Source organism: Equus przewalskii, chromosome 3 (genome assembly GCF_037783145.1).
Source record: "Equus przewalskii isolate Varuska chromosome 3, EquPr2, whole genome shotgun sequence".
NCBI lineage: Eukaryota > Metazoa > Chordata > Mammalia > Perissodactyla > Equidae > Equus > Equus przewalskii.
Window position 1 is genome coordinate 67,863,466 of NC_091833.1, and position 72,089 is coordinate 67,935,554.

General features: G+C 36.2%; 1 long non-coding RNA gene across 1 annotated transcript; it reads left to right on the forward strand.

The window, feature by feature from the left end:
- Positions 1 to 26,063: 26,063 nt before the first annotated feature.
- On the forward strand, positions 26,064 to 57,649 carry LOC139082656 (uncharacterized). Its single transcript, XR_011538863.1, has 4 exons — positions 26,064 to 26,191; positions 48,649 to 48,684; positions 49,617 to 49,747; positions 55,918 to 57,649. It is a non-coding gene; the product is annotated as an uncharacterized lncRNA (long non-coding RNA).
- The last annotated feature ends 14,440 nt before the right edge of the window (positions 57,650 to 72,089 follow it).

Sequence of the window (72,089 nt, forward strand, 5' to 3'; positions counted from 1 at the left end):
CCCAAATCTATATTGCACCCAAGAATGCTTTCATGTTTAAGGTTATCTCAGTGGAAGAGAAAATATCTAAGGCCATCTCACACTCAGGAAGTTTTCTATCTTGATTAAATAAAGGATTAAATATCCTTTTCTAAGTGGTACGTGCTGTAAGTGTGTGTTTGTGTGTGTGTGTTTGGGCAATTTCCAGAAAAATCTTAAGTACTTAAATATAAGGTTAGAGTTGAGTGGATACTTCACTCTTAAATGAGGGATGGAATGTTTCTCCCAAGAATACTTTCATTTAAAAATTGGCATAGGCAAGGAAGAAGAATAATTCTTAGCATTTATAGTCAATGTATTTCAAGTATAGCTAGAGTTAGGAGTAATTTCTCAGGAAGGAGCGCTCTGAGCCTCTCCAACCATACCATATAGGAGATTTTGTATTCTGCTTTCTCAATTCTACATTTTCAGGTTTGTAATCACCTAAAAAGTTGAGTGACTTGGAGGAAATAGGGAATATTATGGCAGAATCACTGCAACAGTGTAAATTGACTCTCTCTGTCCATTTCAAAACAGACTGTAAGGCCTGGGAAACATACAGTTAGTTGTTTCTTTACACAATAATTAATTCATTTGTTCCTTAAATTTTCCTTGAAAGCCTATTTTGTATAACACACTATGTTGACTATGGTGGGTACACAAAAACATATCCAACTTTAAAGAAGCTCACAGTCTTGTAGTAAAAAATTCTATGCTATGTAGTCTATATTTGTCTTGAATTATAAGATATTTTAATTAGCATATTTCTATAGCCATTCATTAACAGATATTGCTAATTATCTCTGTTTATGCTCGATATCCCAGCATAAATCTTTATAGTACAGTCTTTTATTTTCAGAAGAGTGCCAGTTTGAAGGATAAATTATATCAGCGGTTCTCAAAGTGCAGTCTGGGGAGCCCTGGGTAGTACCTAAGATGTTCCCATGGCGTCAGCAAGATCAAAATTACTTTCATAATACTACAAAATTCTTTTTCTTTTTTGCTTTCATTTTCTTACTAGTGGAGTTTTCCAGAGACTAGGTTGTGTGTGATACTGCAGCAGAGTAAATGTAGAAGCAGATCTGAAAATCCAGCTGTCTTTTCTTAAGCCAAATATTAAAGAGATTACATGAATGTAAAACAAAGTCATTTCTCTTACTAGTTGTTTTTTTTGGGGAAATATATTATTTTTCATTTAAATATGTTATTTATGTTAATATGCACCGGGTTTATTTTACTTACGTTATTTTTGAATGAATTTATAAATAAAAATATATTTTCATTTTCAGTTTTTTGTTTTTATAAAGATTGTTACCTGAGCTAACAACTGTTGCCAATCTTTTCTTTTCTTTTTGCTTTTTCTCCCCAGATCCCTCCATTATATAGTTGTATATTTTAGTTGTGGATCCTTCTAGTTGTGGCATGTGGGACATTGCCTCAGCGTGGCCTGATAAGCAGGGCCATGTCCACGCCCAGGATCGGAACTGGCGAAAACCTGGGCCGCCAAAGCAGAGCGTGTGAACTTAACCACTTGGCCATGGGGCTGGCCCCCTTTTTCAGTTTTAATGTCTAACATGGTAAATATTCATAAATATAGCCCATAGAAACATAAACTCTTTGGGGCCCTCAATAGTATTCAAGAGTATGAATGGGTAAAGACTGAAAAGTTTGAGAGTTATGTTAGCATAATGTTATTTTCTTGTAACATTTTAATTATCAGTTTGCATGTACTTAAGTTTCTGTCTTTGGAGTCGTATAATTTTACTTTTCCAGATATAAACAGACTTCCTCTCATTAATTCATGCATTCAAGAAATACTAAGCGCCGGCCTGGTGGTGCAGCAGTTAAGTGCGCATGCTCGCTTCTTAGAGGCCCGGGGTTCCCCGGTTCGGATCCCGGGTGCGGACATGGTACTGCTTGGCAAAAGCCATGCTGCTGTAGGCGTCCCACATATAAAGTAGAGGGAGATGGGCACAGATGTTAGCTCGGGCCAGTCTTCCTCAGCGAAAAGAGGAGGACTGGCAGCAGTTAGGTCAGGGCTAATCTTCCTCAAAAAAGTAAAAAATACTATGTGCCTGTTATTGTGCAGAAAGCTAGGAATACTAAAGTAAATTAAATGAGTTTATCTATATAGGAAATAATTTTTAATAAAATAAGCATTAAAAAATGGAAAATTTGCCTGTAGCAAGCTCCAAAGGAAAGCTATGTGGTTTATGTCTTCTTGAGATATTTTGATTTGACCTGAGGGAGAAGGACAGGAAACCATCCCCTGGGAAGTTACATTTGAGCTGAGCGTGAAGGAGGCGTCAGCATTCATATGATGCTGAGTGGAAAGGGCATCAAGAGAGAGGCAATAGAATATGCAAAGACCCTGTGGAAGGAGGAAGCATGAAGAAGCACAGCGGGGAAGACTCAGAAGATCAATCTGGGATGAACACAGTGACAGTAGGGTGGATGTAAACAGGACAAGAGATTCAGGTAAAGAGGAAAGTAGAGACCAAACCATAAGAGGCTATATACATATGCAAGTTAAGGAGTTTCATTTTAATCTTGAGAGCAATATGAAGCCACCAAAAAGTTTAAATGGGGGAAGGGATCACTAAGGGGGCTTTTTTTGGTTCTATGATTTGATTTGTGGGTATGAAGTAAGCTCAACTGGTGAGATGGTGGAGTTTGAACCAGGCTGATGGTTTTTAAGAAATGGAGAAATATTTAGGGGCAAAATCAATGTAGCTTGTCAATGGATAAGATGTATAAATGGAAAAGATAAGATATGGAAAGATGATAGGACTACGAACAGTCTTCCTTTCATTTATTCATGCATTTAAGAAACATTTAATAAGTTAAGAAGTTGATTGCACTTAGAGATTTCTGGACTATGCAACTGGCTGGATGGTGAAACATTTCTCTTGAGGGGAAGGGGGAAACACTGACCAGTAAAGGCCCAGAACTTCCAAGAGAATGACACTTCCTTGAAGCTGTCACATATGGGTCTACAACCCTACAGTGAAGAATGAAGCTGATGGACAGTAAACTTCAGGCTAAATGAGACCGACAACCAATAGCATCACTCTGAAAGAGAAGTGTTGCTGTATCCTCCTCAAATAGAAACATAAATCAAACTCAAACTGATTTTGACATCACTTGTTTTTCTAGTCCTGGATCCACTTTTTTTTTTCCCATTCACTGTGGCCAAGCCCAGGATCAGGGATCAGAAGTTGTAACTTTCTCCTTCAATTCAGTTTTTACCGCCTCATTCACCTAGTCAACAAGAATGAGCATCCAGAATGTATTATGTTACTTGAGGATCCTTTATTTTTATTCTTTAAGTATAGTGTTATATAGACTTACAATAGCATCAATAAATGTCTATCAGGTTTCCTTGAAGAGTTGTGTGACAGTGGAGAACGCCACGACCTGGGCCAGGCCAACTCATTCCAATCTCTGGGGAACAACTTAAATCCAGGAATACGTTTGAATCAACCCCCAGGCAACTCCTCTGTACACGAAAGCTGGAGAAAATTGTGAAAGAAGCTGTGGAGAAATGTTAGAATCTAGGTTTTGTGGGCTATGGGGTCCTCGGTGAGGTGACTACTCACGCTTGAGAACTGGAGATGAAGTTGCCTTTGAATGCTTCCAGAATTTGACTTTCTTTATGACTTAATGACATTTCATGAGTCGAGTTGTGGTGCACAGGATGTGAGAGCAGCAGCTGCTGCCCTGGTGTTCTGCTTTTCTGTCTGAGGAGAAAGCTCCCCCTGTTATCAGCTAGAATGATTGCTCTGGTGAGACAGCTCATCTGTGGCCAGAGGTAATTGAGACAATTTATTCATTTGTGTTAAGAAAGTTTAATTGATCACATGTTGATAGTTTTCAGAAATATATAAATCTTGCTTCTAGGGACATATACTACTTAAAATTTACCCTATGCCCAGTCTTTTCGACTGAATTCTTAATGTTTGAGAAATCAAATTTCTGTACCTATTTGCCCTACTTTGGTTTTTACTATAATTCAGCAAAAACACATTAAATTAAACTATGTGAAACTGGAATGTACAGCGATTTATATCCTTATTGATTTGGAAGTATGGAATGATGGGGCTTTTAAGTTGAAATACATTACAAGTGATGTAAGCCTACTACAAATTAGATTCCTTAAAATTAACTTACCTGTTTACTTGTTAGCACTGACTTATGTCTTAGTTCTTGATGTGGGCAGTACTCGAGAGATATAATATCACTTGTCTTATAAATATTTCATCATTAGGACTCTTTAGTCATTCATTCCATCAGGAGTTTCTCAGTATCCTCTCTCATTCTGAGTGATGCTTATGATACTTAAGATGGTTTTTTTCTACCTGAATAGTATCGGTTTTAATATCACAAAGCGAAAGAGGTGAACAACTTAGAGATCTTATTAAGGTAATTTTTGAATCCACATTTTCTTCATTTAGATGGAGGTAATTTTCCACCTTACGGTTCCACAGATGTTATAACAGAAACATAAAATAGCCAATAACAACACATATAATTAATAATATTCTTTTTATAAATATCAGTTATGAAGCTATGTAGAGCTTTATGATTCCCTTCAGTCTTCTAGCTATTCATACAGATGTGTTGGCTTATAGGAAACAATTACCATATGGTAGATTGTGTCTGCCAATTCTTTTTCTAGCTGTAAATTGATGGAAGTGATAGTGTTTTCAGGAATAAAACAAAACAATTGTTAGTTGGCTTTTCCTTTGCAGTAAATGAAGCAAAGCTTTATTTTAAGGGGAAGATGGAAGTAACTGCAAAGCCTGTTTAGACTTGAACTCCTCTGCATGAAGGCCATCCACCCCAAGCCTATCAATCACATATGACTACTAGCCAATGTTCGCAGGCTGTAATTTCTCTAGCAACAGATAAGGCAGTGCAGCCATCCCCAGCTTTGATGAAACTTTTATGAAGGAAAATTTATACTAGTTGTACCTGATGCTCAGTTGGGAGCTGATTAAATGATTTATATTTTGCCTGATCAGAAAGCCAGGCAGATTAAAAATTGTGGCAATCCCCTTTCAGAGCGCAAATCCTTGTCTTCAGGTCATTGCTGAGAGAAATTGTCAATGTGGTTCAAGAACAGCTCAGCACTTCCTACTTTCTCAAGGCAAGTCATTATTTAAGTGGCTGGATGTATATTTCTGAGAGCAATGCCTTTGAACGCTGACTTTCCTCTGTAATTACAGCCCTGCCAAATAAGATGTTAATTTAGAGTTGTTTGGAGTTTTAAGAGACAGGGCATAAATTGAATTTACTTAAATATCCTCCAGAAGTCTTATCTTTCAATTTCAAGACACACATAACTTCAAGTTAGGATTTTAAGGATGCCAGTAACTTGCATGGAGTTACTGAAACACACCAGCAGTGCAAAACTGGCCAAAAGAAGGCAGGACTGGGAAAGTCTAGTTAGGCAAGAAGAATCTTTTACACATTATGAACCAGGAAGGCGACGACTGAGTCTAGAAAGGCAGATAGGCCTGAGCAATTCTTTCACGTGTTGCCAATTTCCTATTCTAATACATTTCTTTATTTATGAACAGTGTTTAAAGTCATTTAAATGAATATCAATAAAAATGAATATTTATTGGGCATATACCTTATATAAAATACAGTAGGTTTGGAGATTTAAGGAAATAAGTTATAAGAGTCCTGAGATTTGCTACTTAGCAGTGTCAGAAGGGTTCTTTTACTAGAGACAAATTTGGGAATTAAAAAAAAAAAAACAGAACAAAAAAGTAGTTCGCACATATTTCATTTGCATATATTTCTAATTTTACCCTTACTCTCTGCATGCTAATGATGATGATGATGATGATGATGTACATATCTTTGCTTCACTAGACTGACTGGTTTTATTTATTTTATTCCCAGTGCCTACAACACTGCCTGGAATGAAGTAGATCCTCCGTAAACATTTGCTGTGTGACTGGAAGAACAAATAAAACAAGTAAGTTAACAAAGTCCTGCTAATCAGAGATTTATCTGGGAGATAGGAATCCAAGCAGAAAAAATAGGTATTTTGAATGAAGCAAGGTAGGAATCCATGAAAGCAGGCGTCTTAGCTGTCTTGGCTACTATAACAGAATACCATAGACTGGGTGGCATATAAATAACAGAAATGTATTTCTCACAGTTTTGGAAGCTGGGAAGTCCAAGATCAAGGTGCTGGCAGATTCTGTGTCTGGTGAGAGCCTACTTCCTTCTTCTCAGACAGCTGTCTTCTCACTGTAACCTCCCATGACAGAAAGGGCAATGGAGCTCTCTGGGGTCTCTTGTAAGAGCATTAATCCCATTCTAAGGCTGTCACCTTCATGATCTAATCACTTTCCAAAAACCCTACCTCCAAACACCTTCACTTTAAGGATTGGTTCCAGCATATGAATTTTAAAGGACACAAACATTCAGTCTCTAGCAGCTGGTGAAAGACCCCACAGTATAAACCACCTACCAAGGTACCATTCAGTTCTACTTTTCCAATTGGTGTATTTGAGCTCTTAAGGATGTATAGCAATGCAGACAGGTTTATTTGAAGTGTGAGGAGTATTTGGTAACACTTCCCAAATCAATAATTTTATTCAGTAGCCCGTGATTAAAATATACTCAAATTTGAGCACAACTGTTAAATATAACAAAATGAAAAAAACAGGTTTATGAACTTTTGAGATAAAATGAGAATTTAAATAAATTTCTCACTTGCAATTGCCTCCTTGGGCCATACTGCTACACCTCTTGTGGGTATAAGCTCACTGTTCTCCAGCATTAGGTATATTTCATCCATCCAATATTTATGTGGAAACTACATTAAAATGTTGGCAAGGACTACTGTACTATGATTCTGAGGTAGACTCAAGGTCTTGGAGGCCTTCTGTATTCTCTGTAGGTTAGGGTGTGGGGTCTGGTAAAGCTGCCTAGTGACAGATTTGGTGGCCATGATGAGTGGGTTTGGAAGTTGAAGGCAGAGTCTGACAAACTCCTGTGATTTCTCTCATGCATTTCAGGAAGTTTAGGGGCTTAATTCAGTATTTGATTTTCTTTGTTCATTTGCTGGTTTTCCTCAATCAACTTGGACTACCTGAGGTAGTTTACAGTCTGTTTGTCAACCAATAAACACCTCATCTCTTTCTGTTCCTTTCTGACCTTAGTATACGTTCAATTAATTATGGTGGTCTTGCAATCAGATAATATCTGAAGATTTACATCTGGTGGCCATTTACATTGTACTTGCTACATCTCAATTACTCCTGAGAAAAGAAAGTGAAAAGGAAAATTTTCTATATTTTTAGAGGTAGCTATTAAAATTACTTGTAGAATCGATCTGGAACAGATTCAAGGATTTAGAAGAAAGCTGTCTGTCTCAGCATTGGACAACTGAGAAGAAACTGTGATGACTTTGCTCACTTACAGTACAGATCTTATATATGCCCTAATAGAGGAACATGCATATGTTTATTTATGTAGAGTCCGCAGAAATATGTTTGTTTCAAAAAAGAAGACAACATAAATGGGCTATCCTGGTTGGGGTTTCTTCTGGCTCAGTGTCGCATGTCAACTTTAAGAGTGCTCTAAGAGCTGAAAGAGATTTGGAGCATCTGGAAATGGGATGAGAGGAAAGCTGTCTGAATTCCTCACATGTGGTACCAGTTACACTGTAGACCGGTGCCCTTCTATGGGGCACCATCAACATATTTAAACATAAAATTGAAATGGTATAAACATTATGCAAGAGTACTAGAGGTTTCTATATTGAACAACCTACAAATAAAATATATTGAGGAGGCCCAAAGAAGTGACATCTAAAAAATTATATTGGAGACATTTTTCACACCAACATTTTATATGTAAATTCATATTTCACTTGAAAACAAGTGTCATGAGCAATATGATCTTAATAAATATTCATTTTTTCCCACACATAGTATATAGTAGAAGTAGTAACAAAGAAAAAACTGGGAAAAGAAATTCAAGAGGAATATGTATTTTAATTTTTTTAAATACCTATCAATTTTTTTTTTGCATTGAAAATATAGTTACCAAAAGCAGTGTGATGTCCAGTTACACAGTGGGAATAAATTGACTCTGAATTCCAACATTTCCCATATTAATGAAAGCTATTCATAGTCAATTAAATAATTCCTTTCCTTCCTGCTCCTCAGTCCCTTTGGAAGCCCATAAGGAAATTCAAAGTGATGTAAATGGTACACGCCATTTGTGATTTAAATGATACACATGTCACAGAGACATGTTTGGATTATGTGGTAGAGAATTCTTTAAATTAGATTCATGCATCAATTTTCAAAGAGCTGTTAAATGTAGCATTTAAACACTTCTCATAGAACTTTACAAACTTAAGACTTGAATGTTTTTCTGTTGTTTAGAAGTTATTGAACCAATTACTACCACTTATAACAGCTTATAACAGATAAGGGTACTCTAGAGACAATTTTTACACATTGAAAATTTTTCATTCAATGTTGTAAAAATCAAAGACAAAGTAAGTAAAGAGAGAGAGTCTGGTTAAATATGTAAGATTTGACTGTGAATTTATGGAGTTTGTTATTAACAACTTTCCTGCTCTTTCACTTTGGAAATGTGAACTTCTAATCAGTTCCGTTGGGCGTATTACTTGGCATCATGTCTGTTTGTCTCTTTTGCTTGTTTAATTTAATTTTTAGTTTCATTTTTTATGCACATATACCACTGTAATGAAAACTGACACAATGAGTTTATTCAAAATTAAATGATTCAAGAACTTAATATAACCATATAGGAAGATAAACATCCAAATGATGCAGCAAAGATAAATTGTTTACAACTTATTTTGAAAAATAAAAAATTGATTCAGCTTCTTGGGAAGCAGTAATTATTTCTTCTATATTTGCAGACAGATTTAAAAAAACTGTAGCTATAGTATTATTATTAGTTTTATTCTTCCCACTCTTCATCCTCCTCATTTCCCCCAGCTCTCTTTATCTTTTATTGCTTCTCCTGTGAAAAATATTAAGGCTGTGTAACGTGAAATGATAAATCAAACATGAACCAAATTTGCGACTCAGTGTGATCACCTATGCAACATTTAAGTTTGCAAATTAGCTGTCTCATGAGTCTATGAAAATGACAATGGCAGTGACTCCTTTTACCACACAAAGGGCACGATCTGCTCGCAGCAAGACAAAAGCCAATCGTCAAGAGGCAAGATGGTGGCACAGAAAGGACATTTTGTAACAGGTTGCTAGCAAGAGGGAACATGGCCAACTAATGTCCAAAAGAACCATCTTAAGAGGGGCAAAGAATTTTGAAGCAGTTATATAGGCCAGGGAGTTATAGGGAAGGGGTTGGGAATGTTGACCCTCTGGTGTTACAGACTGGGAGTTGCCACACCAGATCTTTCAGTTTTCATTGAGGATGGCTGTCAGCATAGACTCTCTGTTCGGGGGGGTCATCACATTCTTAAGGAACTCAAAAGAACAAAGTCATTGTCTTATCACAGCTGGGAGGTATATGCACTAGCAGGGGTCATAAAAGGCACAGAACAGGTGTATCTCCTGAAGGGTGCAAATCCAGCTGGAATAGTTAATCAGAGGTCATTCAAAGTTACAACATGGTCTCATTTCTACAATGTGGCTTTCCTTATGTCAACCTTGTGTTGAGCTGGTTTCACTCCTACTTAAACAAGCTTTTGTTTAGGCATTTTAATGCACAAATGGTAGAATGACTAGAGTGATAAGAGGAGGGTATGTAAGAGCATGGACTGGGTAGTATATAAAAGTATGTGGGTGATCCATCCAAGATGAGCTCCCTGATACATTCCTAGTGAGATTAGTTTGCTGACACGGTTGAGAAAGGTAGTCTCCACTTGTGGTGGCGGCTGTTTCTTCAAGTTTTAAGGAGGATAGCCTTGCTGCTATCCTAATCTCTTGTCCTTTATACCTGGGAGAAGAGAAAAAAGGAAAGAAGGAAGAAGAAAGGAAGGAAGGAAGGAAGGAAAGGAGAGAGAAAAGAAAGATAGATCTAGATCCATCTCTAAGGCAGAGATTTTTCCCCATCTATAAAATTCACATAAAAGATTTATATTAGGTTCTTAATTCAGTCTACTAAATTGTAGTGAGTACCTACTATATGTTAGGGGCTATCCTAGGAACTTTAATATGTGCCGTTACATAAAGTCTGAAATATTGCAGGGGTCAGCAAACTTATTGTTAAGGACCAGAGAGTAAATTTTTTTGGCTTTGTAGGATTTGTTTTCTCTATCAACTACTCAACTGTGCTTTTGTAATGCAAAAGCAGCCGTAAAATGTAGAAACTAAGGGGCATGGCTGTGTTCAATTAAAACTTTCTTTACAAAAACAGGTGTGGGCAGGATTTGTCCTGCAGGACAAGATAGTTTGCCAACTTTTGATTATTCTAGCTGATAGTAGTTTGAAATGTTGTAATGTCCCTGGATAAAAGATATTACATTACTTACATTCAAATCTTATCTCAATTATGGGTTTTGGGTTTTGTTTTGTTTGGGGGGTATAAATTAGATTTTAATTGTATGATGGATAATGAATTTCATGATCAGGGACTCCAAAATGACTAAATTCTGCCTTGGTCTAGTCACTCATTTGTCATGTGAATCTGTGGGTTCATTACATACAAGGAAGAATACCAGCTAGGAGGCAGGAGAGTGCTTTACTCCAGTGCAGAGCTCTGTGAAACTGGAGGTGATGCATGTGTCATAGCTCAAAGGGAGAGGAGTGACTCTGCATCCCCTTAAGTCCAATTCCAAATGTTGACATCTTCTAACTTCCCACTGGCATATGATATATGAAAGTGAAAGAGTAAAGCTCACGTTTAGGCATAGCTAAGCAAAACCCAGCTCTGTGAACTTGCCCGCTAGTAGAGGTGGACCAGTGTTCTTTAAACTTACGAATCAGAAAAGTATTCTCCCTCTCAGGAAGACAAACAAGAATCGTAGAAGAAAGATTTTCTTGGTGCGGAAGTGGTAGTAGGAGCTCTCCTCTCATCAATTTTCTTTTCTTTTTTTTTGGCTTAAGCAACAGAAATTTATTTTCTCACGATTCTGGAGGTGGAAGTTCAAGATCAAGGTGCCAGCAGGGTTGGTTTCTTCTTAAGCCTCCTTTCTTAGCTTGTGGGTGGCTGCCCTCTTCACATGGTCTCTTCACATGGTCATCCCTCTGTGCACACACAGGTGCCCCTGTTGTCATATGAGATATATGGGAATAGGGCCCTACCCTTAATGTCTCATTTTAGCCTAATCGCTTCTTTAAAGACTATATGGCCAAATCCAGCTATGTTCTGAAGTATTAGGAGTTGGTACTTCAACATAATGAATTTTGAGGGGACACAATTCAGCCCAGTACACCTTGAATTAAGATAAACTGCCCTCTGATGGCAGAGATCTGAAGTCCTAGCTGTATGTTCTCTTTTTGTTTGTTTGTTTGTTTTAGTTTTTTTGACGTTGTATTGAAAAATAATTAAGTAAAACTGTATATATTTAAGATGTACATTGATTTTCTATTATAAAGAGAAAACCTAGATTCTGAAACTTGACTTCCCAATATGTTTACCAGGTTTACCAGAATTTAGCAGGAGCCTATTAAAGTTAACATGAATGTAAAATGTTGAAGCCCTGGGTAGAGAAATAAAACAGCCTACAAGAAACTACCTAGTGCATGCAGTATTGTAAATTTGAATGCCATTTCTTACAGAAGACAAACAGGAGTAAACAGATGGTTCCACATAGAAAAAGTCTGAGTTCAAAAGATGATTGAGTGAAGTTGCCTTTGCAGATGAGCAGTAATGTTGCTCAGATTTGATTGTAAGAACAAGATCTTGAAGTTCATGTCACTGACTAGTCTTCTTAATAATAACCAAAAGAGAAAGAGCAGCATTGATCTCTGCACTAATTGGACATTGCTTGAAACTTGGCAGTGCCAAGTCTGGCTCCTCTCAGAGAGAGAGACCAAGCACCAGCATAAGAGGTTTACTATTCCCTTTGGGTTGTTATAAACAGAATCAATATGTACTAATGACTGCAGCAATAAATTTGGTCATACTTCATAGGGTAACATTCTGCACTTACCCAGTTGTTGGTTTGACATAGAGTAATAGAGCTTACCCTTTTTAAGTTGTAAATTACTATGAAAATGCTGAGCCTAACAGTAAAATGCATTTGGGATGTTTTTAAGCTTAGGAAATATTGGTAATACTTCCACTAAGCATACTATTAAAATAAATAAATAGTATTTATTGCTTGGTTCCCAGCTGCAGCTGGATGAAAAGCAGTGGGAAAGGAGAATAAGACATACATATTTATCAAATGCACAGGACTCATGTTTACTTAATTTGCTTCCAAAGAGTTGCTTACACCAGAGAACAAAAAGAGAGGTTTCTCTTTTTTCTGAAGTTCATTTCAGGGAAGATTATATGGAAGATGGTACTGATCGTTGCAATTGTGCTTGTAATTCAAAAACTAACTGTTATAAAAGATTACCCATAACTTTTGCCCATCATTAATTTACTACTACTTTGTTATGCTTTTTGGTTTAAGTTTCAAGACTTCTAGATAACGTTTTGGTCTCTAAGATTAAGTGAAGATTTAGTCTCCCAGAATAAAGTAACATACCCACACATATACATATATCTATACATATGATGTGCATGTACAATTAGATGTATACATATATGTATACACAAAATGGTATATTACATTTTTGTGTGGGTATTCAGAGATGCTATGAAATAAATTAATTTTCAGCCTATATTTCATTATAATTAAAAATTGTATCTCTCTCACACACACTATTTTCAGGACACTTGTGGTGGTCTTTGGAAAATAGAGGCATTGATTTATATTGATTTAATATGCTACAGAAATGATCATCCAGTCATGCATATACGATTGTAGAATTATGTGTGTGTGTGTGTGTGTGCACAAAAACCAATCTGTTACCTTTTTATAGCTTAGAGAAAGACTTTAAAACCTTTCCTTTCCTCAAATGCATGCATATATGGGTAGCAAAGCAAAGCAAATTTGTGTGGGAAATAGGAAATAGTAAAGAGAAGTCGATTTAGGAATAAAATTGGATTTCAGTGTTCTCCATCTCATCTTTCTCCTGAGTAATTGTCATTCTACCTACTCTTTCACAAATTTGAAATGTGACCACATTTTTTCCTCATATTGTATGATGGGCATATGTCTTTTTGTAACAATATTGTGAGCTTCTTGAGGGCTTTGAAAAAGTTCTATTTTTAAAAAATTTCTCAAATACCTGACACAGTGCTAGGCATATAAAAATGTTTGATAAATACTTGTTGAATTGAAGATTATAGAGCACATAGACAAATTGTTTGGGTCTACTCTTAGGCACAGATAGAAGAGTTAAAGAGATTACAGAGGTCAGTGAAAATGAAAGAGATATGCATGTTTGGCTTATTCCTAATAACCAAAATTCTTCAATTTCCTTTCAAATTTTTGAGAGATATATTTATTTTAGATAATATGTAATGTTTAATTTAATATATTTCACTTAATTTTGTTTTGTTGATAAAAATAATATCAAAGTTGTGTATTGTGTTAATCAATGAGCTATGTGTAAGAACACTGGGGAGAAAAAAAGGAAAACTGAACTGTTTCTTCTCTCTGATGAACCTGTTTTAAAACTTGTTCCAGTTGTCTCTTTTTAAAATGAAGTCATTCCCATGAAATTCTAACCAGGCTATATGTTTCTATTAGGCACTAGAATGTCTATTGATGCACTGAGCATCTGGTTACCTTGAGATTTTGGCTTAACTGGGCAGAACAAGTATTTTTTTCTATCCAATCCACTGATTGTCTACAAAAGAATTATTTCATCATTCTGGTCCCCATACATCCTAAACAAGGTTTTGCCTTCTGGTGTTGATACTTCCTCATTAATATGGAGTCATTTGAGGCTGAAATTGCAGGTGGAGTGGTGTCTGTATGTGGCGTTAAATGTTGACAGATAGTCTCCCTGTAATGGGAGAGTGGAGTGAAGACAGTGTACTGCCAAGTGAATTGGAAATGCAGATACTGAATCATTAATGGCTTAAAATGTAAAGTATCTTATCTGTTTAATTTTAGGAAATGCACACTTTTATGGATATCACATTCTCATACTCACTCTTTGAAAACATTTTAGTAAACTCTGTATCTCATCTAACATAAAAACTATTTAAGTTTTTTTTTTATCTTAAAATCAGAAGCATTCCAAATTAGTCACTCAAATGCCTGAACACGTTAGCTAAATATATTCCCGCTCCTCTCAGATCCTGTATATGTAAAGAGATCTAAAATGCGTTCACGTAGACTGTGTGGCCTACCTGTAACTTAGTGTATATTTAGTAACATGTGATTGAACACAATAATCTCTATTAATACTAAAAATTAAGGCCTGGTTTCTAATTCCTCCAAGCTATTGAGGGAATTTGCTCTGGAGTTATTTTAAGACAGCACTATCCCTTCCTGTTATGACTTGATGAATGACCGAGACGCTAGATATGTTTCAAGAAAGTAGAGATACTTAATGCCTGCAGTCATTTCCCCCATTATAGTTGTATGCATACTTTACTCACAACTTAGAACATAATATACTCCAGAATGTATTTCATTTATCCCAACTCCATTCCAGAATACCTAACACAGTGCCTTGGAAAAAAATATTGGTGTTAGAGCCAGGGTATCTGTAATGTGAATTCTAGGCTTATCACTTTCTAGTTGTATAAACTTGAGAGACACATTTAACCTCTCCTGTGAAATTTTATTATCCCTAAATCTAAGATAATAATATCTCACAAACTTGTAAAAAATTAAAGAAGAGAGTCTATAGAAAGAGTATCAGCATCGTAACTGCAATATGCAGCACAAATTAAAGACACCAATGTTATTATTGACACATAGAAGACAATAACTACCTGATAAATTACAAATGGCTCTCAGGGGTCAGCAGAGCTCTGCAGATTGTAAGTCTCTGCTGACTTAACCATTTTCCATATTGAAGCTAAAATATGTAATGTCACTGCAACTTGATTATAGTGTTATATGGGCCCTACTTATTTGACACTCTGGTAAATGGCATTTCTATTTAAACTGGAGGAGACTGTCGGAGAACATAGCCTGTTCTATGCCTACAGCAACTCCTGACAATGAATTAATGGTATATCTATAGTACTAGCACGCAGTCTATTTAAATCGGATAGATGGCTGCTTTCCTGCAACCCATCCGCAGCAGTCTATAAAGGAATGTAATTCAGCTGAATACATAAATCTCCCTCTGCTGAGATCCTTTGTTCAAGTCAGTTGGTTTTTCTGCTTGAGGCTGGCTGTTAGACAACTCAATCTATCACTCATGTTTATTCATATCTTAATGCTATCTATACGCTTATTTTAAAATCTCAAAGTGAAAATGGGTCCTTGATATCATACATTTCTGTAATAAGAGAAATAATTTATTTGCCTAGGTCATTTCTACTGTGACATGCAATTTAGAGAGGCTTCTAGAAAAGCTTTGCAAGGATTATGGTGTTGTCAAGGCAGCACTGCTCAATTAAGACTTTTTACACATTTTTGGTTTGTTTGTATAGTTTTAAACAAACATGCAATTTCCTACCAACACAAAACAAAACTTCCTACTTTCACCATACAAAGAAATCCAGTGGTACACTTCTTCTGAGCTGAATTTCTTCTAACTCTCTATATGGAGTAAGAAATTGCATAGAAGCTTAGTTACTGTATGTTAAAAACTCTATGTGTTTCCTTATAATGAATATGCTCCACCTACCCAACAAAGACTAAAAAGAAGATATGATTGTCAGCTACTAAACTGGAAAGCTGGAGACCTTCTGAAAGCTGTTTAGAGCTGTTGTGGGACTGTTTCTAGAAGAAGAATCACTGAGTGAGTTCCACTCAAATTAAATGTCTTGCTGAGGTGGGGGTGATGTGAATCCTTTCCCAGTTTGCTTCTCTACTAATTATTCCCAATTCACCACATCCTTCAACTCCAGTTATTACTAAACCACAGAGAGGAGAATTAATTCCTGTTAGTCCCACACTTGGAAGTATCACCCATAAACCATTTCACCTGCCATCTTTTCAATCTCTCAAGTTTTCTGGATTGTATATATTTGCCTGGCTTAGTCAAGAGAAGTAAATTGAAGAATTTATTGAAGAATTGAAGAAATTAGGGAAGATTTATCAGAAAGCACTCCAGGGAAATAGACTAGTTGACTTGGATCTTAATGCAAGAAGCAAAGAATAACAGAAGTGTCCTCTAATTGTCCAGAACAACATGATGAATGATGATGACAGAGTCCACTAGAATGGTTCTTCTTCTCTAACCCATCTTCTAGAATATGCTATTTTAGATGAGCTCGCAGCACCAGCCATGTATCATATTAATGCTTTTGCATTTCCAATGATTGTCTTGGCCAGACATCAGTTTCAAAACCAATTTTGTATTCATCACTCATCTCAATGGAAATAATAGAATACCTCACTTCAATTTTAGTAACTGAAAGATTCAACAGTAACAGGAATTGACTGGCGTGTCTTTTTTTTTTCCTTAATATTGAATGATGTGAGGAAAGAAAGTTGGGATAGGAAAAGAAAATAAATCAAGAATTGCTCTCTGTTCAGTGACCTGTCAGTCATTTATATGCTGCAAAAGTAAAACTTTATGCTTATTCAAAGAATTAAATTGCAATTGATAATTCTGTCAATGAAAGACAATTTAGTTCATAATAGCTTTACAAGTAAAATCATATAACCTGGGGAATCAGGTGGTGTGAATAGAATAGAATCACAACAAATAAAAACTAGACAAACTGAAAACCCATGATTTTTCTTGGACTCCTAATGGACTTGGGTCACAAAGAAAACTGCCATGACAAAAATCTAAAGATACAGGCATGTCCAGAGAGATACAGTACCTGAGACCTGCTTAGATGGAGGAGAAGCCACTGGAAGCCTTAGTGGTCGAACAAATTCAGTAGTAATTTGAGTGAATTTCTGCTGGAAACTGAACATGAACAACAGTGAGAGTGAGAAACTCCCGGGGGCTGAAATCACAGCCCCAAGTTTTCATGGGCTTTCTCTTCAAGAACCCCACCAGATTGTCACAGGGGGATCCAAAAAATGCCCTCTGGGTCATGGCAGGGGAAAGGAAGAGTAGCCAAAGTATAATTCTCCCAGATTCTACTCCATAACAAAGGCCTATTCACCAGAGAGAAAGTTTTCCCACAGGGCAGTGCTGAAACATTTTCCTACTTGTGTTCCTCCAGCCTTCCTTTCACACCTGGGGGTTGGAGGATAGGGGGCAAACATAGAAACATAGTCATCAGGAGACAGGGCTTCAGTGAAATAGATTGAGAACTATCCTGGGAAGGGAGTAAATGGTAAGAAAAGAAAAATCTATGCTCCTGGAGGAGGGAAAGGAAGGAGGGAAAGGGAAGTGTGAAACACACCCAAGATATTTGCCTACTAAAAGACTGAGAATAATCATAAGATTCTGCAATGATCTTTCTCCTCCACAACCTACCACCACCCCAGTAAGCCTTCACTATTATAGAAGTAGATTACAACTAAAAGAGTTGCAAGACATGGACTCTGAGGAACAGTATGAAGGGTAGTCCTAAAGCCAAGAAGGGAGACAAAAACAGGGACATTGAGGAATTTGAGCCTCTGGCACCTGCAACTACAACAAATGTTAAACATAGGTCAACTCCCAGCCACGTTAACACAGATTCTCCCATGACACGCCTATTCACCTCTGTATGTTTACCCTACATTGCATGTTCTACTTTCAACAAAAAAGATAGAACAAATGCAAAAAGCAAGAAAAAAAGTCTGAAGAGAAAAAGTAAGCATCAGAACCAAACTCAAATATGACACAGATGTTGGAATTATCAGATAAAGAATATAAAAAATAACTATGATTAACATGTTAAGCTTTCCAGTGCAAAAATATAGAGAATGTGCAAGACCAAAAGACAAGGTCACCAGATAGATGGAAAATGTAAAAAAAAAAAAACAACAACAAAAGAAAATGCTAGAAATGAAAACCAAAGAAACAAAAATAAAGAATGCCTTCAATGGGCTCATCTGTAGTCTCAACACAGCCAAGGACAGAATCAGTGAACTTAAAGACAGGTCAGTGGGAACTTCCCAAAATGAAATGTAAGAGAAAAAAGAAATAAATGGAATTTAATAAAAGGACAGCCAAAAACTGTGGAGAAATGTCAAAATGTTTAGTGTATTAATAATTGGAATACTGGAAGGAGAAGAGAGAAGAAAGAAAGAGAAGAAATATTTGAAGAAATACTGTCTGAAAACTTTCCAAGAGTAATGACAGACACCAAACCACAGATTCAGGATGCTCAGAGAATATCAAAAAAGATAAAATACCAACAAAACAAAACAAAACACCTAGGCATATCATATTCCAGCCACATAAAACCAAAGACAAAGAGAAAATTTGGAAGAAAACCAGAGGAACAAAACACCTTACCTACAGAGGAACAAGGTTAAGAATTCTTACTTTCATCAGAAACTTTGCAAGCAGGAAGAGTGGGGTGAATGGAATAGGATAGCCAATGCCAATAAAAATAAACCAAAGACTTATTTGATGAAAATGTCATATGTTGCATTTAATGTTTTTTTAACTTCTAAAAGATTGATATAGTACTGAAAACAATATTCATATAAAATTAAACATTTAGATGTTTGTGAACTGAAAATGACAAAAATATTAATTCACGACATCAAATAAAAAATATATTTGCCTAGTATATTACTTGTAAAATATTTTTTCTCGTATTTCATTTTATTAATCTGGGTGACCATATTTTAGGAAGTATAGGAATAATTACCTTCTTCATTAGGAAATATAAGGATAATTACCTTTTTTAATCTCTATCGCTTTATTTGATGTCATGCTACCCAAACCTGACTGTGAGGGTGTCATGACTGAAAATGACGTGCAGGAATGGGTACATTTCCATGCAGTACTAGATGGCTATAAAGCTCTTACAGAATCATCTCATTGACTCTTCTCAACAACTCCACAATGCAGCTATCATTGTAATCCTTATTTTCTAAATTAAGGAACATAGAGAATTTACATAATTTACTCAATATCAAAAACATAATGGAGTTGGCATTCCAATTCAGAATTTTCAGGCCCAAAAAGTTGCTTAACAAAGGAATCCTAAGCTTAAGGTTCTATAAAGAATAATTAGGTGAACTAACTATTAATTGGCACAATTTTACCAGGCTTTTCCACATATGCCAAGATAAAAACTATGCATCTGAAAACCACAGCATCAATAATTAAGAGTCTCTACAGCATAGAGACTCGGTTAGTGCTTAGTATAGAAGTTTTTGTGTCTGTAACAGCTGGCTAACTCCTTGTCATCTCCTCGCCATAAAGAGCACTTCTCAGGAGGTGGAAGTGAGACATTGTCTGGGAGATGCTGCTTTGCAATATATGAATTCAGTAGTTACTATTAGGGTGGAACTTTTGAACAAGAAGGTAATAATGCTTTAACCACCAGTGACTACAATTCGTTAAAAGGAGATTTGAAATTCAGGAGAAAACCAGATAGAGATATTTAAATTTTGTTTTTCAAAAAGTAGTTAATGCATTAAGAAGCAGTAATAAAATCACTACCAAAGAAAAGCAAGGAAGATTAAATTTGTTCTAAAAGTGCTCTGCTGCACTACGCTTGGAAAATGCGTTTTAAGGAAGGAGAACAGAAAAAAAGAGTAGATTAAATGACCATCACATGATGGAAACTACAGCCTGACTGTGGGTAAAGAAATAACAAGCCACATAATAGCAATGCTGTTCTGGAAGAAGTAACATATTCACCTTAACACCTTTCTGAGCAAATGTAATGAGAAGGTAGATATTCAGAGAAAATGACTTTGAAAATATCTCAGGATTGCAATTCATTAAACACAAAGGCAGCAAACCATATCCAACCACATATGGCCCTTCAAAGAACCACAACCCCAACAGTTGCCAGTTGGTTCAGTTGCAGAGAAAGCCTTCCTGTGAGGGGGAATAGAACTGGAGTTTTGGCCAAGGAACAGACATCTGTCAAGTTCTCCAACACTCTTTTGTATGCAGATCTAATATTTCCAAAGTAGACGTTAGTTATCTCAGTCCTCTCAGAAAAAAATGAGTTGGCTGTATATATACATCAAGGCCTTTCATGTTCAAATGTTTTTCTTCTGAATATGAAAATCAGTATGTGAAAATATAAAAGTCTGCTTCTATTCGTGCCAAAAATTGGGATGATTTAGTAAACTAGGAAAACTATCAGTAAAGTTAGAAGAAATAGCGTAGCCATAGGTAGTTAGGTTATATGGAACTGAAATTATTAGCTGGATTTTATGTGGTAGGAAAGAAAGTGTTTTTGGAAAATGTTATTCTTGAAGGTAGAAAATGTAATAATAATATTGGAAAAAGTTCAAAGAAATTTATGGAAAAAATAGAAATACACAAATGCATTATTTTAGTCTATGTGTAATGAAAGGTATAATAAGAACCTCTCGAAAATCCACCATCAAAAAGAACAGGTTTTTGCAGTTGAAAAAGTTATTCTAATGATTTTTATGAACACACATAATTAAATTTGAATGGTGTAAAGAGCTCACAAAGTGGTTTTCTATGCTCTTTCTCATTTATCCCTGAGGATGATTTCAAAAGGTAGAAATGAAGGGACTTCATGGCTCAGAGATATTAGTTGACTTCCTCAAGGTGGCACAGCAAATAAAGGGTGGAATTGAGATTTGAACTCAGGTTTTTTGTTTGATGCTAATTCTGCTTCTTTCACTTCAATAATTCTAATGCCAGATGCTTTTGTGTTGTTTACAGATTAGTCAAACCTAGCCCATGATACCAGGCCACCTCCAAACCTTTTCCATCTATTTTTCAATGTAATCTCCCAGTTTTTTTAGTGTACATACTCTGCTTTAGTCTGTTTTGCCTTTTACTATCTTATGATCATTCTCTGCCTCTATTCTGAAAATTAATTATTTAACTGCAGACTTAAAGTAGCTGTTAATAGGCCAACAGGATAGCCAAGCTCAGTGGTTTTTTTTTTTTTCAGATTCTTCTCTAGCATTCCTTGAGGAGAAGGAGCACATCTGCTTGTTCTCATTGCTCTCCTCTATTTACATTTCCAGATAGCCTGCACACAGAACGCTATGAGAACCAGCGATGGACTTTAAGCACGGTGTAGTCTAATTCTATTTAGAAAAAACCAATAAAACTGTTGCTGCATAAGCCTGCATAAAAAAAATCCTATTTATAGTTTTAAGGTATAATTTTCAAAAATCTAAAATCATGGTTCATAAAATATGAAACTGTTAAGTTTTATATTCTTACAACATATAAAACTCCTGTAACATACAAAACTAACATGTGCCAAAGAGACTATTCAACTTATTAATTGATGGGGAACCAGTGAGATGTTAAAACCCACTCAAATTAAAATTTTAATGTGGATATTTATAGTCTCTACCAGATTAAGTTTGTGTTGCTAAAAACAAGAATCATTTGCATTGCTGTGCACAGAATAATAGTTTAGTTAATAGAAATTCAATCAAAGGTGTACATCATTTAAGAGTCAGATAACACCCAGAGAGGGACCTTAGAAAACGCCTGGTATCCTAATGAAAGAATGCCCAATGTGCTTTCTTAACCATTTCCAACATTTGAACAGTAGAACAAAAACCACTCCACTTTTCATGTTCAAGTGACTGCATTCAGATGTTCCCCAGGAGCAGACAGGGCTTTGGTCTGTATTAGCATAACTGTAAGAAACAATATATGTGGTTTCTCCAGAACAAAAAGGAGTCTATTGCAAAGGTACTTTCAATACTGAAGCATCTTAGGAAGCAGACATTGATCACAATTATAATACTAGTGGTTTTTTAAACTAGTTTTAGAAATCTTATCTTCCATTCTTAGCTAAAACTGTGGATCTTAGTAGGTATACTCTAAAAGGAACCAAGAAGACTTTCCTTTCTTTTCTTTTTTTAAAAATCATCAATAGACCATCAGTGTTGTATCCTGTCAACGGAGGTAGAGCATAAAACACAGATTGCTTTGGTCAAGTCCCTGTAACCTAGTTCCATGTTCCATCATATCTATTATCATTAATGTCTATTAAAACAGTGAAATAAAAAACTGCCTATATAAATATAGGATTAAAGATATTACCTCTCTGGTTGTGTGGAAATAAAAATTGAAAACTATAATTATTGTTAAATTAGAAACTAAATTCCTTGGAGATTAATCTTTTCCTTTTGTCTCAAAAATTTTAGTTTCTAAGAAGGTAACTACTCAGCAACTTGTTTAAAGATATCATCAGTAAATTGTTGTGAATTCTCTGGTATTCCTTCCACATTTTAGAAGGTATTTAATTTCGTTTGTTTTACATTTTTATTTTAGCAGAATGCTATTAATTATAAGTCTGTGATTTATTTTATCTTCAGTACCTGATTTTTATCCTCTACAAAGACTAAATAATATAATCACTTCTAGCTCTGCTCACATAAGAACATGTCTCTATGAAAATGCAATTTAAGAATATTTCAGACCATGTCTCTATGTATAATTCAGAGTCAAATTCTATAAATTTGTATTTACGTGTGTATATATATATATATATGAAATCAGTTGAATCTCATTATTTGTGGTAATGTTCTATAAAGTTGCTGTGAACACTAAATTAGCAAATGCTAAACCATTACTCCTAGGGAAAATGTGTGTGTGTTGTATGTGTCTGTGTCTTTGTAATATGGCACATAGATTATGATCTTAAATCCTAAAATAACTCAACCTGGTAGATTCTATTTCCTTAGCTTTACAAAAGAGAAAAAGAGGTTCAGAAGTGTTAAGTGACTTACCTGGGGCAGCCCCACTAACAGTTGTCAGAGTTAGGATTTAAACCCGTCCAAATGACCCCAGAGCTGGAGCATCTTGCACTCCATTCCACTGTCCCTACCATCTCTATCCTCTGGTCATCTCCATGTGAGAGCTGAAACAAGGCACAGAGTCACTTTGTTGGACCTCAGCTGGGAACATGTGCATTAAGTGGCTCAAATTTTTCAGTTCGAGTGTGTTTTGGAACAATCTGAAAGTCCTGTGAGTATCGATTATGGGTCTCCTAATAAACTTTAGCAAGTTGGAAAATTCATAAAAACAGAATCCTTGAATAATGAGGATTGTCTCTATATATGCAAATTTGATTTATTTAAATTATCAGTACTGTGAAATGGACATTTTCATGCAGACACAGTCTTAGTTGGTCCAATTCTATATGGCCTCTTTCTAATGAATGTTAACAATTGTTTTATGAAGCATGAAGAATCTATCTGATTGCATCATTCCTGCTTCTGCTTCCTTAAACTTGATTTCAGCCCTTTTCTTCATTACACTTTTAAAAAGACATTCATTTGTTAAATCTAGCATTGAAAATAACATGCAAAGCGTACTTAGTGAATCAGAATTTTTTTATTTCTTTGCCCTCTCATTAATTTGTAATACAGTATTTGATAATTCTTATTAAGTTATCTTATTATTTATATAAATTACCAGAATAAAAATAATTGCAAAGCACTTAGGAACATATTAAGTGTAAGTACTTGTTTCATAAGATAATTTTGTTTCATAGCATAAAATACAGATGTGCTGTAAATGTTATTAAAATCAGGAAAAGCCTGTTTTAAGCTTTACTTTGGATTTCCTGCTATGCACTTTTTCTCAGGAATTTCAAAACATGCAGGTGAATTCTCACATTTCTGTTATAAAACATATAGAAATATGGAAAATACGTGTATATATATATACACATATTTTTATATATTCAATAATCCATTATTATTTCCAGATAAGCCTTTAAAATGTGAAATGACCATTCCATTCCTATTAAAATTTGCCGTGGCTTTACCATAGTTCACATACAAATAAAAGCAAAAGATCTGATATGTTTAATAGCACATTTCAGCCATGTCTATAAAAGTTAAGTTGAAAGATTTTATTCTCCCAAGGCTGATGGATTGTTTTGTTGGATTGTTGAGCTCTGAAATGAGAATAGACTTATCTTTTTTAGGTAATATCCCTCTCTATTGCCTTATATATCATTGTTTTTTTCAAGTTTTTAAATTTAGCTTTCAAGATTGTCAGTACTATAGACCAAAGGGCTAAACTGTGAAGAAAATGAATGAAGTGGTGCCAAAAAAATGCTAGTTTGTCAGCCATTTTAGATTTGTCTAACAAAATTATCTTGATATCCTAAGTAGTGTGTATATATTTAGCGGTGTAGAACATATATAAACAATGACTTCCATTGAAATGATGACTTACAGATATTAGCATTCCAATTTTAGTAACGTGGCAGAGAAGGTTCCTTACTTGCCATCCTAATAAAAGTGATTAAAATAATACATAATCTATAAAATACATTGATAAGTCGAGAGGAAAGAAAGGCTACTTGGAAGCCAAGTCTAAGCAAAACAGAAACTCTTTAGGGACTACTCATGTGGCTATGTGTTGAGTTAGGAAGAAGCACTGGTAGGATGGAGGTGGGAAATTTAGGGGACTGGGCCACCTCCTGATGCAGCTTACTTATGTTCTCTGCTTCCTCTTGATCCTTGACATATCTCTTCCATCTTACAGTGGATTGCTGCTGACTCTACCCAACTTTATGATTTGATGGTGGATCTGAGAGAACTCACTACATGATGGATAGCTCTGGACACATAGTCACCTGAAATCCTATGATTAGATATTTCATCTCTAATGCAGGAACTGTTATGCAAGTGATGTGTAGTTCTCCACTGCAGAAGGCATGGCCTTGCTCTAGAAACCTGGTATCTACATTGTGATTCTCTTATCAAGGTTTGTCATAAACTCCTCTGTGTGTCTTTTGTAAACATAGACACCTCTAGAATCTTAGATCCTGCTGTATTCTTTGGCCTAAGTAGAAGAGTGGTTTCACCATAGCCTAGACCAGCTATGAAGTCCTTTTCTACTCTGGGCCCACTCACCTGCTACCTTCCATTACACTAGGTAGATGAGTCAAAGTAGTATTCCCATGTGTGGAATACACTGCCTCCAAAACTCAAAAAATTCAACTTTCCTTTTTAACCGTAGAAGTTACAAATTGCACTGACTTGTCCTTTACTTATCAAGCATGTCCCAGCATGCCTCTTGCCACTGGCCTCCTAAAAACCTTCACTGATGTGGTAGGATCCTGAATCTTCTTTGGGTTTATTTCTTATCCTCTGGAGAACATATGTCTTATCATGGCTTCCAATATACTTTCCATTTCTTGTTAATATATTTTTCTATCCCTTGTGAATGTGAACTATTTCTGATCGAACTTATTCAGAGTGATGGTTCTGATAGGTAAACTTTAAATCCTTGGGTTTTCCCAAGTGATGAGAGTACCTTTGTTATTCACGGTGGGCCCCTCAGACCCTCTTTTGATAGTTTTTGATAATGTAGTGACACATGGTGAGCCCCTAGATAGTTTATGCTAATGAGAAAACTCAGAGTGAGGGCAGGCCATTCCAGAAAGGCTAACCATGTGATTATAGGGTTGAGTCACATGGTATCAGTCAAAATTCTAGGGAGGGTAGAAGGCTAAAGATTGAGTCATATGGGCAAGGATTCAACTAATCGTGCCTAGGTAATAAAACCCCAATAAAAATTCTGGACACTAAAGCTCTGGTGAGCTTCCCTGGTTGGCAGTATCCTTTGAGTGTTGTCATACTTCAGTGCTGGGAGGGTAACATGTTCTCAAGAACATTTGGAGCTCTTCCAGACTTCTCTCTCTGTGTCTCTTGTTGGGCTAATTCTAATTTGGTTCCTTTGCTATGGTAAAACTGTAATTGTAAGTATGGTGCTTTCCTGAGTTCTGTGCATTTTTCTAGTGAATCATTGAACCTGAAGGTGATGTGGGAAACTTCAAACTTGTACCCAGCTGTTCAGAAGTGTGTGTGGCCCTCAGGAGCCTGAAGCGTGTGGCTGATGTTTGAAGTAAGGGCAGTCTTTTGAAGAACCGTACCCTTAATTTTGAGTTTGGCTAACCACAGGTAAGTGGTTACCTAGAGATGTCTTAACTTATAAATTATACTGCTATATGCTATATTCAAATAATATATAATTTATAATATGAGTTATAATTAGAACACCTAACTAGGTATAATCCCTTCTTCCCAATTTGTATGCTATTTTTTCCTGTATTTTAGTTCCATATGTATATTTTAAAACTTAGAAATTATTATTTATTTAGATGTATATTTATGTTACTCTTTTGTTCTTCATTATTTTCTGCACTTAGAGCTTTAGACTTTGTTCACATTAATATAGTTGTCAATCATTAAAAATTAAAAACAGATTGTACAACATTAAACAAAGTAGATTATATAAATGGAAGAAGAAAAATAATCAATCCAAATGAAAGAAGAGGTGGAAAAATGTATATAAAAGATGGAAGAAACTGAAGTCACAAAATGGGATGATGGAAAATATTTCCAGAATATTAGTTATTATATTAAGTGTAAAATGAATAAATTCTTTATTAAAAAAGACAAAGACTGCCAGAATGTGTTAAAAGTACTACTTATATCTAAATCACAAGACCACAGAAAGGCTGAAAGGAAAAAGTTGCATAAGATATATAAAGTAAATACTAAACAAAGGAGAGCTGGTGTAAATATATATCAGGTAACTGGACTTTAAAGCAAAACCACATGAAGCATTAAAAAGCATAAAGAGGTCTCCAGATAATGATAAAATGTTCAATTTACCAGAAAAAAATAATAATGGTAAACTTTATCTAATAGTATAGTTTCAAAAATATTTAAAGTAAATGATGCAAAACTATAAAGATAAGTTTGCAAAACTAGCATTATTTTGATGATTTTTAATTATACTTCTTTCAATAACTAATAGATCAAGTAGATAATAAATTTTAAGGACATAGAAAATTTACTCGATACAAATGAATAGATTTGCTTTAATAGATGGATATATAGCACTGAACTACCAACTGAGGAATACATATTTTTTTCAAGGACATATAGCATATTTTTGAAAGCTGACTACATACTGAAAAATAAAACGTCTCAAAAATTTTTCAAAAGTTTTATTATAAAGAACAGTCTTCTACCATTATATATAAATTAGAGATCTACAGCAAAGAGATATTTGAAAAAACGTCACGGAAATAGATAACTAATGGGTCAAAGAAAAAAAACCTAAAATACAAATTAAACAAAATATTTTGAACTGTAAGACAACAAAATATCACATAGTATCATAACTTACGTAATTCATCTGAACAGGGCTTTAGAGGAAATTTAAAGCGTTAAGTATATCTATTAGAAACAAATGTAAGGTGACAATAAAGTAGGCAGCAATTTAAAGAATTAAAAAAGGACAAAGATGTAAACCCAAAAGTTGTAGAAGCAAGGAAAAAATGAAGCAGAAATATAATAAAATACAGAACATAAATACAGTAAAGGATACCAATAAAAGTATATGTTTTTAAAAGATGCTATACTCTGGAAAGTTTGATCACAGAAGAACAAAGAAGGTACAAAAACATTCAGAATGAAAATATGTAAGTAACTAGAGACATAGTAGTTTATCAAAATATATGAGCTATTAAAAGATTAATTGCAGTAATTTGAAGACATAAAGTGTTTAAGAAACATAAATCATGATAATCATATAACAAGTCATAATCCTATAACAATTAAAGAATCTTATAACCATTAAATATTGTACCTGAGTTGTGTAATGTTCCTATAACAATGAACATATTAATGATTAATTTAAAATTTTAAAACTAAAATCTGTCTAGGCCCACTTAGTTTCATTAGAAATGTCTACAAATGCTCAAGCACAAATAATGATAATCTTAAATGCTTTTTTTCAGAGAAAAGAAAAAAAGGGATACTTCTCAGGTCATTTTGTAATATTAACATAACCTTGATAACAAAACCTAACAAGAACATTATTGGCATATAAAATTCAGGTTAATTTTATTAGCCTAGAATGAACCTAGAATCAAAAATTCAAGGCAGTGTTAGTAAATAAAATCCAGCAACGTATAAAATGAATAAAGAATTCTTTAGAAAAAATTAATTCTCTCAAAAATATCCTTTAGAAATAATATGACATCATATGGTAATTTTGAACCCAATTATCCTATGGCCCAACAATTCTGCTCCTAAATATGCATGCTGAAACCATTGTACATGAGCGCCACGAAACGTGGCAAAGATGTTAGGGCAAGATGGTTTGTGGTAGCAAAAAAAAAGGTAAATCACGCAGATCCACAAATCAAATTCATCCATACCAGAAAAGATCTGTTACCTGTGCTATAGTCTTATAAGAGAATAAAGTGTAGCTGATAAGAAAATAATTTCATTAATTTTATCAACATATGAACAAAGATGACTCTCTGGAACATAAAGTTGAGTCAAAAAGCAGTTATGGAAGGATAGATATAGGACAATTGCATTATATAAAGTTTGAAAACATGCAGAACTAAACAGTAGAATTTTGGAGATACCAACATCTAGTAAATCTAAGACAGAAAAATACAAATATAGCGAACACAAAATTCAAAACAGTAGTTACAGGTAAATAGAGAAGGTTACATAGAGACTTAAAAGTCAGCATTTTTTTTAACTGAGAAAGAGTTTGATTTTTATGTATTATTATTTTTATATACCTTAAATATACTCTATAAATCAATATTTAATACGAATAAAATGAAAAAAGATTACTAGAAGTCCCTAGGCTAATTGTTCATGCTTTATTAACAGAGTCATAACAATGTGTTATTTATGCAGGACATATTCAAAGATTTATCTTCTCAGTAATGTGTTAAATTAGAACTGTGACATCAGAGACGTAGACTAATGCATTGCCATTTCTCCTCTCCTTTAGACTTGGGACTATATTAGAAGATAAATTAGGTCTGTGGTCTCTCTTTAGACTGCTGGGTAAGATGAGTTTCTTTTACGACACACTGTCAGTCATCAGCCTGAGTTTAGATTCATGATTATGGTATTTCCTCCATCTTCAGTAATAGCCAAGAAAAGACAACAGGAATGTCAATGCTTAGCTGTAGCCAACTTAGTGGAAGAAAGTTTACTGCTTTAAGTTCTTAGTAACTGGGATTGACTGGCAATTAGCCACCTCTTTCATATAGGTATAAATACAGAGATTAAAATGAAACCAAATATTCTAAAGGGTCATTTTCCTACCTTTTCTCTTTACTTTTAAAAAGGTCATTACAATAACACATGCTCACTGCCAGAACTTTGGAAAACACCTAATATAATACAAGGAACTTGCAGAAAAAGACTAGAATAGCAATAGCAACATTTTTAGTGCACTTCCTTTAGTTTTCTCTATGTAAAAATATCGTCATATTGGAAATATATTTTCTGCTTCTTTATTCCACTTAGAATTTTCTCATGTCATTATTCTTCAAATTCACGTGTACGAGAATATACTGCATGTTTCCTATGTGAATGAATGTTGCCTCATCTCTAACCTATGAATGGCCATGGAAATTGAATCCAATGTTTTGCTATTATTTAAATGCTGCATGTGAATCTTTCTTTGAACAATAATCTTTGAAGGTATATTGATTTATTGATTGTTTTCTTATACGATGAACAAAATATTAATTTAGGAGTGTTCCTAAGTCTTTCTTCTATCCTGCTTATGAAAGGAAATTCCAGCTCTGCTCCCTCTATTTATTTCTTTTGACCTGCTCCCCTCCCCTCAAGGTCCTGGTTTGCCACATTCATTCCTTTTTATTTTGTTGGTGCAGAATTGAGGAGCCATGGAGGAAAAGTAGAGGGATGTAATGCACTTGGACTAGTCTAGGGGGAGGAGTTTTCCATGGAGTGTTGAAAGAAGGAGCTTCACAGAGTAATTGGGTACATAGAAAAACAGCGGGTTTTTGAGAACTATTAATCTGGTCTAAGATAAGTAACTCCATAAGTGTGTTATAAAGATAGAAGAAATTGTTTTGTTTTGAAATTATTTCATGGTTGCACTTGGTCCTTTTTTGGCCGTGACGTTATTCTAAAACTGCAATATCAGAGTCATGGATTCATAAGCTGTACACATCCATAAGGAGAAATCACTGTCCTCTTATTACTGGTCAAAGTTGCTTTGTCCAAAATTAGGTCAAGGTATCCTCTTCACCAGCCTGATATAAGAATGCCTGTGGTACTGAATTCATGCAACAGTGGAATACTATTATTGTGCAAAACAGTTCATAAACTTGATAGGTGGAAAAATGATACCTCATCATTTCCTTTTGCACTTCTTCGTTAGTGATGTTGTGTATTTTCCACAGTTTTCTTAATACCTTAAATCTCATTTGAGAGTGATTTGATCATGCTCATTGTTGATTGACTCGATGTGAAGAAAGTATTTCTTTAATTAATTTTTACACCTCAGTGTTTATTAAGGATATTCATCTATCAATTTGCATATTTGTCTCAGTTATCTCCCTAATCTTGTCATTTGATTTTAGTTGTATTAATTAGTTTAAATACAGATGTTGGCCCACGGCCACGGCTGGGCACTAAGACAAACTGACTATCTAGAGGTTGTAGATGTGTTAAAATTTTATGTAGTCAAATCAATTGACTTTTTCCATTATGATTTAATTCATTGTTACATTCTCAGAAAGTCCTTGCTCATTCTGAGTGTTCAACAAATACTTACCTACAGGTTTTACTGTTTATATTTTTTGCATTTTTTTTGTCCAGCTGGAATTTATTTTTGGATAAGGTATGAAGAAAAAAATTTATTTTTTTCTAAGTCATTGACAAATTGTTCCAACACAATATATTAAAAAAATCAATTTTTTACTTTATTATGATGCTACTTTTATTATATATAAAATTCCTAACATTTTAGGCTACTTATTCTGTGCCATTAGTCTACATCTAGCATAACTTTTATGATAATTCCAAATTTAGCTTATGCTTTATTATATAAGAAAATATCTCATTAATCGTTTTTTCAAAAATGTGTACACTATTTTTGCTGATTTCTTTTCATAAAACGTTCAGAATTATGGTTATAAAAAAATCCCTGTTGAAAAGTTGATTGGAATTGGGCTAAATCCCTAAATTAATTTGGAAAATATTCTCTTTCTATTTGTCAAGTATTTTAAATACTTCAGTAAAAGTTTGGAATTTACTTCATTCATTCATTCACTCAGTGTATCTTATTTTTTCTTTTTTTGCTGAGGAAGATTCACCCTGAGCTAGTTCTATTTTGTATGTGGGTTGCTGCCACAGCATGGTCACCAATAAATGGTGTAGGTCTACACCCAGGAGCTGAACCTAGACTGCCAAAGTGGAGCGCACCAAACTTAACCAGTAACCCACGGGGCTGGCCCACTCAATGTATCTTATTGTATCTTTTTGCTAACTGGCACCATGATGGGCAGCTTAGATTTAATGATGTATTGACAAACCTCTGAACTCTAAGTCCCTTGTAATAGATGCCTTTTATCCATAAGATCATAGAAACAAGATAGAATAACTATTCTTTGCTGATGGTATCAGAAAAATAATTCATTCCATACACTGAAGACGTCAACTAAGTGGCACTGGAGCTCAGATAGACATGTTTAAAGCTTCAGCTGGACAAATTCATGGGGATGATTTTGGAATAATTCATAGCTAATTGTTTCATGTTGACAATATAGATTCTAATTTTGGAAGGTTTCAATCACAAGATACCTTGAAATCCAAGACAAGGAAACCTTTTATTCTTGATGACTTTTCTTGCACATAGTAGGCATTCTATGCATATATCTGAGTTTGAACTGATTGTGAACGAAGAAGAAAACAATACATTGGCTACTCTTGTTGTCATGCATAAGAAATCAGTTCTCTGCTAGTATGTTATCTATTCTGTTTCATATAACTGCTTCATTCTACACAAACTATTTTTTTTGTTCTGAAAAGAAAGTAAATCAATAAAAAAAAAGGAAAGGAAAGAAAAGAAAATCATTCACAGAGCAGATTCCACTTTATCTTTTGGATAGAATGATATTATCACCATGTCTAGAGATAATTTTGGCCTTTCTTCATAGAATGTAATTTGTTTGAAATGTTTCTGATTACAATGTACCTGTTTCAATGTAATTATGGTATCTGCCGTTATTTCTGTGACTATACTCAAAAAACAATTTCTTTAAAGTTTTCATTTCTTTTGAGTTGCTCAATTGATTTTTATACATTCTTCAGTATCAGAAAGATAAAAATCCCAAACAATTGCTTGCCTTTGCTGCGTTTGCTGAAATTATTTTTATTGGCAATGTTATGGTATCCAGTTGTGGCTCTGTGTTCATTGTTGGTTCTTCAAATAAAATTCTCATCAATATAACCTTTTGGTACCCAATTATTGTTATTGAAAACAATCATTTAAAATATATTATCCTCTCTGAGCCACATGAAATATATTTTCCATACATTATTGGCAAAGAAATTGAAGAACAGGGAAGTTTTGGTCATAGTACTGGAGTGGAGCTTCAGCTGAGAATTCTGTTACTTTTCTCATTACTACTCTACGGTTAGTGAAAAAATCTATCTCTATTACACCTGCGTTTATCTTTAATATTCTTCCCCACGTTTTCCCCTACAAAAATCATCACTAAATTTTTGTAGAATTGTTTTTTCCAGAGAACAGTATAATATGTCCTAATGGTCATATAATGATTTAGCCTTCATAAAATGTTTTTCACAAACAAGATGTCAGTTGGTTCTGTGATACTGGTGGAACAGGATGTTATATTTTTGTGTGAATGGGGACAGGTCTAGAAAATTAAATGACTTCAGAAAAATATTTTCCTTTTATGCTCAGGGAAATAAAAGAATGAGCTTATTGAGTAAGGGTTAGAGAGACATGGGGAAAAACTGGAGAGCTAGTAAGAAGCTATGCCAGTAAGGAAACTCTAGGACATAAAATAGTAAGGATTGCTAAATTAATTTGAAATAAATGGTGCCTTTTCAATTATGTTATTGAGAAAATAATGCCCTGGAACATCATTTGTTTGTTTCTAGTTTATGATTTTAGCTTCAATATTTTTCATTGAAAACAATATCCAAAAGAGCATATTGGTTTAATAAATATGTTCTTCAAATCAATTTGCATTTTATGAAAGATTTTATAAATGATTAGCTAGTGAAGGAGAAAATCATGGTTCTCTGTTATTCAATCTATAACAAGGGATGGTAATTGATACACATTTTAAAGAAATAAAAAACTGCATAAAATTACAATGAATAATATGAAAATACCAGGATTTCCACCATTATGAATTCAAAACTTAAATTTTTCATATTTACCTTTTCTTTAGTTAATAACTGTATGAAAGTATTCAGATAAGGTTGAAATGACCAATGACACCATCCTCAATCATATTTTTCTTTCTTTCTTCTTCCCCCAAGGTAACTACTATCAACATTTTGGTGTTTGCGGAATAGTATAGTGCATAGCATTATTCCCATATCTGTCCGAACATTTTACAATTTTGCTTAAATAGTATCAGCATTGTGAATAATATTCTGCAATACAGTTAGTCTTTTTTTTCATTAAACAAATATTTGTTGAGTACATATTATGTAACAGGCACCACCGGAGGTGAATGAAGAAGTACAAATTTCTACTCTCCATGAACTTATATTCTAGAGGAATGGAAGAAGAGAAAAAATAAAGAAATAAACATATAACATGTCAAAAGGTGATAAAAATTATGACGAAAAATCAAGCAGAATTAGGTAATGGAGTATACCAAGTGGAAGTGTGAGGCTAGTATTACTATTATAAATGAAATAGGCTTTTACTGATAAGTTTAAATTTTATCAGAAACCTTGAGAGAGATATGCACAAGAGATGTTTGGGTTCCAGGCCGAGGAAATGTAAGACATAAGTAAAAAAACTCTGAGGGAAGAACGTGCAGGGAGTGATGCTAATGCTGAATGGTTGGGGGGTGGGGGAGCAGTACAAGATGAGAAAAGAAATGTTGCAGATTTTGGATCTGGCCTAATAACTATATATTTATGATCCAACAGGACTCTTTTAAGAGTGAGAGGGAGTACTATTAATAACTGAGTGGGAGCAACAAGCATGGGACTCTCTTGGGCAAACTGGGGTTTAAAACTGTAAGGCTTTAACTCGAGATGAAGAAAGCACTGGTTTTGTTCAGAATTGTAATCTAACTCATAATTTAATGAGATCTCTCTAATGGTTGTGTTAGTAACAGACTAAAGGGGAAAAGAGTAGAAGCTGGTAGCAGACTTAAGAGCTACGGCTACAATCCTAACAAAAAATGATTGTGGCTTCTTCTAAAGAGATAATATAGGGTAAGAAGTTATTGAGTTCCAGATGCTGATTTACTGACATACTTTCCTTTATTATTTTGATTGCTTGTGTGTCTGTGTGTGTGTGTGTGTGTGTCTGTGTGTGAATTGACTGGCCTTAATTTCAGGCAATAATTTTGGTGGAGTTCTGTAATTTTGATTTGTATTTTTTTCTTTTAATTTTCTTTGTTGTTCACATTGTTAATGTCTTCTAGAAGTCTGTTCAAATATTCCAGTTTTATTTATAGTTCCTCCAATTGTTCAATATATTAGCATAAATTAAACACAATTGAGTTGGTTGAATTTAATAATAATTTACTCTAAGGTTATGTTTTTTGTATCTTTTTTTTAATTAATGTTATGATAGATTACAACCTTGTGAGATTTCAGTTGTACATTACTGTTAGTCATGTTGTGGGTACACCTCTTCCCCCTTTGTGCCCTCCCCCCACCCCCCCTTTTCCCTGGTAACCACGGATCAGATCTCCTTGTCAATATGTTAACTTCCACCTATGAGTGAAGTCATATAGAGTTCGTCTTTCTCTGACTGGCTTATTTCGCTTAACATAATACCCTCGAGGTCCATCCACGTTGCTGCGAATGGGCCAATTTTGTCTTTTTTTATGGCTGAGTAGTATTCCATTGTATATATATACAATATCTTCTTTATCCAATCATCAGTTTCTGGGCATGTAGGTTGGTTCCACGTCTTGACTATTGTAAATAATGCTGCGATGAACATAGGGGTGCAAGGGACTCTTGGGATTTCTGATTTCAGGTTCTTAGGATAGATACCCAGTAATGGGATGGCTGGGTCATAGGGTATTTCTATTTTTAACTTTTTGAGAAATCTCCATACTGTTTTCCATAGTGGCTGTACCAGTTTGCATTCCCACCAACAGTGTATGAGGGTTCCTTTTTCTCCACAACATCTCCAACATTTGTCGCTCTTGGTTTTGGATGTTTTTGCCAATCTAAGCGTGTAAGGTGATATCTTAGTGTAGTTTTGATTTGCATTTCCCTGATGATTAGCGATGATGAACATCTTTTCATGTGTCTATTAGCCATATTTATATCTTCTTTTGAGAAATGTCTGTTCATGTCCTGTGCCCATTTTTTGATCGGGTTGTTTGTTTTTTTGTGGTTAAGCAGTGTGAGTTCTTTGTATATTATGGAGATTAACCCTTTGTCGGATAAGTGGCTTGTAAATATTTTTTCCCAATTAGTGAGCTATTTTTTGGTTTCAATCCTGTTTTCCCTTGCCTTGAAGAAGTTCTTTAGTCTGATGAAGTCCCATTTGTTTATTTTTTCTATTGTTTCCCTCAACTGAGGAGTTATAGTGTCCGAAAAGATTCTTTTGAAACTGATGTCAAAGAGTGTACTGCCTATATTCTCTTCTAGAAGACTTATTGTTTCAGGCCTAATCTTTAGGTCTTTGATCCATTTTGAGTTTATTTTGGTGTGTGGTGAAAAAGAATGATCAATTTTCAATCTTTTGCATGTGGCTGTCCAGTTTTCCCAGCACCATTTGTTGAAGAGACTTTCTTTTCTCCATTGTAGGCCCTCTGCTCCTTTGTCAAAGATTAGCTGTCCATAGATGTGTGGTTTTATCTCTGGGCTTTCAATTCTGTTCCATTGATCTGTGGACCTGTCTTTGTACCAGTACCATGCTGTTTTGATCACTGTAGCTTTGTAGTATGTTTTGAAATCGGGGATTGTGATTCCGCTGGCTTTGTTTTTCTTGTTCAGGATTGCTTTAGCAATTCGCGGTCTTTTGTTGCCCCATATGAATTTTAGGATTCTTTGTTCAATTTCTGTGAAGAATGTTCTTGGGATTCTGATTGGGATAGCATTGAATCTGTAGATTGCTTTAGGTAGTATGGACATTTTAACTATGTTTATTCTTCCAATCCATGTGCATGGAATGTCTTTCCATCTCTTTATGTCGTCGTCAATTTCTTTCAAGAAAGTCTTATAGTTTTCATTGTATAGATCCTTCACTTCCTTGGTTAAGTTTATCCCAAGGTATTTTATTCTTTTCGTTGCAATAGTGAATGGGATTGCGTTCTTGAGTTCTTTTTCTGTTAGTTCATTGTTAGTGTATAGAAATGCTACTGATTTATGTATGTTGATTTTATACCCTGCAACTTTGCTGTAGTTGTTGATTATTTCTAATAGTTTTTCTATGGATTCTTTGGGGTTTTCTATATATAAGATCATGTCATCTGCAAACAGCGAGAGTTTTACTTCTTCATTACCTATTTGGATTCCTTTTATTTCTTTTTCCTGCCGAATTGCTCTGGCCAACACCTCCAGTACTATGTTGAATAGGAGTGGTGAAAGTGGGCACCCTTGTCTTGTTCCTGTCCTCAGAGGGATGGCTTTCAGTTTTTGTCCATTGAGTATGATGTTGGCTGTGGGTTTGTCATATATGGCCTTTATCATGTTGAGGTACTTTCCTTCTATACCCATCTTATTGAGGGTTTTTATCATAAATGGGTGTTGGATCTTGTCAAATGCTTTCTCTGCATCTATTGAGATGATCATGTGGTTTTTGTTTTTCATTTTGTTGATGTAGTGTATCACGTTGATTGACTTGCGGATGTTGAACCATCCCTGTGTCCCTGGTATAAATCCCACTTGATCATGGTGTATAATCTTTTTGATGTATTGCTGTATTCGGTTTGCCAGAATTTTGTTGAGTATTTTTGCATCTATGTTCATCAGTGATAGTGGCCTGTAGTTCTCCTTCTTTGTGTTGTCCTTGTCATGTTTGGGGATCAGAGTGATGTTGGCTTCATAGAATGTGTTAGGGAGTACTCCATCTTCCCCAATTTTCTGGAATAGTTTGAGAAGAATAGGTATTAAGTCTTCTTTGAATATTTGGTAGAATTCTCCAGAGAAGCCGTCTGGTCCTGGACTCTTATTTTTGAGGAGATTTTTGATTACCGTTTATATTTCCTTACTTGTGATTGGCCTATTCAGATTCTCCATTTCTTCCTGATTCAGTTTGGGGAGGTTGTAGGAGTCTAGGAAGTTGTCCATTTCTTCCAGGTTGTTCAATTTGTTGGCATATAGTTTTTCATAGTATTCTCTTATGATCCCTTGTATTTCATTGGTATCTGTTGTGATTTCTCCTCTCTCATTCCTAATTTTATTTATTTGAGATTTCTCTCTTCTTTTCTTGGTGAGTCTGGCTAAAGGTTTGACGATTTTGTTAATTTTTTCGAAGAACCAACTCTTTGTTTCATTGATCTTTTCTATTGTCTTTTTTGTTTCAATATCGTTTATTTCTGCTCTTATTTTTATTATTTCCCTCCTTCTACTGACTCTGGGCTTTGTTTGTTCTTCTTTTTCTAGTTCTGTTAGGTGTCGTTTGAGGTTGCTTATGTGAGCTTTTTCTTGTTTAGTGAGGTGAGCCTGTATTGCAATGAATTTCCCTCTTAGGACTGCTTTTGCTGCATCCCAAATGATTTGGTATGTCGTATTCTCATTTTCATTTATCTCCAGATAATATTTGATTTCTTCTTTAATTTCTTCAATGATCCATTGTTTGTTCAGAAGCGTGTTGTTTAGTCTCCACATTTTTGCACCTTTCTCTGCTTTTTTCTTGTAGTTGATTTCTAGTTTCATAGCATTATGATCAGAAAAGATGCTTGGTATTATTTCAACTCTCTTGTATTTATTGATGTTTGCTTTCTTTCCCAAAATATGGTCAATCCTTGAGAATGTTCCATGTGCACTTGAGAAGAGTGTGTAACCTGCTGTTTTTGGATGAAGTGTTCTATATATATCTATTAAGTCCATCTGGTCTAATTTTTCATTTAATTCTATTATTTCCTTGTTGATTTTCTGTCTAGATGTTCTGTCCATTGGTGTTAATGGTGTGTTGAGGTCCCCTACTATTATTGGATTGTTGTTGATGTCTTCTTTTAGTTCTGTTAAGAGTTGCTTTACAAATTTTGGTGCTCCTGTGTTGGGTGCATATATATTTATAAGTGTTATGTCTTCTTGGTGGAGAGTCCCTTTTATCATTATATACTGTCCCTCTTTGTCTTTCTTTATCTGTTTTGCTTTGAAGTCTACCTTGTCTGATATTAGTATAGCGACACCTGCTTTCTTTTGTTCTTTATTAGCTTGGAGTATTGTTCTGCATCCCTTCACTCTGAGTTTGTGTTTGTCTTTGGGGCTGAGGTGTGTTTCCTGGAGGCAGCATATTGTTGGGTCTTGTTCTTTGATCCATCCTGCCACTCTGTGTCTTTTGATTGGGGAGTTCAATCCATTTACATTTAGAGTGATTATTGAGATGTGGGGGCCTACCACTACCATTTTATGTCTTGTTTTCCAGTTTTCTTCAATTTCCTTTCTTTCTCGTCCCATGGTTTAATCTGTTCTGATGAAGAGCTGCTACTCTCTGTTGTTGTCCTTCTACTTATCTCCTCTGCTCTTGGTTTTGTAGCCCCTTTCCTTTTTTGGATTTTTCAGGAATGAGGGTTTTCCTGAGGATTTCCTGAAGAGGAGGCTTTGTGGCAATGAACTCCCTTAATTTTTGTTTATCTTGGAAAGTTTTTATTTCTCCATCGTATTTGAAGGATATTTTCGCTGGGTAGAGAATTCTCGGCTGTAGATTTTTTTCCTTCAGATTTTTGAATGTATCATTCCACTCTCTTCTAGCCTGTAAAGTTTCTGCTGAGAAATCTGCTGATAGCCTGATGGGGGTTCCTTTGTAGGTTAGTTTCTTTTGCCTGCTGTCCTTAGTATTTTCTCCTTGTCGTTGACTTTTGCTAGCTTCACTACTATATGCCATGGGGTTGGTCTTCTTGCATTGATAAAGTTTGGAGATCTATTGGCTTCTGTCACCTGAAGATCCATCTCTCTCACCAGATTTGGGAAGTTCTCAACCATTATTTCTTTGAATAGGCTTTCTGCCCCTTTCTCCTTCCCTTCTCCCTCTGGTATACCTATAATCCTTACGTTGCATCTCCTAATTGTGTCTGATAATTCTCGGAGAGTTTCTTCATTTCTTTTTAGTCTTACTTCTCTCTCCTCCTCTGCCTGCAGCATTTCTATATTCCCATCTTCCAAATTGCTAATTCTCTCCTCCATATTATTGGCCCTACTGTTCAGTGCATCTAGATTTTTCTTAATCTCCTCTATTGTGTTCTTCATTTCCAGTATTTCTGTTTGGTTCTTCTTTATTGTATCAAACTCTTTTGTGACATAGCTCCTGAACTCGTTGAGTTGTCTATCTGAATTCTCTTTTAACTCATTGAGATTTTTAATGATGGCTGTTTGGAAGTCATCGTCAGTTAGGTTATATATTTCATTTTCTTTGGGATTGTTGTCTGTGTATTTGTTATTTTCCTTCTGTTCTGGAGATTTAATGTATTTTTTCATATTGCTTGATGTTGTAGATTTGTGCCTCCACATAGAGATAGAGATTAGTTGCTCCTTCCACTTGTTTCTGCTGGTGTGGTGGGGGAGCAGCTGTTTATACTGCACCAACCAGGAACCCTGTCCGTAGTTGCTAACTGGGCCTGGGCCCCTCCTCGTAGTCACAGTGGTCCTTTGGATTCCCTCCTCTGCCATGGGAGCTGTCACGGGGGGGCTTCAGGCTGCTGGTGCCTACTGTTGCAGCCCACCTAGATGTGCTCCCTCCTTGGGGTCTGCAACAGTGTTATGGGCTTTTCCAGCAGCCAGGGGTAGGATCACTTATATTTGCCGCTCCGTCACTGTCGGCACCCACAAAATCTCACTTGTCCACTATGGGTCACAGCAGAGCTATTGGCATCTTCTACACTCTGTGGTTAGCTCACCTAGCTATGCTACTTTTGTCCCGGGGTCTTCCAGCCTTGTGGCTGCCGGATGGGTGCTCTCTACTAGTGCTGTGCAGAGGCTTTTGCTGAGGCTGCTGTGAGCCTGTAGGGTTTCCCCCTAGGCTACGGAGCCGGGTCACTGGAACTCTGCTCAGCCCCAGTCCTGTTCCCCAGGAACTCGGGGAGCCCTTTGCCCTGACTGGGGGATAGCCGGAGATCCTGATTTCAGTGGTAGCTGGTCAGCTGCTGCCCTGCCTGATATTCTCCTCTCCGGGATGCTCTTGGTGTTGTGAATGCTGGGTGTGGCCCCTCCGCTAATGGCAGACAGAGAGTTTTGTCTGCTGCCTGGGCGGAACTCTGGAGCTTCCCCTCCGGGGCGTGGAGCCAGCCTCTGGAGCTTCACCCAGCCCCAATCCTCTCTGAGATCTCCAGCAATCCCTTGCCCGGCCGTGCAGGCAGTGGCAGCCGGGGGACCGCCACGCCCTCTGTGATTCTCTCTGAGACCCTCCAGGTGCCATGGACACCGGGTGGGATCTCCCTGCCAATGGCGGGGCAAGACTCTCCCTGCAGGCTCAGGTGTGTAACTCTAGAGTTTCCCTCTGCGTTTAGGAGTAATTGCGGGGGATTTAGGTAGGGTTCTGGTCACCTGTTTCCACTGTCGCTCCTCTGGTGTGTGCTCACTTCTGCCCTAGGTGTGTGTTGATCTTCTGGGGGTGTCCGTTGGAAGAAAGCCTCTTGCAGGTACTAGGCTTTTTGGTTGGAGTCGGAGAGGTTTCACCTATCTCCACCTCCTCCCGGAGGGAAGTCCATCCACCTTCCGATGTATAGTTGTGTGGGTCTCTCAGACATCCTGAGATTCTATCTGGATATCCTTTGTTAAGTGATGAGTGTCCAAAAAATTGTAGACTTGAAGGGGGAGAGACAAAGAGGACTACTCATGGCGCCATCTTGGATCTTCCCTGGATAGTATACTTTTAAAGGGTGAATTTGGGGCCAGCGCTGGTGGCCTAGTGGTTAAGTTTGGTGGACTTGGCTTCAGGAACCCAGGTTCGGTTCCAGGTGCAGACCTATACCACTCGTCTGTCAGTGGCCATGTTGTGGTGGCAGCTCACCTACAGAAAAGAGGAAGACTTCAGAAAGGTAAAGAATTTTTATCTCCTTTTTACAGATGAGACAACTGAGATCCAGAGAGGTAAGATGGCTTGCACAAGATCAAATTAGTGAAGAAGTGGGTCTTGGCTCATAGCTCAATGCTGTTTCACTAAAAACTGACTCTTAGCAGATTCTAGCCGGGTCTCGGCATGTGGGCCTCTGCCTGCAGAACACAGGCAATTCACAGACCTGTCTCTCTGTTTTTTGTATCTTTTTAAAGAAATGCCACCTGAACCCAAGATCACGTAGATATATCTTATCTTGTAATAGTTTTCCCTTAACTCTTTACTCACTTAGGTATTTATTTTTGTCTCTGGTGTATTTAGCTATCACTATAATTTTTTTCTATGTGACAATTGACTTGTATCAAAAACATTTATTGAATAATTTGGATGTCATACCTTTTCACAAATTTTCATGTTAGCATTAATTTGTGTTTGAACTACTTCTTCCATTCATCTATTTGTCTTTTTCTGTGTCAATACACAATTCTTTTCATTTTATTGTGTGAGAATAAGTCTTGATATCTGGTAGGGCAATTTCCACAACCCTATTTTTACTTTTTAGAATTGTGTTGGTAATTATTTATGTCATTATTCAACTATATGTATTTTAGTATGTCTTTCAAATTCTGTAAAAGAATTCTATGATTTCATTGACATTGAATGGAATTTATAGATTTACTGTGGGAAAACTACACTTTGTCTATAAACATAGTATATATCAATTTATTCAATTCATCTTTTATGTTTTTCATTGTTTTATAATTTTCTACATTTTTTCCATGTTTCTTGTTAGATTTCTTCTTATACATCTTTCAAGTTTATTACTGTTATGGACAGTATTTTTTCCTATTGCATATTATTTATAAGTAGGGATAGTATTGGTTTTTGCAAATTTTAGGATGTTTAGAATTATGCTGAGTGGACCACTATTGGAGGTTATCTAAGTGAAATACTAAAGCCCAGCATGCTGGAGTGACTAAGAACATGAACACGGGCCAAATCACCTATGTTCAAATCTTAACTCGGCCACTAACTAGCTCTTGGGTCTTTGGCAAGTTATTAGTTACTTGACTGTATTGTATGCCTCAGTTCCTTTATCTATCTATAATGGGGCTCATAGGATTATTTTCTGGAGGAAGCAAATTAATATATGCAAAGCCCATAGAACATTGCCTTACACATAAATGTCACTTAAGTAATAGTTATTATAATAATCATTATTTTCATGGGTTGTCAAAGATTATAAATGCAAAATTATAAATTTTTGCTTCATTTTCTTTCGTCACCTTAGGAAATGTAAACTTTGTTTTCAATGTAATGATAGAGATGTTGGAGAAGTCAGAACATATAAATCTATTTTAAATGGTCATGGATGATGGAATATAAGCATTAAAAACATCATCTGAATATATTGAATAAATCCTTCAAAGACCATTGGAGTATTTAACTCCACAGAAATTATGCTGCCTATTGTTTGTATCCTCAATTAAATAAGATATAATCTGTTACATTAGATTTTTTCCCCTCTACATAATAATCCAATCAATGTTGTGTTATTTTTCCTTAAAATATCTCCTTAACGTTTTCCCTTCCTCACTACTTCCACTATCGCTAGGCTCTCATTATCTCTTGCAAGATTATAAGAGATTCTTATCTACCTGCCTCTAGTCTCTTTGTTTCCCCTAAATTTAGACCTATAACCGTACTTTTAACTCATGCAATCAAGATTATACTCATCATTTCTCATAATTCCAGTTATACTATTATTGCTATGTACCTAAATTATAGATTTGGTCAAGTCACTGACCAGATGAGGAAAGCTTTAATGAGGTTACATTTCCTCCAGCCAAAATCCAAACTTCTTGGTGCCATCCTACTTGTATAGTCTTATATCATGACCTTCCATACCTCTTACTGCTCAACTCTATTTGCAGCTTTCGTAAGAGTCCTTGAAATTTCACATATCCATGTCTTTGACTGTCACATTATATCTGGGATGACTCTTCTCTCACTCTTTCAACACCTTTCAGTTGCACTTTACCACAAAAACTGCTCAACTAGGATAATTTATCTTTTATGATTTAGTTTATATATAATTTCCTGTCAACTTTTCCCTTCCCTTGTCACAATTATTTGGTTCTTTCTCTGTATTCGGTAAAATTCCTTATATTGTCTATATATTGAATAAATATGTATAGGTAATTTTATGATAGAAACCTAGAATCACCAATCACTATATAGGCTAATTATTTCAGATTAATATTTTATAAATATTTAATAACATTGTATTAATATTTTAATCATTTACATATGGTATATATGTCCAGCATAGAATAATTAACATGGGACCTTTTCCAAAAACAGGAATATATTACTTGAACAGGTATATATTACTGAGTCTACACCTAAAGCCAGAGTTTTATTTCATGACATAGATAAAAATAGAATATAATCTTATCAAAATAGAAAAATTATCTGATATTTTGTCTTTTGTGGGCTGCTAAAACTGTTGTCCATTATCACTATTATTAGTCTTACTCTGATTGTTCAAGTTTATGCTAAAACTCTTTTTGAGATAGCGATATGTTTGGAACATTTTGAAAATATAATTATTTCTGAGCTGCAAAATTTCAAGGTGTATTTTCTGAATTAATACCTCTTTTCATATTCCTATGTTTCAGTTTCCTCAATATTGCTAAAGTGTAGGGCCATGTCTACTAGCTACCTGCTGAATTTGCTCAGCCATCTGAGCAATACACAGTTGATTCACGTGCCCTTTTACTTTGGAGATACACCCTGTAAAAATTGAACAGAAAAAAAAATGAACAGACCTGACATTTTGGTTCCAAGTTTGATTTACTGTGATAAGTCTAGAACCAACTGACTCTAATTCTGGTAATAGGGTTAGTGTAGCCCCTGAGAACTCATCATTAGGATATGACTGCAGTGAATCAGGTTTCCCAATCAGAGCTTCTATGTCATGTGCTCTCACTGAATGGACAATGCTAAACACATCCCTTGTACTAAAACACCCTTGTTACAAGAAAGGAGAGATTTCTTTTTGAGTTAAAAAAATCTAAAAGTTGTTATAGTGAACAAGCAGGAAAAATTACAGGCGTCATTATCTTGCAGATCATTCCAGCTTGAATTATTGCCTTTCCTTCATAAATAGCTCTTATTTTTAAAAATTTTCTGTAATTTCTTCAAAAAATTTAAACGTCTCGTAAATATTACCTTGACTAGATTAAGAGCTCTAAGTTTCTTTTTCCTTGGGCTATATCTATTTCACTGTTTAAATTCTTTTTAAGATAGCATATTTATTGGTGTTTGAGAAGGTCAATACAAAAATATTCCTTTATTCTTCAATAAGTTCTTAACAAACTGATAGATGAACAAAAGAGACAGATAGGTGGATGGTGGGGGAAGTCAGTTTCATTGCTTTAGAAATGTTGAAGAACTGGCTTACATGTGTGACCAAAACGGGCTCCTTAACGCTGAACCACGTAAATAGACAGACTAATCCAGGGCACGGCTAGATGCTTCCATCCAAGGCACGGCTAGATGCTTCCCAGGCCTCCCAGGCAGGAGGAAAGCCTCTTCTGCTGAACATTTCCTGTAGCTTGGAGCATACCAGAGAAAGTGCTCTCCATGGGCGGGCAGATACTCAAGAGATAAAAGGAGGATACAGGTTAAGCTTGGCATTCTCGGAGTCCATTCCCAAATTTACCCAAGTGAAAATGCACTTGGAAGGATTGAATTGCAGGGTGGAGAAATGACAAGAGAGTTACACTAATTGATGTTCCTCCAAGCTGAAGTGTAAAGTCAGGAGAAAGGAGGTTCACTCCAAAAGTATTTATTTCATTCAATTAGTAATGTGTAGTGCAGTAAAACCTGTTGAATGAGACAGGCCAAATTTTACTGCCCAGGCTGTTTTAGATGGGCTTTGGCTCCTGGTCCTTGCCTTCGAAACATGGCATCCTCAGGGCTGGCCATCAAAACAAAAATGGACTCACCAATCTAACCGTTCCTTATAACTAGCAGGTCTCTGCAGCAATTTTGTCTCAAATTCTACCTTAGTAATAATTTGGTCAAATATCATTTTCTTGGTAACATTGGAGAATGATATCATTAGTTTTATGCATTTAAATGGGTCACCAAAGAATGATATTTGGAACATTGTTCTACTGAACTCTTGGTCCAAGAGTTTCAATGTCTAAGGAATTTGAGTTTTACCTGAACAACTTATGATTTGTGAAAATTAAGGAGAAGGTCATCTAATACCTGTATTCAGCTCTTATTAAATTGATTTCATTCAGATCTCATACTTTCCTCAGTAGCTACGCTCTCTGAGTTTCCTTTCATGTCTCTTGATAGATAGATAGATATTCAAGTCGTGTGTAGATATAGTTTATATCCTTTCAGGATGTTTTTCGAAGGGCTCAAAAGGGTAACAATGTTGCTACGTAGCCTATAATCTGCGTCTTTTATTATTTCTCAAGAAAAAAAGAAAAAAACAAAGAAAAGAAAAGAAAAGCTCCCTTCCTAGTATAGCTGACTTTTCAGACAAATGTGGATTAAGAGGGGGTAAAAAGTGCAGCGTGAGTACATTATCTGCATAAAATCTACTCCAAATGCCTGTCCTTTCAATGGCGTGTTGTGCTGTGGCATTGTACACCTGAGCACATCTTTCTCTGTGTATTTTTTGGTGCCAACTCACTGGGGAGATGCCACTGTGAAAATAATCACTGATACAACATAACACCCTTGAACATTGTTTAGGTGGGAGAGATTTTGAGCTCATGAGGGTAGGGGAATAAAGGCACTATAAAAGGCGTAGGTTGGACAATCTTTTCAAAGGGAAGAGATATAATTTGATTGACTCTCCTGCTTGCTGGGCTTACCATTGGGAAATATGCTGAAAATTCCATACCTCCAGATGTTGAAAAATGAGATGTTTGCTTTTATAGTGTAGATTTCAAACTTGGTTTCAAATTTGCTGCATTTATGTTTGCCTTACTATTGTTTCAATGTGATACACAGAACTTTGAAAGCGATAGGTATTAAATTTTCTGTGGAGGCTGAGATTCAGCCTGGTCTTAAGACAGTGGAGTTTTTCAAAGTACTCTCCTTCTCTTAGAAAGTCATTGCCCCATTAGTACACAGATTATTATTCTAAGTCCAATTTATGAGAGTGTTATCATGTGCAATTTATAGTATTCTGCAGCACATTAAATAATACTTCTTAATATCACTGATACATTGCCTAAATATCTTTGTGCATTATATGGTCTCACTGTGGAACCACCCACTTGCAAATAGCAGTTCAAATTTATATGTGGTTGCACAGAAAGTGAATAATGCAGCATCTCAATTTATAGTTTTAACTAGAGTCTGATTTTGCCTTTTCTAAGAGTCCATTATTCAAGCTCATTGCCTGCTAGTATTTTTTTTCTTCTTTATCGTCTTTTTCTCCCTTAAAGAGATCATTTATAGCGACACAGAAACACTTACCACTTGCTTTTAATCTTAGGGAACGTATGCCTTTCGGTTTCTGGTGAAACTTAAAGCTTTATATAAGATGAATAGAAGTGAATTCTTTTTAAAAAATTCGTGTGGTCTCACTCTCAATAATTACCCTTTTAAGAGGGTTGCCATAATTGAAAACAGATTAAGTACATTTATTACTCTCTAATCTTAAATCTTTCTACCACTTTCTAATACATTTTTTATATGGACAAAGTATGAGCAGAAGAGAAAATTTGGATTGCCATCACGGAAGTCCTCTTTAACTAATTTTAAAGAATAAACAGGAAAATTTAAATATTTAGAGAAAAACTTTGATCCATTTGAGTCAGATCCTATGAACTATTGGTATCTTGTAAGGAAAGAACTTCTAGAAAGTGTTTACATCTAATCCCATCAAAATTGTTCAGATTCACTAATATCATTTTTAACAATTTCTTAGTTAAGAAATCAGTTATTTCAGGTTATAGAAAATAGGTAAAATTTTAAAGAATTATGGTAGCATATTTTCTGTTTTCCTCCTTCGTTACTCAGTTTATGTTGTTCTTACGATTTCCGTGTGATGGAATGTATAAGCAGAGGTTCTATTCATTCTTCAGTTACAGGAGGGAGACAATGGAAAACAACAGAAATAAATTTAGCCCAAGGAACAGGATATTTTTCCTGATTCTTTAATGGCGTTCTTTTTGTCTGTGAGCAGGCTGCTTATATTCTGTGTGCTTGAAAAGCAAGATTATTTGATTCAAGGTCGGATTTCATGGTTTTTATAATTCTACAAAATAGAAATGCAGATTTCACAAATTGCTGAACCCTTTCTTAAGTCAACATCTGTGAAGGTCAAGCTGTAAGCTATTTAAAGCTGAATTCTTCATTTTTCGTGTCTTGGAAGCACCCAGAAAATTTGGGATTTTAGTGATAGTATCTCTTCATCCAAATTTCACAATGCAATGGATTAGTCAGAATTTCTAAATTGGTACTAGCTGAGCATTTCTGAGATGGTCCTTCATTTTGTAGAAAGTGCCTGATGTTTATATTATGCTTGATTGATTGAAAAAGAATTCCTATGGCTTCACATCAACTCTGTGTAAGTAAGGAGAAAGGAGAAAGACAATTTAATAGCTCTGGGTAGATTCAGTCAAGGAACTCGTGAAGTGCCTTAGAGAGCCACTTAAATTATTAATTAAAAAATCTAGGCTAGAGGTGATAGATATGAACTAAACTCTGGAAGACAAAAGAAGCAGAGGGAAGTCAGAAGGCAGTTCTACCAGGTGAAGCTAACCGTTTGACCCTCAACTGATTGTACAAATTAAATCATCACATTTATTTGATGGCTGCTTGGTTCTGAAACACCTCTGTGGATATCATCTTTCTAATCTATGCCAAGCGAATCAGAAGAGCTATTGGATAGAGGAATTATTGCATGTTTTATAAACCTGGCCTTTTGTGACGCTTTAATGGAAAGGCAAGTTTGAAACGTTATTTTTAATCCAATTAAGCTACGTTGCCCCTGAATCATTTCCAAAACTAAGGAGACTTTGGTCTTAATTTCTTAATTTATGTTATCAGTTTTTTAAATTTTTATATCAAAGTATGATAAATGCTCTCATATCATGACACTTTTCTCTTTGTTCTATAGTTTGGATTCTAGCAGCTGTTTGACTGGACAACACCGGTTAGTACTTATTGTTAATAACATTTTTTGTAGTAGCTAAGTAATAGGACTTTTATTAGGTGGGAGAGATATCAGAAAACTGAAGGTGGCCAATAACAGGGCTCCAACAACAGAGAAATCAGTAAAAAATTCTACATCTTCAAAATTTTGTAAGAAAGCAGTATATAAATCTACAAATTACTCTAAAAAGCAAATTAATGACCTACATATATTTCATTCTATGCTGATCTTTTCATGCTATGACTCTTCATTTTTATATCATTTATCATCTGGATAACAAATCATGTTGTATCTGTTTGTGTGGGTATTTAATTGATTGTTTAGTTGCACCCATATTTTATTTTCCTAAATATTGTAAAGTCCTTGACCACAACGAACACATAATTTGCTTCTTTATATTATCTTTTCATGCTATGACTCTTCATTTTTATATCATTTATCATCTGGATAACAAATCATGTTGTATCTGTTTGTGTGGGTATTTAATTGATTGTTTAGTTGCACCCATATTTTATTTTCCTAAATATTGTAAAGTCCTTGACCACAACGAACACATAATTTGCTTCTTTATATTATTCCTATTTCCTGGTATAATGCTGAGAACTTAAAGATACCTGATGAATGATATGTTAACAACTTCTTACTAAACTACTATTAAACAATGCTTAAATGGTTAAATTGGTTGTGATGCTTATTCAGATTTCTTGTGTGTATAATTATCAGACTACCCTGGATGCTTTGTAAAGATATCATCCATATAGATGTGCTAATGTGGCCATCATTTTTTACTGTGGTTATATTTGATATGACATGACTGTTTTATTCCCTTCAGCTCATCTTTGTCAGCTTTTTGAGTTAGTAATAATGTACACGTCATATTTTCCAGTTTACTTTGGTGAAGCGTCCTGGAAATCTTCCATTTGTCTTTCCAGGTGAAATCTCTACGCTTCTCAATTCTGCACCAATCATTCTTGACATTGACCCATAGAACAGATCAAACGACTCCTTTGACCTCCAGCTTCTGGTTGGGATCAATAAGAGGCTTTGGCAGGAGATCTTGAAGGTAGGATTATTGTGAGGTGAGGGTTCATATTGACCTAATTATTTTTTGCTAGATAAGTTTAGGTTGGCTGCGTTTCTCTACTGATGCCTACAGCTTCTCTTAAGGACAATTCTGTCTCTGTGCTCTATTAGTTGAGCAACTCCTCAACTTTCAGGCCTAGGGTGGCAACAGCTCTCCTATTACTAATCTTGGGATACTGCGTCATTCCTTATTGCTTTTCCTAAACAATGTTAATACCTTGCTAAATTCTTCCCTGATTAGCTTCTCCTAAAATTATCCAGTTTGAGTGTACCATCTGTTTCCTGGTCATAACCTGACTTCTATGAAGAATGGCGACAATTATGAACCCTACCACTTACTTCTTTTCACGTTTCATCTCCCAGTTGACTTAGATGCTTAGCACTGGTAGAGCAATGTCTAAGGTTAGATTTCTGGAAATGAATTTCTCTGGCACAGTTTTTTCACTTCTGGTTAAGATGGAATAATATGGGCTGGATTTACCCTATTGCATTAAACAACTCAAAAAATGAAAAATAAAAAAAAAAGGAGAAAAAATGGTTTGCAGACTTTGAAAAACAAGCAACAAAGAACAATGATCACTGTGAAAAGGAATACAAAGTGAGCCCTAAAATTGCTCTCCTTTCATTTTTGAAGAGTTTACAGGCAGCAGCAGATGGAAGTGATACCCAAACAGCACCCAGTGGTCTTCCTGAGTTGAGGAGACAGAGCTAAGAATTCACGAAGGCCAAAGTAATTGTAATTTTCAAGGCAGAATAGTGGGAGGAAGGACCTACACAGAGAGTGAGTTCTGGAGATACGCAGAGGGTTCCTTTCAAGCCTTCAGATGAGTACTGATTGGTGAATGCAGGTGAGGAACTGTCTGAGGGAGTGGAAAGAACCACCCAGAGAAAGGAACAGACAGAATAATTGCCAGCCCTCACACAGGATCACAACTGTTTCATGTTCTCACCAGCCAAAGTGGAAAGATTTTCCTAGTATATGGGCTGGGGCAAAGTACTCATAGGGCGTTGCATCAGTGGTGGGGCAAAACCAGCTCTAGACTAAAGACTACTTGGGTCCCGTCTAACAAAGTTTAAAAGTAAGCCTCAAGAGCTCAAACTATTTCCAAGAAATGTAACTGAATCCGAGAATGAGGCTCAAGAATTAAAGGAATACAAAAATCTCTATCAAGGCAAAATTCATAATGTGTGAATCCAATAAAAGGTTATCAGTTATGCAAAGAAGCAGAAAAATATGATCCATAATGAGAATGAAGATAGTCAAAAGAAACAGCTTCAGAAATGACACAGATATTATAATTAGTAGCTGAAGTTATTAAAACAGTTATTATAACTATTAATATTAGGTGCAAACATGTTTCTCAAACATCTTGGGTTCAAATCTTAACTATTTTTGAAACCTTGGGCAAATTTCTTAATCTTTTTGTAGTTTAGTTTTCCTCATTTGTAAAACGGGGACAATAATATTTCCTACCTTATAGGGTTATTGTAAGGAATAAATGGGAATATACATAAAGCTCGTTAAAACATGCCTTGCATAGAATTTAAAAACCCATTAAATTTTAGGTATATTTGTGGTCTCAAGAAACTCAGGTTATCAAGGAAGGTTGCAGGGACCTCAGTCTGGCATTTCTACAAAGATACGGATAAATGTCCTTTTGAAATATTCCTTTTGGGATAATTTTGCCCAAATTATCTTGTCTGAGTGGTCTCATGATGCCCCTAAACATAACGTTTTTTTCTCCACTGCTTCTTTTTAATGGGAAAATTTGATGATAAAAGCAGCAAGATTCCTGTTATTCTCTAGGTCATTTTTCATGATTCAGAAGAACCCAATCTGGATTGACTTGAAAATTAAGGCTTTAATATAAAAAGGGATTATTCAGAGTAGTCTTTAACAAGACGTTTCTTTTTCTTCTAATGGTCTTTAAGAAAAAACTTTCAAAATTTAGTAGCATTAAATCCTTTAATTAGTGACCTACTGTCTGATGCTTGGGAAAAATTGATATAAATATTAACAATGCAGAGATGAAATGGATCTCATAAAAAAATGACTCCGTTCTTTTAATTTTTTTTTTGCTGAGGAAGATTAGCCCTAAGCTAATATCTGTTGCTAACCTTCTTCTTTTTTTGCTTGAGGAAGATTAGCCCTAAACTAACATCTGTGCCAATCTTCCTCCACTTTATATGTGAGACACTGCCACAGCCTGGCAGATGAGTGGTATAGGTCCATGCCCGGGATCTGAACTTGCGAACCTGGGCCACTAAAACAGACCACACTGAACTTAACTACTATGCATGGGGCCAGCCCCTTAATGGTTGTTTAATAACAACCAGCTTAAAAATAATATTGAGATATTGAGTTATTGAATTCTGAATATTCTTTGAATATTGAATTATTCATCGTATAGCTACTATATCAATAATCATTATGTGAGGTACTGTTCTAAGTAGTCTTTGGTAAGGTCTCTCTACTCATTGTTTCTTTCTTCTGTGCTTAACCTGATGATGGATGGTTCTTTGATCCTGTCCAAACGTTACGAATCTTTCAGGTCCAGTTCAATCTCCTTCTTGTCAACCAAGTCATCACTAATGATGAGGCCCTTCTATGAACTTCTGGCACTTATTGTCTCAACCTGTCATTTCAAAATATTTATATACAGTTGTCTGATGACTTTTCTAGTATTTAAATTTTGATGTTCATATTCTGACTTTGTGCATGAATTAAGCGCTGTAAGGGCAAGTTCTTTTTATTAGCATAGTACTCAATGTTCAAAGGGTTCAATTAATAATTAATCTCTTTTCTAATGATGGTCTCTTGGACAAATTCCACTCTGATTCCATTTCACAAAATGCACTGAAATACGTACTCGCCACTCTTGTCGCATCTCTTGGATATCCTAAGACATTTAACAAATTCTGCTTTGAGAACATTTTATTAAATATTCTAATGTGTATACATTCTCTCTTCTTTGTTCTTCTGGGTGGCTAAAATTATAATGCACTTTACTTCTCCATGACCGATTTTAAACCTGTATGTGATAACATGCCAATCTTTTCCAATTTTGAATGCTGTTTGCAATCTGGATAATTATATGCCCTTTGGAAAGTACTTGATCAGACGTCTAACTAAATTTCTCATAAAAGTTAAACTTTTTCTCAAAAAAAGGAGAGAATATGCCTCAAACTCTTTGAGGATTTGTGTTTGGCATGTCCTTTGCAAGTCCCTTACTCAGAAGGAATATATATGAGATGGATTGCTGCCTTTACCAGACTCCCAACACTTTTAATCCAGAAAATACAAAATCAAGTTTGTCCATATGAGAGAGACCCTATAATTTGTGGGGTCGATGAGGTAAGCTCTTAGCTATAAGTGTTTCAGAGTACAAATTTTCACTCTATCCTTTACTCTTTCACTTAAGAAACATATCACTCCAGGAAGTTAGAGGGATGCATTAAAAGGGATATCCTGGGGTTTATTTAAATTCATTAAAAAGCTTAATTATTTTCAAATTTTTGTTATCTGAACTCTTATTAATGATACATTAGTGCTGCACATCTCACAGTAGACCCTGACATATGGTGCTGGCAGGGTCATTGAGGATCCCTGCCTTAGGCTACCACTAGAAAAATATTAGAGGGATGGCGCACCAAAGAGTCTAGGAGATAAAGGGTTAAAGACTGACGACCACGCTGTAATTATGAATCTAGTGTACATCTGGGGCTAAGAACTGTTAACAGATGCTGTGGGTTTCCAAACTGTATCCCTTTGCCATTCACTACCTTTTTAATGCAAGTACCTTCGGGTATTACTCGAAAGGCTTTTTGTGACTGCAGCAGCCTCAGGCAGGGGAGGCCAGAAGTACCCATCCATTAGTAGCCCACAAATAACAAATGGGAATTTGGTGCATAAATACCCCTGCTCTCTCTCTCTTCCTATTGTAAAACCCTAGGGCGTATTTCTCACCCTCTGCCAAGTGTACGGAGCCAGATAGAACGCTAGTTGTTCACAATCTGCTTATGAAACACCGAATATTGGCTTCCTTCCCTTCCTTGCCTCTCTTCTTCAATCTTTAGGATTATCGCCCCAATAAACTACTTGCACATAAATGCTAATCTCACAGTTGAGCTTCTGGGAGGACCGAGTATAAGCCAGACACCAGAAAAGATTAACTTTTCTTTGCATTAACTGTTCTGACAGCTGAGTACACTTGAAGTCTTGCATGGAAAAGATGAAAGAATAGCAAGAATTTTTAGCCTGTCAGGAAATAGGTAAGTTCTAAATCAAGACTGTCTCTTTCTCAGGAATCTGCCTTCGTCATGTTTCACTATTAAGAAATATGTTATAAAAAGGTAGTAGAAAAAATCAGTATTCCGAATCATTGCATTTCATGCTTTAAATGTATTATCTAGTTGTCAGCAGTATTTGTTTAGGACCATAATAATAGACAATGTCACCTATAAGCATTTATGTTTGGCAACTTGATTTTCATAGGTTTATTGCTTAGACAAACTGATTTTGATATTTTTCACTGAGCGTGTCAGTATAAACAAACTTCTTTGAGATTTAATATTTTATTTGATTCCTTTGAAGACAGTTATATTGATATTTTAATCTAAGGTGCTTTTTCATTTTAGAATACTGAATTTATACTATCTAGGGCTTGTGAAGGAGATTTAGGTTGATTTATTGTTCTTTCTGAAATGTAAGTGATGCCATTTGGTTCTCTGAATAGACAAATAATATAAATAAAAACACCACTTGGATTCCAATCTAGGTTTTTCACTGATTTATAAATCTAAGTACAATCTAATTAAGTGTTATATGTCTCAGTTTCTCTGTATTCTACATGGATACATACTATTTACCCTCTATTTTATAATATCAATCTGTGATTAAAAGATTCATGAGATGAGTTATCAGAAAATACTGTCTAATATGATTTGTATAGTTAATCAACCACTAGTTTTAAGTAGTTAAAATTTTAATTTTGCTTATAAACTTCCATCCCTAAAATTCTAAGAGAGATGGGCATGAAGAATACAGAAGACATCGTATCACTAGAGTGTGGTGGGGTGGGGAGTTCTATGAAGTTTGGCTTCATACAGCTCTCCTTGCTTTTAGCCACAAGATACCTAAAGTGCTCAGCCCTGGCGGGTGTTGCTCCAGTTGGCCACCTCTTCCCCAGTTCCTTTTGTGGGGGTCTCCTATTTTCACCTTTGCTAACATTTTGGCCACAGATAGTAAAGTGGCAGCTGCTTCTGTACTGCCACAATAAGCAGGGACATTGCTCAACTCCAAGGGGCACCTTTTTCATTGAATGCATTATATTCTACACAGTTGGGAACTCCTTGCCGTTGAGCAACACTGCAGCAGAGAACAAGCAGTATCTTATGGAAAACAATACCATTTGCTTTCATTTAAGTCAATTCCTATAACTGAGAAGTTTATTGGGAAAGGTAATTTTGAATATTCAGAGGAAAAACTGGTGAACTTTTTTGATATTTCAGAATTTTTATTTTTAAAAAATAAGACAATATTTAAAGAATATTCCTGGGAAACAAAGTTCATAAAGTTTAGTTTTCCTTAACAAATCTTCACAGAGGACAAGCATTTTCATATAAATGGAAATGAGATGAGTCTCTGAGGAAAATTTCTATGGCCATTTGGTTCATTCTATTTTAGGTTAAATGAAGAGGGTGATTTGTGTGTGATGATTAATTTTATGTGTTAACTTTGTTAGGCACAGGACTCAGATATTTAGTTAAACACCAATCTGGATGTTACTGTGAAGGCATTTTTTAGATAAGATTAACATTTAAATTGATAGATTGAGTAAAGCTATTACCCTCCATATTGTGAGTGGGCCTCATTCAATCAGTTGACGGCCTTAAGAGAAAAGACTGAGGTCCCGCACGGAAGAGGGGATTCTGCCTCCAGACTGTCTTCAGGCTCAAGCTGCAGCATCATCTGTTCTCTGGGTCTCCAGCCTGTTGGCCTACTCTACGGATTTTGGACCTTCCAGCTTGTAAAATCTCATGTTCTCATTTCTTAAAATAAATCTCTCTCCATTTATATATTTACCAAATGATTAGTTCTGTTTCTCTGAAGAACCCTGACTAATACACTCTCTTTTCTATCCTTTATAGCTCTCAAAAGCACACAGTGGGTGCTCAGCAAGTAAAAATGATGGACAGCAAGTGGTTCAAAGATGACACCTGGAAACAAAATCTCTCCTACAGAAGATGTACAGAAAGCACATTTCTTCAGGAACTCTTACCCAGGTTTAGGAGAAACCCCAATCTCTCCTAACTTTTCTTTGGATACACTCTGGTGCTTTTTTTTTAAGATAATTTTTTTCCAATGCTGAGCTTGATTTTATGACTTTCTCATGAAATTAAACATAGCCTTTTCCAACCCTTGCCCTCCCTAATTTCTTCTCTCTTTTCTACTCTCTAACCCCAAAGGGCATCTGATCTATTCCTGGCTGCACCTTCTGAAATCTGTGAACTGTGAAATTACATAATTAATAGACAGTTGAATAAGGAAGTAGTAGAGTGCCAGGAAGTCCATGTTACATTCTCTTCTGTCCCCTCACCCTCAGCTCTCCCCTTGGACAAACAGTTATGGCAGCAGATACAAAGGCAATTAGCTTTGAAAGCTCTGGCATACAGAAAGTCCCCATACAATAGCTTGGAATAAGGAATGGTGTGTATTAAAAAGCTTTGTGAGTATTCACCACCATCTGCTCCTATCAGGACTGTCAGTTCTGCATCAGTCCCTCTCTCTCCCCTACCCTCCGCCTACACTATGAGGGTGTCCTGTGTTATCCTTGGAACAGGCATCATCTGGCAGCTCTTTTAACATATGTGCAGCCAGTATTACTGCTTTAAGCAGCTCATCAACTTAGAAGCCCACTAAAATGAGGACAAATACTTTATTTTTACATTGAAATATTTGCAATAAAATGTGTGTTTCCATGTTTTCTTAAAACAAGAACACTCATTCTGTCCATTGTCAAAGTCTGCACCTTATTTCACCTATGTGTGGGAGCGTCAGTGCCTAGGGCATGAAAAATCATTGCTGCTGGGTTCCCTCTTCACAGCCGTTCTCATTTAAAACTAACATTTTTATTTTTAAAGATAAAGGATTTACACATTTGCCTCAGATATCACCTGGAGCTCAAAATATTTTAGAGTAATGTCTGTACAGTCAAAATGGGGAGAGGTATTGTGTCTCGCAGTTCCTGAAAGAAAAGGTAATGCAAGAAGTATGGGTCCCTGCCGTATTTTCATGAAATTTTCATATTTGAAGATGGCATAAGAGCTAATTCTGAGGTCATCCTTGGAATGAAGAGTAAAGACCTGAATGCTCACACAACTCTGTCTTTCAGGAAAGCAAATAACTATCTGAGGTGCACGCCCGAAGTTAGAATTATGGCATGTAGTGAAAAATGAAGCGGCTCAGTGATTTGGATGGTGCTGGAGGATGTGAGAAGAAACTGTGTGTGAGGGTTCTCTACATATCGCTTCCAAGAAGAGAAGGCTGATGGATATGCTCTCTATTCATATTTTGCTGAAGCCAAATTGGAGAGATTTGGTTGTTTAGTTAGGTGTCAGAGTAAACTGTTATCACACAGTGTGGAAGCTTCCTAACATACGTTATCATTGGTCAGAAGGAGAGAGTTGAAACAAAGAAAGCCCTTTTCACAGATTGCTTGTTATTTTATGTTTCAATTTCTGTTTTTGATTTCCTAGTTGTTTCTTTTAACGAGGAACATAAGCTAGAAGAATTTTCTTAATGTGCTGTAAAAATTATTTTTGAAATAAAAAAGCCTAATTTTATTTTAGTTAATTTACTTTGTTAAGAGAAAATATATAAATAGAAAAATAAATAGAACATTTTGTCCTATTGCTTCCACGTCTACTATTGTTGATAATGAGATGATGGTTATCTAAATATTTTTATTTCCAGAACTCAATGTAAAGACACATAGAATTTTATGTATTAATATAATTACACATTAAATTTCTATTTAGCTTGAACTTCTCTGATCAAAAGTATAAGGAAGTTGGGGCTGGCCTGGTGGCGTAGCAGTTGAGTTCGCATGCTCTGCTTTGGCAGCATGGGGTTCACCAGTTCAGATCCGAAGTGCAGACCTACACACCACTTATCAAGCCATGCTATGACAGGTGTCCCACATATAAAATGGAGGAAGATGGGCACAGGTTTTAGCTCAGGCCAATCTTCCTCAGCAAAAAGAGGAGGATTGGAGGTGGATTTTAGCTCAAGGCTAATCTTCCTCACCAAAAACAAAAAGTATAAGGAAGAAATTTCATGAAAGGAGACTTATAATATTTTTTAGTCTCCTTAATTAATCCTCTTACAAATTAGGCACTAAAAAATTGGGGAACCAGCACTTATGGGCTTATCCTGAGCCTTAGTCCCTGGTTTTCTGTGAATGTTCTTGGCCTGGGACCTTGAGCTTTGCTTTTTTTCTCAGAGTAGCTGGACACTGTTGTTAGTCTTTGCTAGCAACTTGAATTATTTCAACAATTTGTCCAAGTTATGGTGAATTATAGATGTTATCACTTCCTTAATTGCTGCTGAATACAATCTAAATTCAAAGAATTCAGATGTTTAGCTTAAATGTAAAAAACCCCAAAAGTCCTTTGAGGCAATGACATATACAAAAAGCAAATACGTGAAGGTAAGTATGTGTGAGCCTTCTGAGAGAAACAGGTGTGAGATACAGATACAAAATGAATTTGTGCTGTTTGGAGATGGCAGGAGAATGACTATATAATCCTTTTAGGGCAGAAGAGAGCAAAGACTGATGAACAGGAAAAACTGAAGGTAAAAGAATAAGAACAATGGGAAGAGGTGGGTCCCACAGAATCACGAGGTAATGGGAGTTAAGAAACAAGTAGAGCGATTAGCTTTGCCGATGAGGTTAATGGAAAGTTCCTCAAGACACAAAGGGGTATTTAGAGGAAGATGTAGAGAAAATCAAAGAGAAGTTCATGTGAAATAGATGCAATTTTCTCAGAAAGGAAGAGGGTAAACTGGAGAACAGGGGGAAAAGAGGCAAGAAGCTTAAAGGACAGGCAAAACAGGAATAGCTTCTGTCAGACAGATGAGAAAAGTCAATGTGAGAAAAATGCAGCAATTTCTAAGAATTCTGAGGATCTGGCTGAGAGGAGACAAACATGAATTGCAGTGATTCAATCTAGACCAGTTTCCTAGCTATTTTTTTGTTTTGAAGTCAGGAAGTCAGGAGTAGGAGTAAGTGAGTAGATAAGGGAGGTAAAGAAAAAATAGACCAGCAATTATTGATATGTCACTAAGTTCTTGGCACTGATTGGGTGACTTTACTGCTTCAATCAATTGGGAAGGTGCTAGTGTTACTGCACAAAGGGCACGATCTGCTCACGACGAGACAAAAGCCAATAGTTTAGAGGCAAGATGGTAGCAGAAAAAGGGCACTTTATTACAGCTTGCTAGCAAGAGGAAAGGTAGCCAAGTAATGTCCAAAAGAGCCATCTTAAGGAGGGGCACAGAATCTTGAAGCAGTTATATAAGCCGGTGGGTTGTAGGGGAGGGAGTTAGGAATGTTGACCTAGGAATCGCTACACTAGATCTTTGAGTTTTCATTGATGATGGCTATAGTATAGTCATCATATAGTATAGATATAGTCTATCAGTATAGACTCTCTGTTCAGGGGGCATCACATTCTTAAGGAACTCAAAAGAACGAAGTTGTCTTATCGCAGCCGGGAGGTACATGCACAAGCAGGGGTCATAAAATCTACAGAGCAGATAGATCTCCTGGAGGGTGCCTATCCAGCTGAGTTAGTTAGTCAGAGGTCATTCAAAGTTACAATATGGTTTCTTTTCTACAATATGGCTTCCCTTTTGTCAACCTTGTGTTAAGCTGGCATCACTAGGACTTATTCATGGATGAGGTTTGGCACTAGGACAATTCTCTGAAAGAATTCAAGGATGAACAAATGATCAACAGGAGCTCCAGGCTACACATGGAGCCAGTAAAGCTTCTATTTGGGGATGCTATGTAGAGAAATCAAGGAGCTAGAGGTCCTGATGAACCTAGAAGAATGGGTCAAAATGGGAGTACATGAGCAAGGAATCAAGAAATAACAGGAGGCTCTGATCAAAGAAGGAGATTTCTGAGTATGAAATCTTGGGGTTAGATTATTTTTTCATGCATGAAGTACCCTAGGAAGTGGCCCAGCTTGTGGAGAGTTAAAGTAGAAGGAAATGTGAGACTTGAGAAGGCCAGGAACTCTGCCTTGATTTTAACTTTTTTTTTTAATCTAAGATCTTTTTCTTTTTGTCCAATGAGTTGAATAAATTACTGAAATCAGCTAAAATCCAAACAGCTAATTTGATATAAGAAAGAGGTTCCTGCGTTGTGGTTCAGAATCTCTGGTAAAGGAGAGTGTTCTAAAGTAGTCTTACACTTAAAACTTAAAGTTTTACAACTCTAAATATAGATTCCAGTATATTCACAGCTAAAATTCATCATCAAATTGTTTAACTGGCAACTGCAGCTGTTCATCTGCAATTCCTAAAGCCTATGAAGAATATGATGGCACATAGTATGCATCTGCTCACTTCAAATCTTGATTTGAACACAAATATCAAATTGGTATGTGTGCAATGAAACAAGAGTGTTATTTGTCACTTATACCTCAATAAAAAAATAAATAACCTTGATTTGAACATTGTGCAATAAGGTACGTTCCAGTAATACTGACAAATGCATACTGTTATGGACTAAGATTAGAAATAAAAACACAGGCCAAAATCCACCAATTTCTGATTTCTTGTGAATTTTGCCAGTAATTTTTTTTCTTTTCTGAGGCCGGTAAGCTGGTTCCACAAGAAGGACATCTGATATCATCTTTTAGATCTCATCCCTGTTACTCTGCCTCTTTTCCCACCTTGTTCCCGTATTCATTTGTCTCACTTATATCATTGAGAGCTGGGACCATTTTATTTTACTCAGCCCCACTGACATATGGATTAGTGGGACTTGGTATATAATTACATTTTTATGGGTTATCAATTTTTTTAGTATTATTTTCTTTGGAAATTCATGAGAAAACAACTCCCATAAAGGGCAGTATAAGAATTCTTCGGTACCTTAGCTTTGGGCTTTTATTTGATATTTTTAAAGATTGTATATACAGATGGATGTTAATGCCAACTAGTTGAAAATAGCCTTTGAGATTTCCTAGTGTTTCTAATCTTTTTTTCTGACCAAGGTGTACTGGAGATGGAGATAATTTATTTAGCACTTTTATGGCCTCAGTAATATATTCCCTTTCAGAGAACCATACGTCTTAAGAGCCCACTTTTGTTGAGCTTCCTCTCCAGTCATTTAATCAGTACAGCATGACTGTCTTGATCACACTGATGTAGCCTCATCCTGGGAGATCCCCTTCCTCCATCAGCTGACCTACTGAAACAATGGGGAGGCTGGGCCAGTCAGAAAGGTGGTTTGAAGTAATGCCAGATAAAAGGAGATTTTGCTAAATGAGGCCTAGATATGCGGTCTGTAGTGAAGTGTAACTCCATCAGTAGAAGCTTATCAACTGGAAGCAATTCTATCCCAAGTCCTGTCCCCTCCATACAAGAAGGGGGAAGTCTAGATGATGGTACTACAACTTAGTCCAGATGCAGAGGGTAAAGACGAAAGATAAGAAAGAAACTTGGGATAAGATTTAAAAAAAAAAATTAAAAGAAACAAAACTTGAGGATAAGCCCTTAAACTGAAGAAAAGATTTTCTAATGTCCTATAATAATATTTCAGACCGCAGTTATCCTTAATTTCCACTTGTATACTTTTATTTCTCTGACTGGATTTCCCTGAAGTATTAAAATATTTTAGTGAGGCTGCCAAAAATGAAAGGGAGCTTTCAAAAGGCTAACCAATAGAAGATTCTTAGCACGATCCCCAGATAATCCATATGGTCAGGTTCAAAGGTAGACTCGGATTCAGTAGGTCTGGGGATAGGCCCAGGTTCAGCATTTCTAACAACTTTCCAGGTGAGGCTGAAACTGCTAATTGCTAAGTAGATGTCAGTTCCACTCTTTCCTGGCTACTTTTATTTGTTAACCAGTGCTTCCTGAGCTATCAGATAAACTGAAAAACCTAGAAATATTCCGGGATCACCTCTCTTTATGTCTATACTCCTAGAGAGTTTCTAAAAGAGTGTGCAGTCTGGAAATTTGTAGGTGTCCTTCAGCTCAGCAGTTGCATGACTTGCTCTCAGGAGTGTGGGATGATGAGTATAAGTTTACTGTGAGAGGCCACATAATAGCAGAATCAATATTGAGAGGGTGTCAGGACGCTTGTATTGTATTTTGTACCCCGTATCTACCTGGTTCTGTTAGACTAATAATCTCTCAGCACCCTTTCAACTTGGTGATTCAAAGCCAGTGAGCACTAGGTAGACCTGTTTAGCCTAAGATGTCGTTCCCCAATATTTATTGTCTTCGAATAATAAATGCCGCTCTTCCTGCTTGTCTCTCTGCTGAGGTTGCTTTTTCTAGTGCGAAGATGCCTCTTTGAGATTGCTTTAAAGCCTAAAGATTTTTAATCTCGTTTAAAACTACCTTTTTTCTATCTTTCCATTCAGATCTATTTTAAGAGGAGAGACCTCACACACAGGCCCCCCACTGATGATCAGTTATTTCCTCTGCCTTAATTTTTGTTATGCAACCCAGCTAGGTTGCTCTGCTACAGGGAGGCTCACAAGATAAATTGCCTCCCTTTGGCTCTGTCGTTTTCTTCAATTACACAAACAGCAGCCGGAGAATCTGGAGGAGATGAGAACTACAAGAATTCTGGGAGATGCTAACGATTAGCACTTGCATTATTAGTCTCTGGAGGTTCTTAAAGCTCAGAGTCCCTCATGGCATTGTCAGAATAGCAAAGTGACACTGAAGCAGGCAGCAGTCAGGCATCATTCAGCTGCCCAGGATGATGCTCTCCCTGTGCACAGAGCTGTTTGCCTCCAGAGTCCCACGATCTGCCCAGAAATCCACAGACACCGTATGGCCATAATGGGTTTAACTATATCTAATCAGTCTGGAGGGCTGATAGCTGTGAAAAACCTTGTTACCCTGGGAGGGAATCCTATCTTGCTCTAATAAAACAGAATGTAGTTACTGTACCACTCGTTTCCTAAAGCATTCTCCTTTGTATTATTAATTCTTTGAAAGTGCAAGTTTGGAAAAGTCTTTAGAGACACCAAGCTTATCAACTCTATTCATCTTCTGAGTGAATAAATTTCTTTATGAAAATAATGCTCTTAGAATGCTATTTTGTTTGTAGTTCTCCAAGGAGAGAGCTATCTGTCTGCCTATTCTGCTCCATTGAAGAGTGAAGCTCATAACGATACAATTGTCAAAAGAAAAGAAAACATCCTGAGATATCATGGACTGAAGCATCTAGGAAGGGTAAACCTGTAGGACTATTATGTAGGCAGTTCTTCAGCTTGCACTATCAGTGTGCTCTGAAGCAATTTTTTGGAGGCACAGGATTCAATCCTGGAGAAGCGTGGACGTTTATTGACAATATGTAGGTAAAAAGCAGAGCAATCCACATACCAGAGGAGTTTGTGCATTTCAAGATAGGAAGGTGAGAGGTGGCCCTTGGTGCGCATACACTGTGTGAAGTAGATCACATGGGAAAGGTATGGGCTTTGGCGTAAGACACATCTACCTTAGAACACAGATCTGCATTATGGTTTGGGGCACATTCCTTTCTATTTCTGTTTTCTATTTTTACATTTGTAAAATGAAGATAATAGTTTTTTCTGTGCAAGGTTGTTGAAAGGATCAAATCAGATTAGTATAAGTTAATTTCCTACTATATAATACTGACCAACAGATGTCAGCTTTGCTAACGCTCTTTCATAAGAAGTGTTCACTGCTCCTTCGTTTGTATCTCTATTATGGTTCTTTTGACATTTCATTGAAATTATTTGTGTTCAAGTCTTTTTACGTTTTGATTTTCTCTTGGACAAAGAACATGTCTTATAATAGTAAGATCACCAAATTTGGGATCAAAATACTTGAGTTCAACCAATATAAGTTTTTTCACTGGTAAAGATAGGATGGTAATACTTCTTAAAGTAGCTATGAAAATTAAATGGGAAATCATAACGTGTACCCTCCCTTGGCACAGTGTTTGGCACAGAGTGATCATTATGTAAATTTTAGTTCCACTCTTTCTTTCCTTCATTTTCATTGTCAGTGTCAAGCAGTTTCTTTTCTTTTTTTTTTTTTTGAGGAAGATCAGCCCTGAGCTAACTGCTGCCAATCCTCCTCATTTTGCTGAGAAAGGCTGGCCCTGAACTCACATCTGTGCCCATCTTCCTCTACTTTATATGTGGGATGCGTAGCACAGCATGGCATGCCAAGCGGTGCCATGTCCGCACCTAGGATCGGAACAAGCGAACCCCGGGCTGCCGAAGCGGAATGTGCGCACTTAACCACCGCTGCTGTCTAGCAGTTTCTGACACATATTTCATATGTAATGCCATTGTTTAATGAATGAGGGAATCTACGGATAAGTAAGTGAGTGTATGCGTGAATAAAATACCGCTGGCTAGAACGTCAGAGATTTTGTTCCCATTCTGCCTTTGACTTTAACTATGTAGCTGTCTGAACTTGGGAATGCATTTCTACTCTCTGGATCCCCAATCTGTCATTGCAAAGAAGGAATTGAGTTGGATGAACTACATAATAAATAACGTGTCTTCTGGGTTTAATCTGCATGACAGAAAAATCTGAGATTTTGTCAAGATCTGAAGCTCTTGATTCATACGAAACCCTACCTTTTAGCAACACAAAAGTCCATGGTAAATGATAGAATGCAGAAGTTTTTCTTGAACGTTGTAAGTATGGTGAGAGTGAATGTGAAAAAGTAAAATGTTCCTGAAAAATACCCACCACAATGACTTCATTCACCTGGTTAATGACAAGTGATTAGTCTTGAATAATGGAAACCATCAACAAAATGAAAAGACAACCTAACAATTGTGAGAAGATATTTGCAAACCATATATCAGATAAGGGGTTAATATCCAAAATATACAAAGAACTCATAGAGCTCAACAAAAAAAAACCCAACAATACAATTAGAAAATGGGCAAAAGACTTGAACAGAGATTTCTCCGAAGAAGATATACAGGTGGCCAACAGGCATATGAAAAGATGCTCAACATCATTAGCTATCAGGGAAATGCAAATCAAAACAACGAGGTATCACCTCACTCCCGTCAGAATGGCTATAAATAACAAGACAGGAAACAACAAATGTTGGAGAGGGTGTGGAGAGAAGGGAACCCTTGTTCACTGCTGGTGGCAGTGCAAACTGGTGCGGCCACTATGGAAAGCAGTATGGAATATCCTCAGAAAATTAAGGATAGATCTACCATATGATCCAGCTATTCCATTGCTGGGTATTTATCCAAAGAACTTGAAAACACAAAGGCATAAAGATACTTGCACCCCTATGTTCATTGCGGCATTATACACGATAGCCAAGACATGGAAGCAACCTAGGTGCCCACCAAGGGACGAATGGATAAAGAAGACGTGGTATTTATACACGATGGACTACTACTCAGCCATAAGAAATGACGAAATCTGGCCATTTGTGACAACATGGATGGACCTTGAAGGTATTATGCTGAGTGAAATAAGTCAGAGGGAGAAAGTCAAACATCATATGATCTCACTCATAAGTAGAAGATAAAAACAACAACAACAAAAAAACCCCACATAGCATTGGAGATCGGACTGGTGGTTACCATTGGGGAAGGGGGAGGGGGGAGGGCAAAAGGGGTGATTAGGCTCACATGTGAGGGGATGCACTATAATCAGTGTTCGGGTGATGAACACGATGTAATGTATATAGAATTCGAAATATGATATACATCCGAAAAAATAGAAATAAAAAAAAAGAAAATGAGACGGTATAATATCAGTCTAAAATTTTGGGCTTACTGAAGGTCAGTATCCTCCTCTCAGGAATTTCTTCACAATGAGTGCCTTCTGAGGTTAGGATGCAAAAACATGCCTTGGCAACTTCTTTACAAAACAACACACAGTTACGGCACCATAAGGTGGCTTTAAGACAATGGTTCTCAAAATGTGGTCCCTGCACCAGCATCATGAGCAACAACTGGAAACTTGTTAGAAATGAAAATTCTCAGGCCCCACCCCAGACTTTCTGAATCAGAAGCCGTGTGGGAGGAGTTCAGCAATCCTGATCCAGGTGGTTCTGATACACCCTCAAGTTTGAGGATCACTGCTTTACGGAAATCAAAATCTTAAATGCTGACTGCTCTTCTGAACCTTGGCTTATCAGCTGTTCAGAATTAATCTCAGTGACATTCTGTCTCATAAAACAGAAGCTATTTCAATATTTCAGTATATGTTATGTATAAATGCTCACACACTCAAAGAATATCCTGTATTCTTCCACTTTCTGAACATACCAATGATCCCATAACTTTATAAGAGAAGAAGAGTGAAGTTATCTGATTTGAAGAGCAATGAGGTAATTTACTTTTAATTATTGTTAGTGTAGATATATGTATTCTTCTCTCTTTCCTCTCTTTTTAAAAATATGTTCTCAAATATTGAGGTAAATAAGACTTCAGAAGAGTTTGAGATGAAATCACTTTCCTTCGTATACTGAGGCCCCAGCAGCCACGTTGTCTTTGAGCTTAGTGTCCGCAGTGCCCCCTCTTCATCACATTTCCCTTTGTCTTTGTTGAGGCAGAAGGAGAGACCAGCCCCGGTGGGTGCGACTGCCTCTCATCTGCAGGTTTCCTGTGTGTTTCTATTACACTTCCTTCACTCTCCTTTAGTTTCAGAAATAATGAGAAAAATTTCTCTTCCGTGTACTTTTTATCATGGTTAGAGGAAAGAGAAAAACCTCATTAAAATAAGGTAGTGATTTCAGCATGATTAATTATGTCCCAAAGCCATTGATGTCCACAGGTAATGAAAACACTTAACTACCGTAAGCTCTGGTTGTAAAATAAAGTCATCTGCCCTTTTTCAGCAACTGTGGACGTGTAGAGGGAGCAGGCTTTGGCACGCCAAACTTAGATGAATGATCTGTTTCATCTCGTGCTGCAGCTGGATCAATTTGATCACCAAGAGTAGACAGATTTCATCTGAACCTTTTGACAGAAATTCATTTGGCACAGAGAAATCATTGAGGAGTTTGCAATGTCTATTGTCAATGAAACGAATTTAAACACAGAAAAAGGAGAAATCTTTCACTTAGGCAAACATAATGGAGGGGAAGAAAATGAAGCCTCACCAAACATTTCAAGCTCTTTTGTCAAAGAAATGCATTTTATGGCTAATTGAGCGTAGTAGTTGGATGATATGTGTGGTCACCTGCTTAACTTGGGCCAGTCTTTTTGTTTCTAAGGAGTTGAATCTAAAGACATTAACGCATATTATTTATGCAATTGTTGTTAATTACAAAAGGAAATATGTTTGAAATTCTTTGGTACCTGGTGTCAGTTTATGCTGATTTATGGAATTGATCCTGATCAGAATTCTTCACCAGAGGAAACAATTACTTTTATTATTATTGCTCTTTTGAACTGAAAATAGATCTGAAACCACATGAATCATCATGTAAGGTTTAATGAAACTCTAACTAAAGCCAAACGTAAAAGAGCAGATGTTTGGATGTTTGTATTTTAGTTAATAAGGATAAGATGCTTTATTGTACCACAAAAGGAAGCTCCATGCTCACTGGCAACTGATGAAGATATTTCAAAGCACATAACTTCTTCTAAAGTGAAACACACAAATAAATAAGTTATTAGAGGAGACCCAGAAATATGGATTGACTGTAAATGGAGTTTACAGCTTGATATATGTGAATTGAGTTGCAATACCAATAACACAAATGCTTAGCCATAATAGGATTCCTAGGAGAGTGGGTGGTTATGGGCCTCAAAAGCCATAATAGCAATCCCCTCTCTCTTTAATGGCTAATCTTTCTCCAATCATGTTCTGTAGGTAATGCTGTAGATGGGATTTAGTCATTTAATTATGAGGCTAGTGGAAGAGGCTATAAACCAAAGCTCAGGTTACTCAAGTAGAAATAAAAACTGACTGTCTTAAATCCGTCTCATTGTGGTAAAGGCAGGAGATTGCTGGCAGACATAGAAGTATTTGCATTCTAAGATCAAAAATAAGTTAAGAGTTCATTCTCCTCAGTTTGAAATCAGACCTTTTCCCAGTTTCTTAGTATTTCACTGGTAGTCCTCAAGGCTTACTATGTAAACTACAAGTTTCATTATCCTTTAGGGTATTCGCACACTTTGATTTGAACATTTCACTGAAGATCTCTTTATTCAGTACTATGTGTGTGGGATTGTGCTTCCACAATACCTGTTTTCCTAGCACTTATATTAGACTCTTGGTATAAAGTCAGTGGAGTCAGGTGAGCTTTGAATCTGTTCTCTAGGAGCCGGCTCTTACATGCATAGGGCAAGCGTTTTTGTTTTACTGTCTCCCACACGGGTATGGGCTTTTCAAGTTTTAGGGCAATGCGTCTCAACCCTGACCATATTTTAGAATCACCTGGGGAGTTGTAAAAACTACCAATGATTGGTTCCTCCTGCAGACCAATTAAATCGGACTCAATTGCAGTGAGTGCCGGGAATTCCATTTTTTTTTATTGTATTTTTTTCCTTTTTCTCTCCAAAGACCCCCGGTACATAGTTGTATATTCTTCGTTGTGGGTCCTTCTAGTTGTGGCATGTGGAACGCTGCCTCAGCGTGGTTTGATGAGCAGTGCCATGTCCGAGCCCAGGATTCGAACCAATGAAATACTGGGCTGCCTGCAGAGGAACACACGAACCTAACCACTCGGCCACGGGGCCAGCCCCCGGGCATTCCATTTTTAAAACTCTCCAAGTTTTAATGTGAGCCCTATCCATAATTGAGAGCCACTGTTTTCTAATTTTGACTAGAGAAGTAAATAATGTATATCTCATTATTCTGTTTCTTCTGTTCATTTTTTCCTCTTCTAGGCTTAAAATAATTAAGTAATGGCCAACTCATTGCAGCTTGTTTTATAGATTTAAACATTCCAGTTAATTATGAATCTTACCTGTGGCCAAATATATTTTAATTGATTGAAATATAGCTGAAATTATTGCAGATTCTTGGAAAACACTTAAGATGCAAGTTTTTGTTTCTAGGTTGAATTCTATAATTAATTAAGGATTCCATCTCAAGTCAGTGATTTGGGAAAAAAAGTCATACAAATAAAAGATATTAATAACACAAAATAGAGCATGACACCACTTTGTTGCCCTTACTTTTCATAATTTTTTTTATTTTATACTTTAGGTGTGTCTTTACTTTTTGTCTTCCTTCCTGATTCTTTTGTTTTGTTGGTCTTGACTCTTAGTTTTATCTTTTAACTAGAGATTTCCTTCTGGTGAATGGTTCATTTTTGCCTATTAATATTTTAACATAATATGAAATATTTAATATTTTGAAAATGGCATAACAAAGAATGCAACAAATGCCAATTTACCCATCACCCAGCTTAAGAACTAAAACACAACCGATACAATTGAAGCCCCTGTGCATCCCTTCTGCACTCATTGGCTCGCCAGATTAACAAATAAAGACATGGACCACCATTAAAATTTGAATTTCAGCTAAACAACTAAAAACTTTGTAGTTTTCCCAAATATTGCATGGGGCATACTTATATTAAAAGATTACTGGTTATTTATCTGAAATTCATATTTCACTGGGCATCCACTACTTTATCTGACAACCTTGCTCTTGACTCTTCATGCATTTCTTTACACTTCCACTACGTACATAATGATTTAAAAGTTTGTGTAAATTTTTTTTTTTAATTGGCACCTGAGCTAACGACTGGTGCCAATCTTCTTTTTTTTCCTCCTTTTTCTTCCTCAAATCCCCTCAGTACATAGTTGTATATTTTAGTTGTGGGTCCCTTGTTGCAGGAGAGCATAGTAACATTATTGCAAGGCTTTAAGCTTAGCAAGAACAAATTACAAAATGGGTGATTGAGAAACACGCAATTTGCTGATTCTTATAAATTACTATGCTAGATTGTTTGTGCTTTGGAATCAAAGGCCGGAAGGTGGTATCTTATCAAACATGAAGGCAAGGGGCTTAAGAATGCTGGGCCCTTGCAGGAACGGAGTGCTGTCTGCATAACTTGCCAGATTGTTTGTTCCCAGGATACCCCCTCAGAGAATGGCCTTGTGTAGGGCTGGGGTACATTGAAGGGGGAAGACTAGAACTGCTGAGCATTGACTTGCGTATTCCTGCTGGCATGAGTTCCTGCTATGCTTGTACCTCTTGGCCTGCAAATAAATACGTGGCGATCAGAGCGATGTCATCTCAGTACTTGAGGCTGATGGTCCCCTGTCCCATTAAATAATATCGAGTGTGTTGTGTCTATTGCATAGACTGTGTTCTGTCTATTGATTCTGCCCGCCCCTTCAGCTGGCTGCCTAGCTGGTTTCGGCAGCAGTCCCTCTAGTTGTGCTATGTGAGACACTGCCCCAGCATGGCCTGATGAGCGGTGCCATGTCCACTCCCAGCTCCCAGGATCCGAAGCAGCAAAAACCTGGACCCCAGAAGTGGAGTGTGGGAACTCAACTACTCGGCCACAGGGCCGGCCCCAGTTTCTGTAAATTTTATCTTACATCTTAATACATATCTTATTAAATGTATATCTTTGAAACCTTTTTTATTTACTCAATAAAATGTTTTGAGTCATCCATTTTGTTCATGCAGCTCTAGTTGACTCATTTGCAATGCCATATAGTAGTCCATTGAATAACTATTCCACAAATTAGCTACACCTTATTCTGGTGAACATAAAAGCTATTTCTAAATCTTTGCAATTATAAAAATGCTGCTATAGGGGCCGGCCTGGTGGTGCAGTGGTTAAGTTCGCCCATTCTGCTTCGGCGGCCCAGGGTTCTCTGGTTTGGATCCTGGATGTGGACCTATGCACTGCCTGTCAAGCCATGCTGTGGGAGGGGTCCCACATAAAATAGAGGAAGATGGGCATGGATGTTAGCTCAGGGCTAGTCTTCCTCAGCAAAAAGAGGAGGATTGGTGGCAGATGTTGGCTCAGGGGTAATCTTTCTAAAAAAGAAAAAGCTGCTATAAACATTCTCCTATGTCTCCTCATGTAGATACTTGAGTTTCTCTAGGATTTATGTCTAGGAGTGAAATTGCTATGCTGTGGGTTGTATATAATGTGTTTATTAATCATTAATTGGCCAATATTTGAGATGGAAGGGGAAAGAAACTTTAGGCTTTTCGATACGTTGGTGGTGATAATGATGATATATTTATTGACAGTTTTACATTTTCAGGTTCCAGTCCTGAATGGCCTAGATATAACATCTCATTTTGTGATCCAAAAACACTGAGGTAGGTACTATAAAAATAATAACGATCATGATGATGATTCTACTTTTGACAATTAATGAGCTTTTAATTATTTTATCATTTGATACGCTTTACACTCCTGGGAGAAAGCATCTTCATTTACATTTTACAGATGAGGAAGCTGAGGTTTAGAGAGGTTATAGCTTATCTCAAGTCTCTCAGTACAGCACTACATGATAGACCCAGGATTAAACTTGAATTTTCTGAATTCAAACCTCAGGTTTTTCTCTCTTTATTATGCATGTAAATATAAATATAAATTAAATAATTTTGATATTTTATGTTCAAAAGCATCCTCTTAAATATTTTTTCACATTCAGCAAATTGTTTAGGTAGCATACATTAATAGTCCAAATGCTTTGAGAAATGTTGCAACACATATAATGTATTTCTCAACTTGGAGTACATTTTGTCTTAAAGTAAGTGCAAATTATCATTTAACTAATGGGACCAGATGCAGGCGTGCCATCTCTGCACTGCGTGGTTCCAAGCCTGATCAGATGATTATCAGACTATATTAGACGGTGTTCTCTCCTTACTGACAGTGGTCCACAAGAAAAAAGACTGATAGCAATAATCCTGTAAACATTGCTATTCCTACTGTTTGCAAATACTCCCCCTGACAAACCAGGATACTATGAACAACGCTCCTGAGATTATTCTATACTTACAGACGTCAATTTTTTTGAGATTATAAAAATGCATTTTTATGCGTGTTATTGTAGATAGAAAAATAGAAATTCCAAGGGATTAGGCAATTTACTCCAAATTTTATTAAATTAACTAA